The following is a 72,089-nucleotide window of genomic DNA, read 5'->3' on the forward strand; positions in this document are numbered from 1 at the left end:
AAAATGTGCATACGCAAGATGTAGTGTGAGACTAGCATCTGTGCAAGCTGTTGGACATTGTTAGTTTGGAATTTAAATCATGTCATAAAAGTTTATTTTTTACAAGTTTTCTACAACACCAAAAGTGGCCACAGTAATACGCACTTGCGCTTTAGTCATTGTACGGTTAGTGTGAGGTTAAACTAACCCAACGACAGGAGAAGGAATTTGTGGTCAATTCAACTAACTGTTGTTTGTATATCTATCTATCTATCTATCTATGAGTGTGTAACTACTCACTCCTGTGAGGTTCGTGGCCTGTGTGAGTCAGCAGCGTGTGTGTGCCTGAGGTAAACCACACTGCTGCCCACAGCCTTACTCATTCACACTGTACCCTGCTTGATCTGACCACACACACACACACGTTTCCAAACACCCCCATCCTAATACTCGCATGCACTCAGGTGTACCCATACAACAACATACAGCATAGATGTCAAATATTATGTGATTTTGGTGCATGAATAATTCTCTCATCCTTTTTTTTTACAGATGGCAAAACCAGAGGGTGCCTACCTACTGTACCTTTTGAAGAATTTTGAAGGATCTCAGAATGAAGCTGAAGCTATCAGACAGAGGTGATAGTGGGTGTATTCGGTAAAAAGCAAGAGAGTGAAAAGTGAAAGTGGTTTTATGCAACATACAGTACATGTATTTAACCTTTCAAAAGCAATAGAGCTAAAAAGTCACACTGTGTTGATACACAGTATCACGCCGCTTTGTCAGATAAATGTTAGATGTTTTATAAGAAAGGCATTTTGTCAGAAAACATGAAATGGAAACTATGGACGCAGGAAGAGAAAGGAGACAAGAGTCGTTTGGGGTGAGGTAGTAGGTTGTATAGTTTGAGGGTTTAACCCTTGCTGTCAGATAACTATACAACTTACTGTCTTTCCCGAAGTGACCGCAGTGCCTTCGCTTCAGAAGATCAGACATCGACAGTGAATGATGGCATCATCTTTGGATTTACACAGGGAGATATTTTCCTTCCTTATGTTTCCATCTGCCTTACTAAAATAAGATTACATTTTGTGTTGGGATTCATTTAATTTGCGTCAACGATTTTCACAGGTCAATACAGAGGACCTTTCTTGTGACTTTTAAAATGATTTCTTTACACCAAATGTGCTTGCAGGTCCAGGCTATGCAATTATTACTGGTAGCAATGATAACAGTAATGGCAAGAAATAGCAAAATACCTTTTTTGTATGTGGGTAGAATTTAAATATGATTTAAAAAACAAAAAAAATCCAGTCTTTTTGACAGATTTTAATTTGTTTACCTGCGTGTTTTAAACAGATGCTTTAAGGTTTTTTTTTTCACATTCATTGACAATCAAACCTACTATCTAGATATTGCTAGCACCACTCTCCACTATCTGCGCTAGTATCCCATTTGTAAAAAAAATTTGACCTTTATCATGGCATACAGTAAAAGTATTAAGCAGTGATGTTCGTACAGGGTGAGGTAGTAGGTTGTGTGGTTTCAGGGTTGTGATTTTACCCCATCAGGAGATAACTATACAACCTACTGCCTTCCCTGAAGGGCAGCAAAACACCGCCAGAGACTCGCTTTATCTACTAAAACAAATGATTTTCTTTACTTGTGCTTTTTTGAAAAATTAAATGTCTCGAACTTCCTGTTATGACATTTTTATGACAGCACAGGTCTGTGAAACTTTCCAATAAAGACGTTTGAAAGATTGGCTGTTTAATCATTTGTAATAATTAGGTTATTTAAATTAAATCAGTTTATGGATCTCATTTCTGGGTCTGTTTACCCTGCAGTGTTGCACAGGATCAATGGCATCTCCATCTTTTGCATATGTGGAAGTGACAAAAATCTGGACGTAAGATGTATCTTTGTTTCAGTCATTCTTCATTGCCCATACTAAAGGCAAGATTATTTGTATTGTAAATAAAACATGATCACGCCCCCAGACAGCCATTAACTGATGCTAAGAGCTATAAGGCTGTAGGCAGACTGACCCTTCACTGTTACACAATTTATGGGCGCTAGCTGGCAGATGTCCACAGGAGCCCTTAGACTGGCACTCACAAGAAACATTAGCATGGGATGTGTACAGAATGCACTGTTCATGTCACCTTGAAAAAGTTGCATTTCTTTGAAAAAAAAATTATTGAATGTACAGTACATTACCAAAAGGGAATGAAGAATTAACAATTGTTATAAAAATGTTCATTCAAGATTAAGTCAGCTGCTTAGTTCAAGAGTTAATGAAGCTCTGTTTAGAAAAAGCACAGACCTCCCATAGGCTACATTGAAAAGTGCTGATCTGTCTGTTTATGATTTCATTAAGAAAAAAATAATCATTTATTACAGTAAATAAATTATGAAATCTCAACAGTCTATGTCGATAAATTAAGCTCAGTGTACATTTGTAATGTTATAATGTATATAAATAATTTTTAATGAAAAAACGTTACCATTTTTGACTGTATTTAAAAAAACTTGAAAAATCTGTAAAATAAAACGGCAGAACTTCGTAAAATTACAGATTTTTACAGTTGTATACACATTGACGTGTTTTTCCATGTGATTTTACAGTAAATATGTACATTTGCAGTCTATTTCTGTAGTTTTACCATTTTTGGCTGTATTTAAAAAAACTTGAAAAATCTGTAAAATAAAACGGTAACATTACGTAAAATTACAGATTTTTACAGTTGTATACACATTGACGTGTTTTTTCATGTGATTTTACAGTAGATATGTAAATTTGCTGTATATTTCTGTAGTTTTACCATTTTTATCTGTATTTCAAAAAACGTGGAAAATCTGTAAAATAAAACGGTTAATATTTTTCTTCTCATTGTGAACTTTAGGAACCTTTATTTACCTTATTAACGCGTTAACTGGCGCTGTCCTGTGAGCAGGACTTCTAAGTTTACTTCAATATTTTTCATGTAAATGTTAATATATCACGACAAACTATATTTTGTTGGAAATTTCTAAGAATGTAGTTTTTATATTTCAAAACCTTTTATCAGTAATAATAATGCAGTAACTGTAATTTATTCATTTGTGACAAGCGTATGCTGCAAACCTCACAGCAAACCAACACAAACCTCAGTTTTTGGATAATTTTATGTATTAAAAATATTATATTGCACTTTTTATTTATTACAAATAATATAAAAAATATATGTTTTCACCTCCAGACACTTCCTTAAAAATTTTTAAAGTGCCTTCTTTAAAACAAGACCAAAATTAGGCTTCTAAACAAAAAAATGCCAGTTATATTAATTTGATCAATTATATCACCTTTTTAACCACCCCCCACTCAAAAAGGGCTGCACCAGTTAAAGGGTTAAGTAACCTTGTATAAATATTATTAGTTGTTATGCAGTATGCATACAAATGCAGTAATAATGAAAAGCAAGTATTATTTTTGTAGTCTGCCAACTTGGTATCATTATGCTGTTAAATAAAAATGTTGGTAACACCTTACAATGAGGTTGTATTAGTAAATATACATAAATGCATTAACTAACATAAATAAACAACATAGATTTATTCTTGTTTATGTAAGTCAACAAGTTATTCATGTTAGTGCATGGTGCATTAAGCTACAACGTTTTATTTAAAGTGTATATATATATATACATTAATAAATGCTTAAATGAACATGAACTAAGATTAATAAATGCTGTAGAAGTAGAAATAAATGCTGTAGAACTAAAGTTAACAAATACAAAACTTGTATTACATAATATAAAAAATCATTCCTATTGATATTTCATTAAATTAAACCAAGCTGCTCAATTTAATGCTCAAATGTTCACCTTGAAAGTGAGCAAATACTCTGGTTAATAACAGAGTGTCACCGCTAGGTGGCAGCAGAAGCAATATGTTGTGAACGTGGGCAATACCTTAAAAGCGTGCAAAATGAATCGATAGCTACGGTGATTTTAAATCTGTACTCCGCAATCAGAGATGTTATATAGGTAATAATCATTTCATAGGCATTATATTGCCTCTCCGTACAAAACAATAAACCAAGGCCGATGAGCTTTGGTCATTTCAGTCACTGTCTGATATAACACAACTCCATCGCTTCTCACACCAAGCGTGTTGCCCAGCAACTCAAGCTTAAATTGGCCGTGGGCGTGGCCTCACATCCAACGTCCCGCATTGATTGGCTGTAACAATAGGTGTGTCGGGGGGTGTGTGATTTCGTTTCCGGAACGGGGGAGCGCATCTAGCGTCAAAGCTTTTTGACAGCAGTGGTTGCGGTGAATTTTAAATAGGACATTTAAGGAGTACTTCAGCAGATCTGAGTCTTGAGAGTGTCAAAGCCCGTGTTTATATTCATGCCCGCATGGCAGCTCGGGATTGGGAGGTAGACGCGCCACTTTTGTAAACAATGCGCTTGTGCAATATGAGAATCATGTTTTGTCCGGTTATATGGACGTAAGTACTGTAAAATAGTGCGGTTTAAGCTCCAGCAAGTAAACATTCAAAATAAGATGTCTGTGCCATTTCCAATCATTTGTATTATAGTCATGTGTATATTTGAATAAACCACAGGCACAGTTGCTGCTGTATATCAATATTTGACAAACTTTACAACGTCTTTCTTACATTTACATGACATTTTGTTGCTTTTTGATTAGTCTGTTATATTAATGAAACAAAGTGAAATTAATTTAGTTGTCATATTAAGTCGTTTAATATTCTGCATAAAGCATAAATATGATTTTGATATTGTATTGCTGTTTATTTATGGTTACTGATGGATGGATGAAGTGTTTTTTTCTGCCCTATGATTTAATCATATAATTAACAAATATGTGAAGCACGTGTAAACTTTAAAAGTTAAGCCTACAATAATTATTAATAGGTTATTATTTAATATACAGCGACAGGCTGTGTAAATAAGATTAAAAAAAATTATTTTCTGTCTCGTTTTTGTACTATCTGCTTCAACTTTAATACATTGTAAATGTATTTTGTCAGGCATTCATGATTTATAGTGATTTTATAAGAAATATAATTATAATTGCAGTAAATTAGAATTGTAATTGAAAATGAGAGAGAATTAATCTCATATGTAGTCCTGCACAAAATGTCCAGAAGTAGTAACACATTTCATAGAAGCTCATTTAAAATAATTTCCTGAATATTTTGACTTCCTACACACTGTTGGCTTGTGATTTACTTCATACTAGAATTGGTAGCCTAAATAGGCTATCTGAAACTACAGGGTCTGTCCATTCTGTTCTGTTATGTAATTTGTTCAAGGGTCACGCGCAACTTAAAGCATTGTGTCATCATCATTCTTTGCCAGTGCATGGCGTCATTGTGTGGGTAGAACGAATTAGTTAAGACCTTGTACAAGTCAGCTCATACAGTATGTTAGTACATTGCATTCTCTATGATGACAACATTTTCAAAAACCCCAAACCACCAAATTCCGCGATTTATTTATATACCTTTTCTTCCATAGTTTCAGTTCCAAGCTAAAAGAAATATATTCATGTCCACCTACCTTTCATTAGTGTATAGAGTTTAGTGGAAGCACATCGACCGGTTGAAAGTTCAAAATATCAAACGCTTCCGGTGTTTATTTTTCACGTATTTATTGCCGTTTTTAGTAAAAACATGCTACAACCATGCGGCAAGAAGTGGATATTGCATGACACACATTGTAACGGCCATGCGGGTATGCCTGCCCGCGATGTGAGCATTGCTACATTATCTTTAGGAGAATCCATGGACAAGGCTGTGTATTTTTTCCCCTGTATATTATTTTAGAGGCCTTTGTATAACATTTATTTTGTCAAACACCATTAATTATAAGACACAATGTGTTTTAGATTGCGTATACTTATTTTAGTTATTATAGGCCGTTTCAGCAGTAACAACTTAAACAAACGGCTTTTGTGAACTAAACGCAACTTCCGGTAGACTTCCACATGGGATCAATAACAACATGAGTCATTTTAGGCTACGTTTACACATGGGCGGCTATTTTCATAAACAGACATTTCAACCTCTCCGGTTTCAAAAATAATATCGTATGTCAGTTTTCAGAAAAGTGTTCATTTACACGTACCCGTGCATATATGCCGTCAAGAGAAGCGCAAGCCCACGTAAGCCAATCACCGGCGGCGCGAACTGCTTCTTTGTGTTGGAGGGAGGAGTTGTTGCAGTAGGTGTTCGATGATGTCAAAGTACCGATTCGAAATTAGACCTCTACGTGTGAATTTTCAACTCGCTCTCGCGATATGTTGACATCATCCGCCTGTCGGTTCTTGCAGCGCCGCATGAAGTCGAACAAGCGTTAAATTGCTGACCTCCGAGCACTCGTCTCTGCTCCTCGACATAATGAAGCAGCTGTATTTGCAAATACTGGAAACGAGTTTGCACAAACATAAATGTGAAAATGGAAGTGTTCAGAGTAGCTGTCACATGTAAACATAGGTCGCACTTTTGACGTGGGTGCGATCTCTGGTGCATACTGTGACATTGGCCGCCTTAACATCCGTTTGTCTCATTTTACATGCAAGCGTGCAAACAAAGGTTTTCAAAATATCCAATTGGCCAGAGTTTTTAGAAAGAAACGGTTTCAGAGGCGAAATCTACGTTTACGTGTAAATGAAGGGTGCAAAAGAAGGTAAATGTCTCAGTTTTTCAAAATAACCATTTACGTGTAAATGTAGCCTTAGAGTAGTTGATTTCTGATAACAAAGGACAAGTAAGTTACCTTCTTTCATATATCATTTCTAACGCATATTAACTATTACACTGAGCTAACATTACTGTGTATAATTAATGTATACAATGTTAGCTACATGGCTGCCAAACCTCTCCGCAAAATTGAAAATAAATTGTCGTTAGCAAGCCAAAATTTTTTATTTTAAACAAGGTATTAGTTTCAGATATCACTTTAGCCACTAGCCATACTTATAAATCAATACAGACCAGTTCACGCGACAATGTGCGTGCATCCAATAAAACTGTCTATACCTAGTGTCTCCAACCTTTTTGTGAGCAAGGGCTACCACAATGGATAAAACAATCTGGAGGGCTACTTTTCGGATATAGTCTACTCTTGTTTTACTTGTTGATGTTTTGTCATTGATTAAAATGTTAATATACATAAAAGAAGCCAAGCTAATATAAAAATGTGTAATAAATAAATAGTAAAATTGAGGCAACGAGGTAGTAGAATGTGCTTTGGCGGGCAACTCACAGACTCTGTGTTGCAAGGGTGCAAACCGTGTTGGAGACCACTGGTTTATACACTGTAAAGAATGGTGGGTGCAACTTAAGAGGTGGGTTACTTTTGGTTGCCTTGAACTTTGAGTTAATTCAACTTAAAAACATTTGTGAGTTGAATTAACTCAAAGTTTTAAGGCCACCAGGTAACTTACTTTTAAGGTTGAACTGACTTTTTATACACTGTATTTGAAATGTTGAGGTCATGACTAAATTTACAGATCCATTAGGAACAAGAATCTGAGTTGCTAGATAAACACCTGGCCAATGAATGCACCTGTTTCCAAGTCACATACGTATTGCTTGGTGCATTATAGAAAACTTATAATGTAGATGTTAAGCTGAATGTTGGCTGCTTGGACATTTGAAAAGAAGCAATTCCTCCCTTATTGTTAAAATCCTATCTGTCTGCTTTATAATTTTATCCATCCTGAGATTAATATTCACGACACATACCGTTCACTTCTGCGTCCATTTGTTGGTTTAAAGCCAAAACAACAAAGAGAAGCAGGCATGCAGGGTGTGTGTGTGGATTTGGACTTTGGCCCTGGAAGGGTTGCATGTATTTATTGGCAGCTGGTGGAGGAGAAACAGTGGATCGTGATCTGGTAAGCATTGATTTCATTCTACTTCGATGTGCGCTTGGGTGAGGATTTTAACATCGTTTGCCACATTGTTGTCTGGTTCAAATAAAGGCCTTTTAAGAGATTATTCTTATCACATACTACACTATTGAACTTATAGACTTGTCTTAATTTTTTGCCAGATAGACTTTCCCCACATTCAGTCTGGGGTAGATTCAATTTTGCACTTGAAGTTGAAGAAAAAATGGGAAGACACAAGTTTTATCATGCTTGAAATCGATCTTTCTTTTCATCCTCGTCCAAACACAACTCGCATGTGGTCACCGATTAATCTTTTAACTTGAGATATGTTGGCTTCATTCCTTGCAGGCAGCGGAAAGTATTAATGTTATCTATAAACAGACCTTTATGCTTACATCTGTTTTCCTTATTCAGTGCTGTGCTGAGTCCAAGCTTATTAGGAACACAGTGTGAAAATAATGACAAGTAACCCGATCAATGTGATTGTCCTGGATCATGGTAGGAAATATTCTTCTGTAAAAGTTTATAGGCTACATTGACATGCATTGTGTTTATGTGATCATATGGTTGTGAAGTATCGCAGGGACTGATGTGTGTGTATCAGTTTCGTTGTGTTGTCAGCTGGGACCCTCCACAACCGAACTCCTCTTTAGCACGTAGGCTGTGTCCCCAGCCAGAATTACAAACAGCTTGTTCGATTTGTTTATTGAGACTCCATGAGGATTCCTCATGTGCAGTCATACGTGTTATAGTTCACTGTTGCACTTTAACTAGGCTACTAATACGTCTCAAGTCTTCATATCATGTGAGTGTGTGATTTATATTTTTAAGTATTGATTTAACTATTAACTAACTGATATTCAGTTCGACAACCCTCTTGTGCATTACAGCTTTAATACAACGGTGTCATTAACGATGAATTGATTTCAACTAACTTGCGTTTTCAACACAAAATTGCTGTTTTTTTTATTGTTTTATTTTTTATTGTAACAAAAATAGTTCAAATTTTGGCAAAAGCATGCATGACTGTTGTGTGTCATTGAAGAAAGGGGTTTTAAACTGGGGTCCAGGGACCCTGGGGTCCCCTAGAAGGTTCTAAGGGGTCAAGTTCATGTGTAGCCAATTATTTAACCCTTTCAGGTTGTTCGTGTTAAACGGCTGTAAAAATGTATTAGATTAATTTTTTTCATAAATCTGTTGTACTGATCAAAACTTCCAAATGTTTGCAAGGTTTCCATGGTTTTGGCTCTTTGATTGCCGGGTTCATGGGCGGTGTCGATGATTTGGGGGAAAAAACACAAGTTGACAGATTTTTTATATAAAAAGTGATTGTGGACTGGATTTTTTTGCCTTTTTCGAAGTCATGGGTATGCCGGGGATTGGTTAGAGCATTGTCTTTGATGCATTTTTGGTTTGTGCAGCATAGTTTTATTTTTTGTTCTTCCTTATTTACTGTTTTTGCCCCATTGACTTCCATTATAACAGCATTTTTTTGATGGCGAAGCCATGACATCATGTAGTCATGCATTCTTGATTGTTGGCTGTTTTTCCTTTGAAAAAGAGGTCAATTTTTTTTCCAATTTTTACTGTTGATCACCATGTGGCACCGTTAGCCCTTTGGTGGCCTGTGCAAAAAAACAGAGCTTTGTACATGGAGTTATATGGAGTATAACAGCATATTAGAGAGAGAGCAAGCGTGCACACACACACACACACACACACACACACACACACACAAATATGCTGTTATACTCCATATAACTCAATGTACAAACCAGAAATTAAGCTGTTTTTTGCACAGGCCTGCTGAGGGGTTGAGGGTTCCACGTGGTGATCAACAGTGAAAATGACCAATTTTGCCTCTTAGCAAAAGGAAGAACAGCCAACAATTTAAAATGTATGATTGTGGGGTGTCATGGCTCTGCAGTCAAGAAATGTTGTAATGGAATTCAATGGGGCAAAAAAGCCACGAACAACTAATTAGGGAGAAAGAAATAAAAACTGATTCTGCACAAAAAATAAAAGTTAATCAAGGCCAATGTTTTTGCCAATCTTTGGCGGTCCCAGGACTGTGAAAGGGGTTAGGGGAAAATCCAGTCCACAATCACTTTTTATATTGAAAATCTGGAATTTTGTGTGTATTTTTTTAACAAATCAGTGACACCTCTTATGAACTTGGCAATTAAAGAGTTAAAATCATGGAGATTTTGTAAGCATTTGGTAGTTTTGTTCAGTACTGAGGGTGAATGGCAGATTTATGAAAAAGAAAATTGGAAAAAATATTGATCTGATAAATTTTTACATTTCCGTTAAATTTTTTGTACACAAATAATAACCTGAAAGGGTAGTAAATATGTATATTGTTGAGTTTTCAAAAAATGTCAAAGCATTTTCTCAAAATATGTGTCAATATAAGATTTGTCACCAAAAATCATTACATTTGCTGAAACACCGAGAAAGAAACCCATAAGGGTTAAGTTTGTAAACAATTTGCCGTCTTTATAATATCACAAGTACTATTTATCTAACACAGTTTAAACATGTCTTTATAAAAAAATATGGATTTATATTTCAGGAAAGCGGTCCTAAATGTTTATCATATGTGGGGGTCCCTGCCATTAATGATAAGAAAGGGTGCAAAGTGATAAAAGCATACAGACTTCCCTGTGCTGTTATACTCAATGCTTGTTCAGACAAATTATCAGACTGCTCGGACCAAATCTTTAGTTTTAGCAGTTGAATCTGGTGTATCCGTTGAGTGTTTGGAGGCGTGTATGGGGTTTGGTTTTACTGGTCGATGACTCAGCTGCTCTGGTGTCTCTCCATCGGTTCACTTGGCTGCAGTGTGGTGTCATGTGGCTGAAGTCATGTGTGTGTGTTTGTGTGTGTGTGTGTGTTTGTGTGTGTTTATACACTGAATAAATTTAGGAACTTCATTTCCATCTTTCTCTGTCAAACTAATACTAGAGATGGAAATCAGAGGGGACTTTATGATATATTGATATCTTGGTTAAAATATTATATTGTTTTTGTAATGTAGAATCTCACTGAAGAATCTCCTTAAACTGGATTATAGATGGAGACAACCAGATGTGAAGAGCTAGGTAAGATCTTTGCCGTTCTGCTTCGGGCTAATCCGGATCAGGTACTTTTGAAAGCTGGACAGATTCCCGTTGCAGACAAAGCTGGAAACTGAGATTCTCTGCCAAGCACTGATTTGTGCTACAGTCTCAGATAAAAGGTACAAAAGTTGCTATTTTTTCAAAAAGTACACTTATGGTGCTTTTCCATTGCATAATACCCCACGGTTTGGGTCGGGTCAGCTTACTTTTGGGAACTTTTCCACTGGGTGGGGTTCCAAGCGACCGGAGCTGATACCAAAACGTGACGCGAAATCACTGTAGATCACTGATTGGTCTGGGAGAATCGTCACTACCAGCGTCATCACTATAATGTAAAAGATTAGCTTTACCTTCGTGCTAGCTTGCGCTGTCTCGAGTAAACCTGTTGTCATCTGTGCTTTGCTTTTGCTGTAAGTAACTATCTTTTAGCGATGAAAAACATCCACATGTTAAGAATCAGGAACACCATAACAGTTGTGGCGGCACATACGCGACGCGCACGTCCCCATATATGCTTAAATGCAACTTAAATGAGGCTCAGCGGAGCGCGTCGACTGACGCTACATGTGTTTGTACAGAAACTATGAGACAGAGGTAATGATAACGCGATGTGCAAACATCTATTTGTGGTGGTCAATTTTAATTTTGTGGCTGACTGAGAAATAAATGAGTGTATGGGAATGTACAACGACGCTCTCACATGTATGATGTCACAGCAGTAGGCAGCGCAAATATAACAACACGCCTATAATCCCTCCCACTCCGAAGTGTTTGAAACTCGATGGAAAAGCTAACTAAGCCAAAGTGAGGTGAGATGACCCGACCTGACCCAAACTGTGGGGTACTATGCAATGGAAATGCGCCATTATGTACTCAAAAAGGTGCATACTGGTACCTCAAAAGGTACATAATGGTACATATTAAGAGTTTTTAAAAGGTGAAAACTTTTATACCTTTATTTGTGAGAGTGTAGGGGCAGCTTGGTTGTTTACCGTCTGAGGTCGATGTCAGTGTTAGAGGTTGGATTTTATCTATCTTATATAGCTTTGGGCCTGATCTGCTTAATTTTACTGTTGGGAAGTTTGCTTGTCTCATAGTGATTTTATGAAGTCTCAAAGCACAGCAGGAAGGAGAACCGGGAGTGTTTGACTGGCTCAGTCTGTCGCTTGAGGGTAAAGTGTATCGTTACTTCCAAAACCAAGTGATCCATCGAAAAAGGGTTTGAATGTTGAGTCTGCCATTGGTTAGTATGTCACTGCTGTAAGAAATTAAGGGCTTGAGTGGAATGCCATTTGAACCGTTGTCCACAAGACCCCTCGGGAGCTGCCATAAAAATTCCCCAGAGATTGCAGAAACCATTAGAGAAGTTAATTCTATTGTAGGGGATCATTATCTTGTGCTCAGCAATGCTTTTGGTAGAAACGTCTGGTGGTTTGTGCGAATAAATTTAAAAATCAATACAAATCTGCTGACCGGTTCACTTACGCTCACCCAGGGGAATCCATTTTTTCTTGCTGCAGTGCATTCTGGGATTGCATTGAAGGGTGCAATATACAATTTGAAAAAAAAAATTCAGAAAAAGTAGTCCCTGGCTGTCACTGGGGCACCGGTACCCTCTCAAAAAGTAACTTAACGTATGTTAAGTTTTAGCTCAAAATACAATATAGGTAATTTATTATAACATGTTAAAATTGCCACTTTGTAGGTGGAAGCAAAAATGTGCCGTTTTTGGGTGTCCTTTTAAAATGCAAATGAGCTGATCTCTGCACTAAATGTCAGTGTTGTGGTCGGATAGTGCAGATTAAGGGGTGGTATTATCCCCTTCTGACATCACAAGGAGAGCCAAATTTCAATGAGCTATTTTTTCACATTTTTGCAGAGAATGGTTCACCAAAACCAAGTTACTGGGTTGATCTTTTAGACATTTTCTAGGTTGATAGAAGCACTGGGGACCCAATTATAGCACTTTAAAAAGTCAGATTTTCATGATATGTCCCCTTTAAGAGATCAGACATACGTGTTTTGGCATAAACATCATCTTGTCATATCCTAAATAAATACTTATGGTAAAAACTAGAGATATCCTTAAATCCCTTTTAGCTCATAAACCTAAACCCACTTTCCATATCACCCCTGATGATGGAGCACCTGCTCTTTGGCCGGACTCTATGATAAGTTAATGAGTTCACATGGTGGGAGATCATGTTGTCATGATGAAACCTAAATCAGGGTTTTAAAACAGTTCCCTAGCATAATGATATCTGGGCCTGGTGTTTCTGTAGCAACAGCTCTGGGCTCATTCATATGAGCCTTCGCTGCCACGTGTTAAACAAGCGCTGAATACAAAGTTCTACACAATTGCTTCTAGTCACTGTTTCACAGGGTCCAGGTTGCGGTTTAAGTATGCATACTAAGTAGATGCTTAGTCTGTGTACCCCGGCTGTCACTCAAGCAGTACCCTTTCAAAAAGTTCAGTTTTGCACCTAAAGAGTTCATAGTTCCTCAGAGATACATACAGTATTTGTGCCATATAGAGCTTATTAGTACCACAAATGTGCAAGGTTTATTAATATATTAATATAAAATATAAATCGTATTTACAAAAAAGTAAAGCCCTTTTATTACATGTGATAAGGATGGATATAAGGACGCATTTTCTGTAAAATAGCTTTGAAACAATATGCATTCATGTGTAAAGCACTATACAAACGCTCAAACATGGTAAACAAAACTCCCGCCGTCTTTCATTTATTTGGTTGGAATGCCGTTAGATCGCTGCACTAAGCAACTCTGTGTGTTTTGAAGGAGGCAGTATGACAGCAGCGAGTTACAAGTGGGTAAAAAACAGTGTTGTAATCGTTATTGCCATTACTCTATAACATACGTGCATTAAAGTAAACCAGCCCACAGTGCCATGCGGCCCACCGGGAAAACTCTTGGTGCTCCAGATGACCAGTTCGCTACTGTGTCCGCGTAACTTCTATATGTAGAAAAAATCTCACTGGTCAACATAAAAAAACGGCCTCTCTGGCATTTGAAAGACGTCTCTTTCTTTCTCTCATTTCGGTCGTGTGGCGCACGTGCCTGCTCGTGGTGTAAAGCGCATTCCCTGTATACTCCGAGAAGCACTTGACGGCCTTTTGTGCAGCGGATTTTTTTTTTGGACAAGCTAGTTAAGGCGGTAGCGTTCCCCAGCTTAGGTGGGCCGCCCAAACTGCTAAGTGCTTTGGGAAACCCTGTATTGGTACCTAATGGTGCATATTAGGACCTTTTTTAGAGTACTGCCCCAGTGCTAGCTACATATAAAAGAATGATAGTCAACTTTTTTAACTCTTTCCCCACCAGTGTTTTTTTTTTAAAGTTGCCAGCCAGCATTTTTTATGATTTTCACAAAAGTTTAATGCCTTGTGGAAAATTTTCTTCTTTAAATATAAAAACATCCAATATATCAAATGAAAGAACAGACCCTCTGCTTTTTATCTCATCTTCATTTGTTCTTTTTTTATTAGCTCTCAAATATGGGTCGGTTTCTTCAAAAATAAAAAATTTTGAGCAAAAAGCTGAGATAATTGTAAGGACTTTTGTTAGAGATCAGATTCAGAAGGATGATCCAAACATACATAGAGTATTTACTGCTTTTGTATCCATATATGCTTCAGTGTTTTAAAAGTTGAGTAAGATCATCACCTAGTGGATAATAAGGGTGTCACGATTTAAAAAAAAAAATCGAAATTGATCGAAATTAAGACACAACCTCGAACTTCAAATTAAAAAATGGAATCGTCAATGCTGCCACATCCCCATGTCACGTCCGGTCGGCTTGCCAAGCGGAAAAAAAACACGTGTTGAGTGCTGCGAGTCAACTTCCTCTAACTTAGCTAGCTACAGCCAGTCAAAAGATAGCATGGCAGATCCAGGAGACACCACGCGAGCTGCTCTTTACATGAGAAACAAAAAACAGCACACGCCTCCCGCTTTGTGACAGGGCCGGTCGTTTCTCTGAACTGAGATCCGTTTAAGTTTCACAACAACTTATTTCAGTTGCTTAAGAGCATTTAAACATCACTTATTGGGGTATAGTCTCACAATCTCGTCTGATGGTAATATAAGCGCATTTTTATGGTACAAAGTACTGACAGGAATATTCATCTGACCGGAATGTTTCCACTGGCAGCACGACTAACATGGCAGAGCATCTCCGGGTTGAAGGTCAGATATTATATTTCATAAAAGTCTAGTCTAAAAATGGCATAGCATTTTTAGTGCTTTCAAAAAAGAAGTAAAAATCGAGAATTGAATTGAATCGTGGCCTTAGAATTCTACAATGTAATCGAATTGAGGATTTGGAGAATTGTGACACCCCTAGTGGATAATAGGGGAAATATGGATTGCCGTAAAAACTCGTCATTGGCAGGGAAGCGGTTTCTCTTAATTTACGAGATACTTCGTCAATGACGGGGAAAAGTTAGGGTCTGATAACGATTATCTAGAGCAAACTTTTTCAGCGTGTGGCCCCCCTTGTGTGTGGTGCATTCCTTCGCGGCCCCCAAAAGAAAATTTGTGACAAAAAACGTTCTAAAACTCAACATTTTAATAAAAAAAACACATTAAAAAAGTAGTGCTTTTGGTTAGTAGCCTTATTTTTTTTAGGTTTAATTACATAGAATTCATGATAAATTAATGTATTTCATAAAATGTCATAAAACTTGGGCCCCCCCTGGCACCATATCGCGGCCCCCAGTTTGAAAACCACTGATCTAGAGAGCAAATGAAGAGCTTAGATGGAATAAAATCTGTTAGAAAATCAAATATCTGCAGAATCCGTTAAACGCCACAACAATTTTTAGCAAAGTCCTTAAAATGCACAAAACACGTACGTCAAGGAGTTTTTTTTTACTCGAGTAAAGGAGGGTTTATCAAATATATTAGGATATTGATAGATTTTTTGACCTTTTAACTTTATTAAGAAAGGACTGTGAACAGTGATATTTTTGCATGTAATGCAGAAACACAACTTATGTTAATGGCCCAGTTAATGTCCGATAACATAATCTTATAATTATCAACCTGGTCAGTATATATCACTATAACAACTCCTTGAGATTTCTCTCAGTGTTATCTTCCTGTGGAATTTTACAGTCAATTAAAATCAATCAGTAATTTCTTTACTCATTCTTTATCTTCGCAGACCGATGATTGATTCAAAGCTTGCCGTGGTCCAGCGCCATGGTAGATATGCCGAGTCTGTACAGTCCTTCATCGCCACTGGGCGATCCAATGCTGGACAGCCCTTTATGCGGAGAGCTCATTGGTGACATTCAGGATCTAGAGGAGATCTCTCAGTCTCTAAGTGAAGATACACTCAGCATGCTGGACTTCCAAAGCTCTGACACAGCTTTAGACAACTCCACCGGCTTAGGTACAACACATGAAAACATGCTACGCTTACACTTACAGCTTTATATAGCATTAACCCTATGTGCTGATAAATCTACAGAAAATAGACACAGTTCTTACATTATTCAATACCTTTTGTAAAATAATAAAAAACTCAAGTAGGAGTCCTAAACGTACACATGAATCTTAATCAATATGTTATTGAAACTAAATGTGTTTTATAGATGTCTTAACGCCAGCTTCCAGTCCAGCCTCAGTGATCTCAACAAACCCTACCCAAGATGAAAACTCTGGTTCTCTTACCCTCGAGTGTCGTGTCTGTGCCGACCGTGCCTCGGGGTTTCACTATGGAGTGCATGCCTGTGAAGGGTGCAAGGTAATCGCATACGCACGGTGGAAAATTCTTTGGTCATTGCCAAAATGCTCTCACCTTTCCTCTGCTTGGCATTAGTACACACACCAGTGTGAACATAAAGTTGCCAGTTACACTTTCTTAAAGCAAACTTTGGAAAAAAAATCACATGAGCGCACACGCATCAGCGAAAAGCACATGCTGTGCTGTGTTGATTTCCTTGCTAGCTTTTTCTAAAAGAGTCAACTTTTTTCTTCACATATATATCAGCTGAAGCTGAAAGGCATGCAGCACGCATCAAATTTGTCAGCGTGGGCTTAGCGCGGATGTTAGGGTACGCACAACACACCCTCATATGACATAAGCCTGGGTTATGGCCGTTTATACTTGCTATAAAGCTAACTACTGCCATGTGTTTTTTCTCTAGCCGGAACAGACTTTGACCGTTGGCACCCCTTAGGGTGCAATTAAAACTGAATAATTACACCTAAAGGTTTATTGCCAGTGTGGTTTACTACTCTTTCACGTTGCACTTTATACACTCCGGTATACATTGGGTCTTGACGTGTCAGTAGGTAGTTGTTAAAACTGACTCTGCATGAGAAGAAGCAGACACGGTTAGGATCGCTGTGGACTATTTAAGTTTATGCCTGCCTGGGTTCGCTTGGGTCACTGGTTAAAGCTTTACGTGCCTCGGGTTTTACAAGTTTTCATGTTTGCTAATCATAATTTACAATACTAACCAGACAGGGCATGAAAGTGTTAAGCAATAAACCAACTTTTACTCGATGTCTACATTCCAAATCTGTCTTTTGTTCGGTTACGACCCTCAAAGCGAGTGACAGAGTTGGTATTTTTATTTGTTTCTCTGTGGCGTTGCACTGGGTAACCCCGCCTCCATGGAAGCTCATTGGTCCGAAATCCTAGACTGTCAATCCCATACTTTACAAAATAAATAAATATGTTTACAGCATGGTACAAAAAGTGTTTTTGGTGTATATAGCAATTTTTTTAGCTGTAAGGGGGGTGAATTTTTTTGTAACTCATCTGTTTACATTATATTAAAGGAGTAGTCTACTCATTTTCAATATTAAACTATGTTACTACCTTAACTAAGAAGAGTTGATACATCCCTCTATCATCTGTGTGCGTGCACGTAAGCGCAGTAACACCCTCCCTCTCCCATTATGAGAGGGAGAAGGGGAGCGGACTTTTCCGGCAAGTCGAGGTACTCCCAAAAGTGCTATTACGCCATAAAATATAGTTCCTCTTTTAAATCCGCTTAGAAAAGCGCTACGTTTTATTTTGTACCACCAAACTTGCTCGTATAACTACTCTTCTTAAATAGGAAAACGTTGATGTGTTTGGTCACTTCTAACTTTATCTCTGATTGGTACCATTGAATGAATGGGGCTAAGCTAAATGCTATCGAAGTGTCGCAGCGCGCTCCAGCGCTTACGTGCACGCACACAGATGATAGAGGGATGTATCAACGATTCTTAGTTAAGGTAATAACATATTTTAATATTGAAAATGAGTAGACTATTCCTTTAAGCCTAATTAAGGGGCGTGACCACTTGAGTGACAGTGAATTGCCACTGATGTCACTGCCGTCGAGCTAGGCAGGTGTCTTTTATGCAACAAGGCACCACAGGTCCACCCACGTCCTGCCTTTTTTTCCCATTTTGGTTTATCCGGAGTGACGCGCTTCCAAGATACTTTGGGCTTTGAAAATGCCCTTCACTATGCATTTACACCGCCACCGCCGAGAGTGTCAAAGTGGCCAGAAGTCATTCATTTTCAATGCGTCGAAGGTGGTAGAAATTAACTCAACTTTATGGTAATGAGCTATGAAGCTGTTCCGCGGCAACCAGTCAGAAGGTAGAAACGTTCTGCGGCAACCAATCGGAAAGCGAAAAAGGATTCCAGAGAATGCATTTGAGCGTCAGAGTGTCCATTAATTTTTTTCTATAGACGGTTTCAGCAGTAACAACATAAATAAATGGCTTTTGTGGAACACGCGTAACTTCCGCTAAACTCCGCTAAAAATAAATAAACAACAAAGTTATTTTATGCTACGTACACACCAAACGCGGGGCATCGCGCTACTCGCTCTAGATTACTTGCGGGATTTAACTTCGTGTCATGCGAATTTTTGCTCAAGCTGAATATTTTCAACTTGGGCAGAGACGCGTTTGAGGCGAATAGCACGTGTTTTCGCAGTAAACGCGCCACCCATATCGCGCCCCACGCGAGGACGTGTCTGATCGCGTCTTTGCATTGACTTTGTATGTAATCTCCTCGCGCATCTGGTGTAAACCCACAGTTAGAGTAGTTTATTTCTGATAACAAGCAAAATAAACAACACGTAGATTACCTTAGTTCAAATCATAGCTGAAGCGTATCAAAAACTACACTTACTAAATTGTTTATAATTTAGTGCTGCTAGTTACACAAAGACGACACACTGATTCAAATTTTACATAGTTTTAAATGTTGATTTAAATTTGTGGTGTTGCGATTTTGGGCCTTTCTTGCCTTTCTTTAATAGACTGTATTGAAAAAAGAGGACTGGAAAGTACAAGGTGAATAGAGGGAAAGAGTGTTAAAGCACTGCTTTTATTTTCTGTTCTTTTCATTTATTTTCCATATAAATGTAAAATAATACAACAATCATTTGCAGCATTTCCAGCAGTAAATAAGTCTATCCTCCATTGGTATTTTAGAAAGGTTCATCTGTCCTTGATGGGTACTTTAGGACTTCAGTTCAGTTTTATCGTCTGGTATGTTCGGCGTGTAGAGATGCGTCATTGGTTCTGTTTTAGCACGGGGGCTGTATGACGTTACATCATGAGACCAAACGCTAGTTTCACATCAATTTCCATAGACAGTCACGTGTTGTGTCTGTCCACACTGGATAATTTGTTGGTCAGTGCTGTAAGTGTGACCCCTACCACACATACCAGGCTGTGATGACAGGGCAACAAGCCCCATCCACTGTGTCCTGAGAGAGTGCATAGGTTATACTAATGGAAATTATATGACTAGCTCTTAATATAACAGTCACACACACTAATCCTTTATGATCTCTTTTGTTGTTGTTGCAGAATGATCTGAGAATGATGAGCTTAGTAGCTAGTATATATTTGAAAAGAGATAGATAGTTTATACGGACCTGTATACATTTCTTTGTTCTGATGAACACGAAGGAAGATATTTTGGAAAATATTTGTAACCAAATGGATCAGAGGCCCCATTGACTTTAAGGTATTCTTTTATCTTACTATGGATGTCAACGGGGCCTCTGATTGGTTTGATTACAAACATTTCTCAAAATATCTTCCTTCATGTTCATCAGAACAAAGAAATGTATACAGGTTTGTAACAACATGAGAGTGAGTAAATTATGAAAGAATTTTCATTTATGGGTTGACCTATCCCTTTAAATTACTTTAAATTATGAGTAGCTTACAGTATAGATAGGCAAGCTATAGTTTCCCCATAATTTGTTTCTTCATTGTAGGCAGGAATAGTTAGTAAAATATTGTATGGCCTAAATGTATGTTTACATTTATGATTATGTAATATTTGAAGACTGTCCCTCAGTGGACATTTGACCTAACTACAGAGTAAGCTTTAAATATACAAAGCATTACATCAAGTCTGTTGTTTACACATCTGTTATAGTTCTGCACCCTATATACATACTGTATACAGTACTGTGCAAAAGTCTTAGGCCATCATGCTAGAATTAGCTTAGTTGTTTTTGCAATGTTATAGTGATCATATATAATTGTTTCTCAGTCTCTTTAACCCTAATAAGTCCCTTGGGGTCAATCTTACCCCCAATCTTACCTTTCATTTAGTTAAAAAAACATGGTTCCCTTCATCTCAGTGGAATAAGATTTTGTGACTTTTCCAGATTATCTGTCAAGATTCATATAAAATAACTGGGCGTGATTCGGTTGTTCTAAAGAGGTGTAAAAAATCACCAAAAGAGGCCCTTTGGGGCTAAAAATGACCCCAATTGAAATGAATGGGAAATGCAAAAAATCATTTTTTTCTTGTTATTCATCAAATAAAATCAATGCATCTAGAATAAATCTGAAAATTTTGACATAGAAAGGTAGGCCTGGTACTAGAGGACAAATGCAATATAGAAAAGACATGCTCAATCACACACACACACACACACACACACACACACACACACACACACACACACACACACACACACACACACACACACACACACACTGGTTTACATGTTTTGTGGGGACATTCCATAGACCTAATGCATTTTATACCGTACAAACTGTACGTATATTCTATTCCCCTTACCTACCCCATTCCCTAACCCCAACCATCACAGAAACCCTTCTACTACTTCATATTTTCAAGAAACATCATTCTGTTTGATTTATAAGCTTGTTTCCTCATGGGGACATCAAAATGTCCCCACAAGGTCACAAAAACACTGGTATTCCTATCTTTATGGGGACAATTGGTCCCCACAACGTTTTAATTACCAGGTACACACACACACACACACACACACACACACACACACACACACACACAGGGGCGGAGTGGGACCAAAAAATCTACCGGGAAATTTATACCACCGGCCCTCCGTGGTAAAAAAAAAGGTCTTGTATTTGTAGTAAAACTACGGTAATACAAATCATGATCAATCTGCAAAAAAAAAACATTTTCATAATAATAATAATAAAATCATCAATTCATGGATAATTTTCCTAAATGAGTAACTATACAAAATGATACCTGTTTGAAAGACGGATATGCGCACCTGTCAATCAGGTATTACATAACAGAGCGAGACCAGAGATGAACGTGCTCATAAATGGAGTAATATGATATACTTTCTTTACGTCTTTGAAAAACTGTAAGAATTTTTCCTTTAAATATAATTTTTTTCATATAAAGTTTTGAGAGATAATAATGTTTTATTCCACTGCTATTGCTAATTTATTTTAACGTGTTTGGCGCATTTACCTCAGAGTTTATTTCAGCTATTTTGCTGTTTTTCCGGTAATAATAATACAATTTACATGCCGATCCTGCTTCCTTGTCTTTTTATTCATTTCATTATGCTGTTATATGTAATATGAAAATCACATAGTAGGAAATATATAATGTGATACTGCAAAGTTACCCTTCTTATTTTTATTTATTATATAGCCATATGGAGACAAACATTTGCAAATGTGCTAATTTGATCCATTCATGTACTGACCACCGAGCTGGAGATTTTAAACATCCATCCTTAATCCACACTTACTATCAAATAGTCTATCTGCTTGATGGATCAATCCGACCGCATATGTACTCCAATAAACAGGCATTCGGCGGCGCGGCTTTTTACATCAAAGGCCGACAGGCTATGCCATTTGGGGAGCGCAGTTCAATGATCCCCCTATATTTTAAAAAATCCTAAACAAGGTTGGACCTGTCGAACAGGTTTAGCACTTTTATGTTGAGCAAAGAGGCTGCACAGTTTGACCAGCGTGGAAGCGGCCGCACATCAAGCCGCCAGACGGGGTTGCTATAACTCGCAATGTAGAACTATTATCAGACCGACCCTTGCAGCCTCAAAACACCCAAAATACAGCATTAATGTATAGATGGGAAGTAAACAACTCAGGAAAATATGGGCTGATGAGGGTTAATAGAATACATCCAGAAAATACAGGAAATGTGTATATAGTATTAAAAACTGTATAAAAATGTCTAGTTTTTAGGGTAAACTCCCTCCACTTGAGCAATAGCAGGAAACTGCAGGATCTCTTAAACCTAAATAAAATTAAATACTAATTTCTAATTTTAAAGAAATTTATCTTTTTACTTCATTCTGCTCAAAAACGCTCAAGATGTGTTAAGTGCCAAGAGAGATCACACTAAACAACGACGATGCCTAAAGAAGACATTTAGTCCTGAAATTAAATTTTTTTATGTTTTTACATATTTCCTGTATTTTCTGTTTGTATCTTAATAAAATAGATTGAAAAATAAATATGGATGGACATTAAAACTTCTAAAACAACAAGTTTGGTGGTGAGGCCTAAGACTTTTGCACAGTACTATCTATCTATCTATCTATCTATCTATCTATCTATCTATCTATCTATCTATCTATCTATCTATCTATCTATCTATCTATCTATCTATCTATCTATTTATATATATATATATATATATATATATATATATATATATATATATATATATATATATATATATATACACACTATATTATGTCTCACCTCACTATTAGGGTACAGACCCACCAGTTTGGTCAGTTCTGACCGTGTGTCGTAACTGAATCAACAGTCTTATCATGTAATTAGTCCAGAAGTTTATCAAGGCAACTTTACTACACTGTGTAACGTTCTGAGGTTCCGCTCTATATTGGGCTGTAGGGGGTAAAGTCCTTATTTTCATGTTTACATTATAAAGTGGCAGGCCCATACAAGTACAAGTTGACATGAACAGGTTCAATAGATTTGGTTTTATACTGATAACATCCATGACATATTTAATTTGATCAACTTGTTGTTTCACAGGGGTTCTTCAGGAGAACCATTCGTCTCAAACTGGAGTATGACAAGTGTGCACGCAAGTGCAGGATCCAGAAGAAGAACCGGAACAAGTGCCAATATTGCCGCTTTCACAAGTGCCTCGCGGTGGGCATGTCCCACAATGGTAAGTTCTTCAAAACACACGGACATGGGTATCTAGACCCTGCTGAAAATGTTGTATTATATAAATACAAAACCAAGTGCCATCTGCAAACAAATGCCTTTTAACCATATGGTCCCAAGGTCAGTTTTAGTGCCTGTATGATGAAGTTTACACAGGTGTCCTAGCATAGATAACCATAGATATGTTTTACAAACTTTGATGACCAGTACTTGTCTACGTGTTGCTTTAATTTTCAACATATATACAGTACTGTGTAAAAGTCTTAGGCCACCACTAACAGACTTGTTGTTTTAGAAGTTTTAATGTCCATCCATATTTGAAGAGTTTCGTTGCAAAACGAGATAACCACCGTTTTTTAATTGTTCAGAAATCTCGTTTTTAGGTTGTGCATTCCAATTCATTTCAATGCAACTGCAGTTGGTTTGTTTTGATTTAAACCTTCATTACTTAAAAAATACAGCTAAGTAGCACCATAAAACAAAATAATAACATGATAACATAATAATAAACATGTTTTGACAAAAATGTTAAAAAATTGATTTATCTCGTTTTGCAACGAAACTCTTCATTTATTTTTCAATCTATTTTATTAAGATACAAACAGAAAGTATAGGAAATATGTACAAAAAATTAATTTTTAGGACTTAATGTCTTCTTTAGGCATTGTCGGTGTTTAGTGTGACCTCTCTTGGCACTAAACACATCTTGAGGATTTAATTTTATTTAGGTTTAAGAGATTCTGCAGTTTCCTGCTATTGCTCAAGTGGAAGGGAAGTTTACCCTAAAAACTTGACACATCAGTTTACATTTTTATACAGTTTTTAATACTTTATACACATTTCTTGTATTTTCTGGATGTATTCTATTAAATAGACTGAGAAACAATTATATGTGATCACTATAACATTGCACAAAAACACATCTATTTGTGGCATGGTGGCTTAAGATCTTTACACAGTACTGTATATAAAGTCAAAACATTTTAATAAGCAGTTTTGTTTAAACTGCATACTTGCTTTCGTCAAAATAAATGCCACTTGGTTTGATATATTTTATAATGCAATGACATCCATACAGTGCATTGATGTCCACCCTATTTCAACATTTCTGTCCTCGCTACAGGGTATAATGCAGGCAATAATATAGGTAACCATAATAATTAATGAAAAGGACCAGGAAATCAGTCACAATAATTTAAAGTGGGGAATTAAAATGCCCCCGCCCCCAGTTATGCCATCTTGGCGCCAGGCCTGATACAGTGTGACTTTTTACGGCATCTGTATCTGTAAGCAAAACATCAACATAGACCCTTAATAAAAAAGTTTATGGCTTGATGATTCATGCTTTTATTGATCATCGAGATATGATTTGTTTTATAACAACAACATACTAAGTTTAATAGACACCATCAAGATCGCTGTTAAAGATAGTAGATCAAAATATGGGCATCAGGTTCAACACATTCACAGTTTTGCTATCATCATGCTTGAGCAATTCCACGATGGGGTTTTAAAGATCACACGCAGGTTTTGAAGAACCTTCACAGGACTTTGACCGGCCTGCCTTTTTGTTAGCGCGAGCTAGTATCATGTTGTGTCTGTGTTAGCGTAACCCAATGTCCCCCTAAACAGAGATTTACATCATATCACGCCATGCTACCACTGTCTGCCCTTTGTCCAGGGGCTGATGGTGTGGCAATCTTTCTCATGGTGTGCGAGGCACAGCCACATATTTTTTTGTTTACATATTTTTAACATCGCTACTATTTGTGTTTCTCCCAGCCATCCGTTTCGGGCGAATGCCTATGTCCGAGAAGCAGAGGCTGAGAGCCGAGCAGGTAATCGACAGGAAGGAGGAAAACGAGACTCGGCAGCCGGACGCCAAGAGTCTTGTCAGGCTGATTCATGAAGCCTACCTCAAACACTTCCACATGAACAAAGCCAAAGCCCGCATCTTCCTCACAGGAAAGACAAGCACTCCGGTGAGTGGGGTGTAACTTACTGATTAAAGTCTAGCCTCTGTATCTGTCCTCTGACCCTGTTCCCTCTGTCCTTCATTTAAGCCCTTTGTCATCCATGACCTAGACACCCTCCGGCACGCCGAGCAGACTCTGGTCACCCAACTGCTTGGTAACATGGCAGCCAGCGATGCCTCCGACATGCAGGAGAGAGAAGTCGAGGCTCGGCTCTTTCTTTTCTGTCAATACGCCTCGGTAGAGACGGTGACGGAGCTGACGGAGTTTGCCAAGGCCGTGCCTGGCTTTGCCGCCCTGGACCTCAATGACCAGGTCACCCTCCTGAAGTATGGGGTGTACGAGGCACTTTTTGCTCTACTGGCAGCTTGCATGAACAAGGATGGGTTGCTGGTCGCTCGGGGCAGTGGCTTCATCACTCGGGAGTTTCTGAAAAGCCTGCGCAGACCCTTCAGTGACATGATGGAGCCTAAATTTCAGTTCGCAATGAGGTTTAATGCTCTGGAACTCAATGACAGTGACCTGGCGCTGTTTGTGGCAGTCATTATATGCTGTGGAGGTGAGACGCAGGGGGATAGGTCACCAAAAATGCCATTATTATTTCCAGTGTTGGGGAAAGTTACTTTTAAAAGTAATGCATTACAATATTAAGTTACTCCCAAAAAAGTAACTAATTGCGTTATTTAGTTACTTTTCATGGAAAGTAATGCTTAGGTTACTTTTGCGTTACTTTTTCTTGGCTGAGGCTTGATCTCTTTCTCTTTTTTTATATGCTGTGGAGGTGAGACACAGGGGGATAGGTCACCAAAAATGTCATTATTTTTCCAGTGTTGGGGAAAGTTACTTTTAAAAATAATGCATTACAATATTAAGTTACTCCCAAATAAAGTAACTAATTGCGTTACTTGGTTACTTTTCATGGAGAGTAATGCTTACGTTACTTTTGCGTTACTTTTTCTTGGCTGAGGCTTGATCTCTTTCAGGCCTTGAAGGTGTTTTTTATGACTGAAAAGTTCTGCATTCAGAAATTGGATATTTCATCACAAAAATGTCGAGCTCTGGCCTGCCATCTTAGTTTTTGACTCAAACTGTTACCACACAGGTGTGTACACAGAGTACAAAATGTGACTATGTTTCGTTTAATTCAGTAATCGAATGAATTAAACTAAAAAAGTAACTCAAATATTAATGTGTACATTTATAAAGTAATGCATTACTTTAATCGTTACTTCAGAAAAGTTATATTATTGCGTAATGCACGTTACTTGTAATGCGTTACCCCCAACACGAATTATTTCATTTAGAAGTAGCTGCTTAAAGGATTAGTCAATTTTCTTAAAAAAAATAAGGATAATTTACTCAACACCATGTCATCCAGAATGTTGATGTCTTTCTTTGTTCAGTCGAGAAGAAATTACGTTTTTTGAGGAAAGCGTTCCAGGATTTTTCTCATTTTAATGGAATTTAATGGACCCCAACACGTGGCGGTTTTAATGCAGTTTAAAATTGCAGTTTCAACGGACTTTGGACGATCCCAAACAAGGCATACGGGTCTTATCTGGCTAAATGATTGTCATTTTTGACACGAAAAATGAAAAATATGCACTTTTAAACCACAACTTCTCGTCTATCTCCGGTCCTGTGATGCGGCAGCGCGACCTTGCATAATACGTCATCACGTCAAGAGGTCACGGATGACGAATGCGAAACTACGCTCCAGTGTTTACAAGTGTGGAGAAAGAAGACCGTTCCGACGTTGTTGTATGTGGAATGATACTAATTAATGTCTTTGTGTCAGTGTATTGTTTAAAATGGTCCGCAAATGTGCGTTTCATATATGTAACAAGTGACCTTTCCACGTCATTACGCAATTGCGTGAGGTCGCGCTGGCGCGTCACACAGCCGGAGGAAGATGAGAAGATTGCCAAAAATGACAATCGTTTCGCTAGACCCTTATGCCTCGTTTGGGATTGTTTAGAGTCCTTTGAAACTTCGATGTAACTGCAATTTTAAACTGCATTAAAACCGTTGCGTGTTAAAGTCCATTGGAATGAGAAAAATCCTGGAATGTTTTCCTCAAAAAAAGAACAAAGAAAGACATCAACATTTTGGATGACATGGAGGTGAGTAAATATCTGGATTTTTGTTTAAGAAAATGGACTAATCCTTTAATAGACAGTAACACACAACGATCAAAGAGCATTTGTATGATGCTAAAATGTGCCGCGTGTTAAAAAAAAGTATGGACGTTCTGTGTCATATATCACACTTATTTTCTAAACTTAAAAGACATGTTCGGCAGTTTTCCCCTGAGGGCTAGCGAAAATAACCAAAGTTTCCTCCCCTGTCGGCTCCAGCAGCCCTGTTACTATGACTGTGCAGCAGGGGCCTGAATCTCAAACCACAGCTTCTTGGAAAGCTGTTCTTAGTTACCATTTCCTTAGATTTTATTAGCAAAGAATCCCTAAAAACAAATTTAATTCATATATTAGACCTAATAACATAACATTGTTATGTCTTTCTATGTTCCCTTTATGGATCACTATTCACAGACCGTCCAGGGCTGAGCAGCGTATCACAAATCGAGAGCATCCAAGAGAGCGTAATTCACGCACTACAGCTCCACCTGCTGGCCAACCACCCTGACAACAATTTACTCTTTCCCAAGCTGCTCCAGAAACTGGCCGACTTGCGTCAGCTTGTGACGGAGCATGCGGAGCTGGTTCAGGAAATCAAGAAGACAGAAGATGCCTCGCTTCATCCGCTCCTGCAGGAGATCTACAGAGATATGTACTGAACTCAGGATCTCCCCCTTCGCTATGCTGATGACAACTTCAGTTCTCAGGAAGTGCTAATACTCGGAAAGATCATCAGGAGATGAGATAAAGGAAGTCTCGGAGTCGGTGGATTACAGACCTGCTTTCAGATGATGAAGGTCTGATGAGGAAGTCCTTGGGGTGCACAGCTGCTTTGCATCATGCACCGCAATTACGGGGCGAACCTCAACGGGTTCCTGCTTATTAATAATGCACTGACCTTTATAAGGACACCGCCCACAAAAGTGCACTAGAGATGGCGTCCATCCATAATGCTCGGGCTGCCTCCCCTCAACATGTAGTTATGGAGATTAACACTACAGTTTAAGTTCATGCACATCACTGCCTCTATCTAATAAATACATACAGTCAGAGTTTAGGAGTATATACTGTAGCAGATCTTATAGCAGTGACTCTTTCCTGAAAACTGTGTGGGTAATATTTTAATACCAGGTATGTAAAGAGCCATAAAAAACCATACTGCTTGTTACCTCATTTTAAATGCATGTATATGAAGCATCATTTGTACAAATATTTTGTATAAAACGCATTGTTGTACAGTGTATAGCACTCCAACTGTAATATTTTAGTACTGTACTTTTGGACTTTTTCTTATGGATTTTAATAATATGTATTTTTAGAAATTAAGACTAATATTTGGGATGTTTTGTGTTTACTGTATATTTTGATCTTAAAGGGGCCATTGCATGAAAATCTGACTTTTTCCATGTTTAAGTGCTATGATTGGGTCCCCAGTTCTTCTATCATCCTAGAAAATGTGAAAAAGATCAACCCAGTAACTAAGTTTTGGTAAACCATTCTCTACAAGCACATGAAAAAATAGGTTGTTGAAATTTGGCTCTGCTTATGATGTCATAAGGAGCTCTTATTATAATACCGCCCCTTAATCTGCACTATCCAACCACAGCACTGCCATTTAGTGCAGAGAGAAAGAAATAGAGAAAAAATAATTCACAGCACAATTGAGTTTCAATTTCAACAAACCACCATCATTGTGATCAGTGTTTGCACTTCATCCGCTCATTTGCATTTTAAAGGACACACCCATTTTTACACACACCTACAAAGTGGCAATTTTAAAATGCTATAATAAATTATCTATAAGATATTTTGAGCTAAAACTTCACATATGTGCTCTGGGGACACCAAAGATTTATTCGACATCTTAAAATGTCTTGTGACATGGCCCCTTTAAAGTACGCTTTCAGATATACATGCTAAACATCAGATCCGTTATAAAAACTGATCTAGTACTTGACTGATAAATTATTGTTTATTAAAATGTGGTAATGTGAAAGAAATATAAATTGCCTTAGTACTTGAGCACTTTTAATCATCATCAAAAAATTATATTGTGATACTTTTTTTGCTTCATTATTTCATCTTTAACTGTGGGATTGTGTAGAGTAACTGTGTACTGCGAAAGACTGACAATTAATTATGTAGTTTTAAATTAAAAACGTTCAATATAAATGTGTTGTGTGGATTGAGTGAATTCCCTATAGATTTTCTTCAACAACAGCGTCATCTTCTGTCTAATGGATGTATTGCAAAGTTCTTTCACATAAAAAGCGCTTGGGTTTTGGCTAGAAGGGATACAACTACAGTCAAAATCTCGCGAGATGTTGGAGTCGGACAAGAATGAAAACAGCGGTTCCAGATGGAGATACAGCTACGGCCTGAATCTCGTGAAATGTTAGGTTTAGGGTTAGGATTATAATAAAAACAGCCCTTGACACGGTGAGTTTTCGGCGGCTGTTGTATCCCTTCTAGCCACAACCCCGCGCATGTCCTACTTCGCGCACTGTAGTGACGTAAGGCACTATGGCGTTGTGGGCGTTCCCACAAAACATTTTTAAAAATTCAATGCACCTTAATCAGACGAACGTAAATGCTGTGCAAAACTAGATGGATATTTGCAAGACATGAACATTAAATGTAATGGACTTGAACGAAGGATCCGCGCTAGGTGTATTTAATTGTAAATTGTGTGATTTGTCAAGTCCGTACACTTTTTACGGGCAGAAACCACCAAACACAAGAGCCATCGTGTAAGTATAAATTGTTTTACATGTGCTTGAAAAACAATGTATTTATGGTAATGGTATACGATGTTTGTCTGATACAGTTTATTACCAAAATTATTTGGTTTTACGAGAAGGTTATCTCCAGACACTAGCTCATCTTATAAGAATATAAATATAAAATATGTAAATAAACATCCTGAATGTGTTTAATCTGTTGTAGCGATGCAGGTTGCCATGACAATGCCTGTATGATGCGTCTTAATCTATACACTACTGCCAGCATGCAAACACTAGGTGCGTTCCATTCGACAGGGTCCCTGCGGAGTGTTCACTGCTCCCTACTCCCTGAGCACGGTATATCAGTTGCAGTGGACTTCACGGACAATAACCGCTCATTTGGAACGGCCTGCAAACGTCATCAAAGAAGTCAACGACGGGGTCGCGCAGATTGATATAACATACATTTATATAGGACTACATTTCATATTTTAATTTTTATTTACTATCACATTTAAAATATGTACACTATACAATAAAAAAACATTGAGTACTACGTAATGAAAAACGTATGTTTATTATACACTTTAATTGACTACTGCTGCTATTACTTGACTATTAACAGAATTGAAGCCCTGCTGTAACTGTCATGCAAATATGAAAGTAAACTTTTATTTGGTTAATTATGTGTATATATGTGTGTTTTTAAACGATTGTCATATAATTGCATAGCGGTCTGACCGTTCTGATTGGTGATCACGTGATGCGCGCAATGACAGTTGGGTGATTATCGCTCTCCACTTCCTGTGAAGTGATGTATCGATGTTCCCTGATTCCCTATGCCGTGCGCAGTGCCCTTCGAACTGAACATGTTCGCTCCCTTCGGATTGGAATCTCACTTAAGATGGCGGAATACCCTGTGAAGTCCACTTCGCAGTCCACTTACGGTCGAATGGAACGCACCTAGTATTAATGATGTTATACTGTCCAGCCCAGCATATGTAATGTTAAAACATTTGCAGACATGAGTGCGAGTAACGTTATAGGTTTGGCAGATTTTAACCAGACAACAGATTTCAAACTGAATCGATCCATTAAAGACACTGTTAGGTTATCTATTAGACACGCTATCTTTTTAAAGGGATAGTTTACCGAAAAATAAAAATTGTGTCATCATTACCTCAAGTTGTTTCAAACCTGTATACATTTCTTTCTGTTCTGCTAAATATAAAGGAAGATATTTAAAAATATCTTTGTAACGAAGCAGATCTGGGGCACCGTTGACTTCCATAGTCTGAGAAATTAATACTATGGAAGTGAATGGTGCCCCAGATCTTTTTGGAGCCCTTTAATTATGATTCATGCTTTGTCCCACAGCCTCTTAGAAGAATGTTATGGCATGAGAGACCCGTTCAGTCCAGAGAGAGAAAAATTCCTGGTTTTAGGATCTAAATGCAGCTTATGCAATAAGAATGTGTGTGTTGGAGCGGTACGTACTTTAAAAGAGTGTCCTTTTCTCTCTCTCATTTGTCACTTCACTTTTACTATTTATATTTTTTTACAATTTAAAAAATATTATGTATTCATCAATGTCTATTTGTTGTACATTCCTTTATAAGTCTGTAGTATTTAACAACAACTTTTAACTAATTTTTATCATGTCATTTATTAATTTTAGGACTGCAGTTTATTCTACACCAAACGCTTTTGCTTACCATGTGTGCGAGAACACATCCATCAGTTTCCAGAACAGATTCAGACAGAGTTGGTGAAGAAAAAGAACATCCAGAAAACATCCTCTTCATAATGTACAGCTTCTAGTTGATCATATAAAGGACAATAAGAAACTAAACCATCTTTTTAGATGTTAAAAACAATACATGTTAGAATTCTGTAAATATTGTTTTATTGTTTTTCATTATATTGTATATAGTTTTTATGCTAATGATCTTTAATTAAATTTGTTTAAGGGAGACAATAAATTGAATAAACATTTAAATCTCTCTGCTTTATTGAGACAGACCTGCACATGAAGGCCAGGGGGGGGGGGGGGGCACACCGTGTCCAAATCCTGAGAAGCCTAGGTCAAGTGTTTCCTACAGGGTTCCTGGGTACCTCTAGGCCAGTGGTCTCCAACATGGTGCTGCCAAAGCACATCATATTAATAGTCTCATTTGTAATATTTATTTATTACATATCTTTATATTAGCTTGGATTTTTATGAAGCCTATGTTAACATTTGAAACAATAATAAAACATATAAAGAAGTAAAACAAAAAAGTTTTGAGTAGACTATATTAAAAAGTATCCTTCCAGATTGTTTTATCCACTGTGGAAGCCCTTGCTCACAAAAAGGTTGGAGACCCCTGCTCTAGGCACTTTTACATATATGTATAAATAGTGGAGTGCTCAAATGTTGTTGGTTTAACTTTTAGTGCATAAATACACATACTGAGTAATCAGTAAGCATATGAAAAACACCAAACAACAAACTCAAGTTGAGAGCTCAACCCCTGAGTCACCTGTGCTGGTAGCAGTGGCTCATTGTTTGATCTCTCATGCTTTGTATGTGGAAGTCCTGGTTCATCTCCTGGAGGTCTGAGGTTCTTTATGAATCTTAAGGAACCTGCACTAAATAAAATAATAATAAAAAAAAGTACAAGAAACCCCTGTAAACCAATGCTACTGGCTTGGGGTTGAACTCCTGTGCTATGTAACTGAAAATCCTGGCTCAAAACCTGAGGGTTTCAATGTTTGAGGTATGAGCCCTGTCGGTGGACCAGGTGGTCAGAAGTTCAAATATAGCTTGCATTCTAGACTAAACACATAAATACTCCAGGAGAACAGTCAAAAGTGTACAGGACCCAGTGGCTCAACGTTGTGAGCACTGACACTGGTTCAAACCTGGGTGGGTGGGTGGCCGGCCTGCACATGCAGGCTGGAGGGCATAACTGAGTACCCAGGCTGTGAAAGGAGAAGATGTCGGAGTGCATCTCTCCTGAGTTTCCAGTTAAAATCGATGAGGTGATGCACCAGCTCCAAATATTTTTCTTTCAACTTAGTTGCTACATATACAGCCTCCACAAGGCAAACACCCAGAGTACTCAAACTCCCACTGGGCTTGAACCCTGGACCACCAAGTCTAACTTCAGTGCTCAAACCCCTGAGCTAGAGGATCCTGCACACACGCAGGAGATAGTTCGCCTGGTATTTAAAAATACACAAGCGACAATAAAAACACCCTTGACCTGCTTACTCAGTGTCAGCATTCACACCTCCAAGCCACTGAGTTATATGCAGATACCGGTCAAAAGTTTTGGAACACTTGACTGAAATGTTAACAATGATCTTAAAAATCTTTTAATCTGAAGGTGCATGGTTACATTTTGAAATTACTTTTGTTGACAAAAATATAAATGTGCCAAACAGATTAATTAATTATTAGACAACTAAAATTGTATTTTAAAATATAATTTTGAAATTAGACTGAAAATTTAAGGAAAAGCAACCAATAAGAGCCCAGATTAAATGTGAACTCCTTCGATATTCTTTCAAATTAATTCTGTGAAACTTCAAGAAGCTTCTTGATAAAATGACACGAGTATGGTTTTGCAATTTCTAGGCAAAGGGTGTCCGCACTTCAGATGATAAAATATTACATAATTTTGATTTATTTTGGATAATTTTAGTCACCAACATAAATCCCACAGTTATATTTTTGTTATGCCATAGTTTGTATGAGTTTATTATTATTCTTTAATGGGAAAATATATAAATAAAGAACGAGTGAGTGTTTCAAAACCTTTTTAGTAGTGTATATGTTTACACATAATGTCTTACACATTTTTTTTTTGTAATATCACCAATTCTTTTGTATTTCGTGATTTGAATCTGTCCTTGGAACATGCATTGCCATGTGCAACTACTTGAGCTACAAATTGTTATAAACAAACGGATCCTTTGTAAAAGCAGCAAACTTTTTGAGAAGGCACAACAACCCCAAACCATCGAGCTCACCTTCAACCCCCTATACCAGAGGTGGGCATTCCTGGTCCTGGAGGGCCACTGTCCTGCAAAGTTTAGCTCCAACCTAAATCAAACACACCTGAAAATCCAAATCAAAGGCTTCAGTATGACTTGGAAATTACATTTGGGTGTGTTTGAATAGGGTTGGAGCTAAACTTTGCAGGACACCCCTGCCCTAGACTGAACCTGGGGATCAAACTAGAAACCTCACCATGCAGGTGATCATACTACAAATCCATAACCTCATTCACATAGCACTTTGGTTCCAGACAATTTGCGTAAAATTGACAAGAGAGCCTTCCGTGTGAACACAATCACGTCCCGTAAATGTTTTGGGATCGCTCCCGTAAAGGAGACCTATTAACATTGCTGTAACATTTATGGAAAGCATTCTGTAGGAAAAAAATGGCAGAAACAATCCTGTTAGGGACGTGCCGTAATGAGGAGGTTTGTGTCATCGCAACAATTAGGAAAAGAGAATACTATGGCTTATAAACGATTCAGTTACAAACATTCCTCAAAATTAGGGATGCACCGAATCCAGGATTCAGATTCGGCCAAATATGGGCTTTTTAACGGGGTTCGAGTTCGGTCAAACCTTAGATTTTTTTCCACCGAACCAAACCCTATAGGCTTGTGCTACGCTGGTCAACATCATGCGGCCGTTTTTTACACACATCGGGTGCTGACGTGGAGATAAGCGTTTTTGTTTTTTTTTAGCCTTAGGGGCGGTTCACATTTCGCGGACGCATCTGGAAAAAACGAGCGTGTCGCATTGCTTTTATTATGGATAGGCTTATGGTAATTGACAAAATAGTTTTTCGCACTTGTCATCCTGGCATAATGTTGCCTATCCTTTTTTTTACAGTTAAAATCAAATAAAATGAAAAATACACTGTTGTGGACATTGTTTAAACAAATTACTTGTAATTGTTAAATTACTTCATTACTGTGTTTTACTGTGTTAATGGAATAAGGATGCGAGTAGGATTCGGTACTCGGTTTCGGACGAATCTTAAACAGTGGATTCGGTATTCGGCCAAACCCCCCCAAAAAACAAAATATCCCTACACAAAATATCTTCCATCGTGTTCATCAGAACAAAGAAATGTATACAGGTTTGTAACAACATGAGAGTGAGTAAATAATAAGAGAATTTTTATTTTTGTGCAAACTATCCCTTTAATGTCATTATTATTTCGCTTTTTGACACTTTTATTTCAACCCTCTAGATGGCAGTGCAGCAATGTTTGTTGTTAAAATTGCTGCGTAGTTCCCTTACAGCTTCCAGTGACGAATACTTGCACAGAAAAAAACACAGTAGATTACCCAAAAAACAATTTGACCCAAACTACATCTGCAACGACTCAGTATTGCCTATTTGTATTACACATTTTATAAACAAAGTAAACGTAAATACTGTTACAAAAGTTACTGCGTTTCTCTACCTCATTTGGTAGACCTTTGCAAAGATCTTGGGTTCGATTCAAAGGTAACACACACAGATAAAATGTATACCTTCAATGCAATGCAAGTCACAAGAAAATGTGCAAAATCCACAAAAGAGAATTTAAATATGATGGTGAACATTGTGGCATTCATTTGTGACAGAACAGGCCTAATATAACTTTTGCTACAGGCTGTGAAATCTGTTTTGATAGCAAAATAGCAATGTTATAATTAGCAATTAAATGAATATTACAAAATAATGAAAACAAAAACAGAGATGTAGTGCTCAGATTGTAAACTTATTTACTGGCACACACACACACATAGACTCTTTAAAAGAAACTGTCTGGTGGGGGTGGAAGATTTCAGCTACTTATTATTGGTAATGCCAAAGTCTGCCAGAGATAAGCTGTCTGCCAACTATGATCTCACACTTGGCAGAGAGATAGCAAATTACAGCATGGTTTAATGACAGAGTGTAAAGCTAAAGAAATGTGTGAATAAACCCACGATGTTCTGTTCCAGCTGTGTTTTGCTATTGAACCCCGCGTTTCTGCATGTATAAAGCACAATACATTAACTCAAGAAGTGTTAATATCGTTTAACACTTTCCCGAGCCTGTCTTTAATTTCAGACTGCTCGCAGCGCGAAATCTCTCACTGCAGGGAGCTCGTATAGTTTTTCCACTAGAAGGCGGGTCCTGCAGTGCAACAGCCAATGAAACGACTGTTCTGTTTAAATAGCCGCTGCTGTCAATCAAATGCATTCGTGCGCGCTCAGAGCGATGGGCGGTGTCATGCGCTGCCCAGCCAATGAAATTCGTCTCGTGTTTAAATAGCCCTCGCTGTCAATCATTTTTTCCCTCACAGTTTACTTGCGATCGCCATATTGGGTGCTCGCCTACTCGAATGACTTGTCTGTTTTTCTTCGGAATTACTACGAGACGGGGTCGCGGAGCCGCGCGCTGTTTTGACGAGCGCTCGCGATTACTTCTCTTCCACGCGCTTTCGAGCGGGGCCGTTATCTTCCTCAGCGCGTTGACGCTTTTTGTTATGTGATTATTACGGTTTTGGGGGCGAGTTGTTTTAGTGCATTCGGCGCGATCGCAAGTACGATTCTCGGACTGAGTTTCATGTGAAAAAATGTCAAAAGTGCGCGTCTCTAATGGAAGTCCGCCGCTGGAGAGGGTGGACGCGAGGCAGGCGGATAACACCAGACCTCCGGTGTGCAGAAATCTATTCGGGTCCTCGGATCGCGAGTTTGAGAGGGATGCCAAGGAGCAAATGCGGGAGATGGAGAAAGCATCCAAGGAAAGGTGGAATTTTGATTTTGCCAAAAACGAACCGCTCTCGTCGGGCAAGTACGAGTGGGTAGAGGTGGACGGTAAAGACCTGCCGGGATTTTACACCAGACCGCATCACGTAAAGCGGACTATATCTACCGGGACTACCGTGGATCATAACGGGAATCACGATTATTTGTTGACAACCATCTCCGTGGAAAACAGACAGGAGGACTCTGAAACCACAGAGACTGAGTCGGATTGCCGAACAGCATTGAGCACACCGAGGAAAAGACCGTCGACGGAGGATCAGGGTAAATGTTTTTAAGCTCGTGACAACCGGGCATTACGAATTACGTCAGATGGTGTTTAAGAAAATAGCGTTTATATAATGACAATGCATCACACCGTAAGATCTCGGAGGAGACATTGCATTTTAAGTCTCTCATAGTCACAGTGCTGAAACGGGTTACTTTCGCTGTCTGGTTTGTTATTGTTGCTGCAATGGACAAACGAAGTATAGTCGCTGAACTTCAGCACGTATCTAATGTTAACGTTACATAAAACAGCAATAGCTAAAAAAATCGTGCTTTCTAACAGCATATGCTATTCTTTCAATAGATCCTCCTTGCCAAAGTAAAAGACCCAACGTCCAGCCGACAGAGGCAGACCACTGTCCAGACACGACGCCCAGCGAATCAGACCCAAAAACGTAAACAAGTCTTTAAAGCAAAGGTGAGTTTCATGCGTCTTGAATTATCTTGATAAACCTTGAACGCGCGCGTCGAAAACAAACTCCAAACGTTGCGATTGTTATTTTGTTACATTCACAAATAGTCCCATGTTTGTTTTTTGACGTCTTTGCAATCGTAGTCCCGTGCACGAGTGACGTTCAAGTGAGGTTTTGGTGTGGGATTTCAAAAACAAAAGAAGTGTTTAGACATTGTGCCTTTGCAAATTGACAGTGGAGTCAAACGTCTTTCAAATGAACAACATTGTAGTAACACGTCAGCAGGTCTCATGTAGGGCGTACTGGCGCGTGCGGGTGTGCGCGTGCAGGGGGGGTCTGGGATCCCAATGCAAGCATTTACTTGCGCAGATAATTTCTTATTATGACTAATTCAGTGCTTTGCTTGTACTTTTTATAATCATCAAAGTCTGCTGAAACATTTATTGATTTAAAATTTTCATGTTGCTTGTACCTGTTTGTATTGTTTTGGATCTTTTATCTTATCATCTCATTGTGTTTTTGCACCCACATACATCAAGTTTTGTGCATGTTTTTGCACACGCACGCATCATCATGTTATTTCCTTTGCAAATAAATTTTGTTCTTGTTCCCTACAGAGATGAAGAAGCCTATTGTCTCCATCAAATACTTCAAGAGCTTTATGAAGTAAACAGGGACAGCAGTCGAAAAATAAAAATTAAGCCCTGGAAAGGCTGTATAAGCACTGAATTTTTACACTAAAGTTTTGGCACTCAACAGAATATATTTGCCTCAAAAGCAGACAATGTAGCAGTGTGCAATTGGAGTTGCTTCGACTTTGTTGTTTGACTACCTATGTATATACATACTTTCAATTTATATGTAGCATATGTAATATTAAAAACACAATCATTTATTATGGAGTGCGTTTGACTTGAAGAATTGCTGTGCAGTTTTCAAAACGTCTCCCCACAAAGATCCCTAATGATATAAATACACACACACACACACACATACACACACAAATACAATATCCTTTTAATTAGTTTAAATCACAGTCCCATTGTCTCAGTTTTGCCGGCTCAGGATGTTAACAATTAAAAAATACATTTTATTCAGTGCTGAAAAGCAGCACAATTTAAGCCACTTTCAATTTGCACAGATTTATCACTGTCTGAAAAAAAATGTTTTAGCACCTCATGTGATGTGGCTAAATTGGAATAAAAATACGAATTTTGTTATTTGCCTTAAAACATTAGTGATGTTTTTAGGTACTTAACATGAATTTATCTGCCAAAATTACGGCACATTTATTATGGGTAATTTTTCTCTGAAGGGGTTGTGACACCAAGTGTGTATTAAGGTTTTCACGGTTTTTACAGTATTATTATATCCCTGGGTTAATCCACTATTTTTATTTTGTTTTATTTTAATTTATTTTAATTTTTTTGGCATAATCTTAAGTTGTCATGAACTACAAATCCTACTGATCACACAAACAAAAAAACTAAAAACATAAAACTGTAATGACCAATTAATTTCCTAAAGTCAATTGTATGTATTTCTATTAATTGCTGTGTAGCATTTTGTTTATAAAAATAATTATGTATTTTTTTGTACTTTTTTCTTTTTTTCTTTAACACTGGGCCATATAATTAAGAACAGCATTAGTCCATGAAGCCAGTGTCTTGTCACAATAAATTTGGCTTTCATGTTGAACATGACATGGCACTATGACAAAAATGTATAAGCCATCAGCAGAAAAAAATCAAATGAAATAAGACGTTACACTGCATTTGTGTAAAACTTTGAAGTGTACCTGCTTTGTAAAGAAGAAAAAAGGAAAAAAAACACTGAGGAAATTATACTAACTTATTTATGTCGAGCTTTTCGTTGTTTATGACTATCCAAAGTGGCATTTGTGCATTTTCTGTATGTACTTTTTATAAGTGGGTTTTTTCACATTTTGAAATTTGTGCAAGGTTGCAAACTGAGCCTTTTAAGAATTTGTGTACTGCTTGTTAAATGAGACGATTAAACCATAATGAGATGGACACCTTGATCTGAGTTGTTTTCATTATAAACGTTCAGAACAAATTCACTGAAGAAATACACTCTTGGTGGGAATTTGAATACACTGCTTACACCCTGTATCCGAATATGCACCAGACGAGTTTTAAACTATGTTAATAACCCAGATAATTTAGTTATATTTTTTAAGGAAATAAATAGTGTTGATTTAGCATGTGCCCGAATTTGGCATCAACCATTCAAAGCATTTTAAAGCATTTATTTGGCTATAGTCTAACACACACACACACACACACACACACACACACACACACACACACACACACACACACACACACACATAGAGAGAGAAAGAAAGGGAGAAATACATTGTACACAAGTACATATTTAATTTTAAGTGCCCCAGGCAGTTTAATTAAGTGATGTTTAAGCTCCCTAAGGTTCAACAAATATTATGCCACAAAAATATACATCATTTTTGCCTATGTGTATTAGGGAAGTAATTCCTAGTATTTAGCATAAGTTGCATAAAGTGCTATTTAACATCTGGACTGCCACTAAATATCCAATAAAATATAAATTTATAAAATATATACATAGCAGTCACCAAAAATATGAATAGGCCTACTATAATACTAATTTTGGATATTGCTAATAAATACACTAGCCTACTATAACAGAACTCTGCTAAGCTTTAATCTGCTCGCGGCGTCTGAGATAATGTTCCCAAAATGCGCTCCCAGTCTGTTTATTAAATGTGCATTTTAAGTTAAACATATTTATCGCTTTTATCAACGCAACAGCAGTTGTTTGGAAACACACACACCATCAAACACGTAACAGCTATAAGATAACGCGCATGATCGCATTAAAGTTATTTGTAATATAGTTTAGGACAAACACGGGGTATTTTACCGTATCTTTCGATATCAGTTTTGAATGTTTGCGCACCGGATTTGTTGAATGCGCAACAAGTGGCGCGTACGCTCGCTGCATTTCCCAACACACAACCCGCGCACCTCTCCCTGCTTCAATTCAGAAAAAACAAGGACACGTCCCATAAAGAGGGAAAAAAGCCGAGATACTGACATTTGGTTTGTCCAATCAGATAACTTTGAAGAAAAACACACCACTTACTGTAGCCACTGAGATTGGCTTTCAGCGCACTTGAGGCTGGAGTAAGTGTATGTTTTGTACAGAGTGTTCTGTGCGCAGAGCACAACCGAGAATAAGAGCCATTGGTCAGATTGATATTTGTGCTGATGTTTGCGAAAGGGAAGGGAGAGGTGAGTTTGCCCCGAGGATCTTTCTAAACCCCTGTTCTTCTTCGACTTAAAAAAAAAAAAAATCACGGCTGCCTATGACGAAACACTTCACATCTTACATCGATTTACAGGAAAAACTCGAGCTCTGTTTGCATGATAATATAATACAGTTGCATTTGACCTGTTCTGTTGCAGGAATATTGCGTGATTATGACGTCTAATATTTATGATGTCATGACTGAAAAATCTAATATAAATTCCAAATTCTAATTTAATATTTATGACATCATTGAAAATTAACTATGATTTTAATACAAATTTAATTTAATTTACTAAACTTATTACTATCATTAAACCAAATTTAGTAACATTATTTTGATTAAATAAATACATACATATATTTACATAATGTTTAAAATGTGAATAAAAGAACAAGCAGAATGCTTTTTTAAACAATGCAAGATATAGTGTAAGAGTATACCATTTCACACCACAGGGTATGCCAACTTTATGTCATCTATCCATAAATGCTTTTTCTCCAAAACAACTTACCTCTGAAAATGAGACAGTCTTTTGGCCAAATCAGTGAAAAACTCACTGTTTGTCAGTGTCAGATAACCGATCTCTGGATATATGCTTAAAACCTGTTTCTAATAAATGCTGGAGTTGTTTGTACACCTCTACTCAATGAGTGATTTACAATTTAGTAGGTTGGCAGCTTGCCACACCACGGCATGAGGCTTGGTAAACACTATAACAGGCCGACAATATCAGAAATTATTTTACAGCAAGAGGTGATTCACATACAGATGTAAAACATCAGCATCAATGCCCTTAGTTGACCCATTCATTGCCCAAAGATAGTGGTTTGGTTTTCATGTTAAATTATAGTTACTTAAAACCAAAGAATTATGTTTATGGTCTTATTTAATTTTTGATTTTTTTCTAAGGGTATGAGTTAAAAGCTAGTCTAACCAACTAGTTCATCGTATTTAAATCACACCCAACAGAGAAAACCCTGAGGCTTTAATCAAGTTAACTTAATTGATAGCTGAAACGACTCGAACTTAGTCGAGACAAGACAAATGAATGAGCATGCCCTTGCCTGCTTCAGGCTTATCTGATTAGGTGGTAAGCCATTATCTCTTGTTGAATGCATCATGGTCCGTAGTTACACAGTTTCAGGAAGCTACTACTGTTTTAAGATACTTTTTGTTTTGTTTATGTATACATGATCAAACCTTCATGGCGGATGTTGTTTACTACCAAGTTTGAGCTTGTGCTGCAGACGGCATCGTACACAACTAAGACAAATTATAAAAAAATATTTTAAATAAGCTAATGGATGTTTTATATTACATAGTAATTATGCTTGAAATTAGTTTATAGACAAATATTACTTTAAAGGTCCACTGTGTAGATTTTTCGTGGCATTTAGTGGTGAGATTGTGAAGTGCAACCTCAGTTCACAGCTCAACCCTCTCTTTCGAAACGCATAGAGAAGCTACGGTAGTCGCCACAGGACAAACATGTCATCGTCCGAGACATTGTAGTGACAAACACAACCCATCCTCATCCCCAAGGCGTCAATATTTGACGCACTTGACCATGCGTCAATATGTTATGCGGAGGGTATACCTTTCGCGTCATTTTTTGACGAACTGGGGACTTCAATACTATTACGTCCGTTGCATTCTCTTTCCTATTTTCTTACCATTTTCGCGTCGGTTTAGGGTTAGATTTACATAATGACATCCCTACCCAAACCTAACTCTAACCCCAACGCCAGGTGACAACTGTCGTACCTAACTCTAACCCCAACGCCAGGTGACAACTGTTTAATTTTGCGTACACTGTTTAATTTTGCGTAATCTAACCCTAAACCGACGCGAAAATGGTAAGAAAATAGGAAAGAGAATGCAACGGACGTAATAGTATTGAAGTCCCCAGTTCGTCAAAAAATGACGCGAAAGGTATACCCTCCGCGTAACATATTGACGCATGGTCAAGTGCGTCAAATATTGACGACATGGGATGAGGATGTGTAGACAAACATGCTCTATAGAGCAGTTTGTTTGTTTAGGGCTACTTTAGAAACACCGCGGCACAAAATGGCGACTTTCATAAAAGGGGACCCGTGTTGTATGTAGATAAAAAACGTCTCATTCTAAGGTAATAAAAACAATACAGTTAATTTTGTGAGGTCTTTATATACCACTGATAATATAGTTATGTATATTATATTGCATTTCTGTCAAGAGATCTTTCTAAAAGTTACACAATGCACCTTTAACTAAGCCCACATATGTTTTACATAACTAACATGTATATTTATTTTATTAAAGCAACACTAAAGAGTTTTTGCTCTTTGCTCCCCCTACAGGTTAGAAGCGTAATTGTCCATTACCACTGTCGTAAATACTGCAGCATAGCTGGCTCTGATTGGATTGTAGGTCTGCCATAAAGCAAGTTTTTGTAGTTTTCAACTACAGGACCGCGACCCGACGGTCGGAAACTTCTTTAGTGCGGTTTCTTTTAGAGGGCTGCAAAGCTAATGTGAAAGTGCTGTTCACCCTGTTTCGAGTGGATGAACGACTGAAACTTTTTTGGAAACGTTATTTTAAGGTAAAAAAAAACTCTTTGGTGTTGCTTTAAATGTTTTGATTACTATCATTTTTAATTTTTTTCTTAAAAAACCCCCCAGATAATTTACTCACCACCATGTCATCCAAAATGTTGGTGTCTTTCTTTGTTCGGTCGGGAGGAAGTTATGTTTTTTGAGGGAAACGTTCCAGGATTTTGCTCATTTTGATGGACTTTGATGGACCCCAACACGTAGCAGTTTTGATGCAGTTTAGAATTGCAGTTTTAACGGAGTTTAAAGGACTCTAAACGAAAATAAAAAATATGCACTTTTAAACCACAACTTCTCATCTATCTCCGGTCCTGTGATGCGCCAGCGCGACCTCACGTAATTGCGTAATGACGTTGAAAGGTCACGTGTTAATTATATGAAACGCAAATTTGCGGACCCTTTAAAACAATAAACTGACAATAAAGACATTAATTAGTGTCATTCCACATACAACAACATCCAAACGGTCCTCTTTCTCCACACTTGTAAACACTGGGGCGTAGTTTCGCATACTTCATCCTTGACCTCTTGATGTGATGACGTATTGCGTGAGGTCCATTAAAGTCCATTAAAATAAGAAAAATCCTGGAATGTTTTCCTCAAAAAACATAAATTTCTTCTCAACTGAACAAAGAAAGACATCAACATGGTGAGTAAACTATCTGGATTTTTTTAAAAGAAAATTGACTAATCCTTTAATGTAAATCAAATAACTTTTTTGCTTTAGATCGTCACATGGATTCAAATTTTTTTTTATCTCACCTACAAGTAACCTAATTTATTCTTTTGCATTTATTTGTGAGTTTCTGTCAAAGTCAATTGTAAAGTATATCATCAAAGCAGTGTAAAGAGGTGAAGCTAAATTCCTCAACCAGTGATGAATTTCGAAATGTTTAATCTAAGAACCTCAACAAACATCTGTGCTATAAAAATAAATCAATAAAAATTATGATCAGAATAAAAAAAGATCCAAACCCTTTTGAACTACAGCTTTCTCTATACAGCTGGCAAAGAAGGTGAGCCAGTCAACTCCTGACCTTGAGTATCTCCCTGCACCTCATAAAGCGGAGGATGATATCACAGCGCAGTATAAATGAATGCCAGAGATGACCTCACTTAGGATACAGGAGATTGTTTAGTGTTTCTTACTACCCTATTTACATTGCTGACTTTGCTCATTCACAAGTAATTACAGCGCCCCACTCAAAATGCCCAAATCTCTGAGATCAGCTCTAAGATATGTGCTAAAATGTACAACACACGACAACGAAAGCAGCCCAACTAAACTTCCCTCCGAGCCTGTCAGACTAACACCACATTTGCAGGATGAAATTAGCCGAAGGATCATTTAAATAACCTTGCAGATAATGAGAAGAGAAGAATCGTAAATCTGAAAATGCTTACAGCTGGTCCTATTAATAGATGGTTTGCACAGCACTACGCATAACCTCATATTTGGCCTTCCTGTTGGGAATGGCGAACCTCAATCTTATTTTGCAAAACAACTTAACATCTGCATTGCATTGTTATTCATTTGACCAGGTTTTATGAGCCTCTACGTGTTTTTTGTGGCCTCTATTTGCCCAGCAGTCATGTGTTTCAGCTGTCCTCCGTTCAACTACAAACCTATTTCAGCCAAGCAGAGCAACAACCTCTGACGGTTAGTCGGTCTTAGTTGGCCCAAAATGTGTCCAAAAGAAGGATGTAAACAGTAAGCTTTGCCAGCTTTTTTTGTTTTCTGGCTCCCAGAGCTCAGAGTCGTGCTGTGAACTGCACATGCATGTGTGTTTTTGCTTTGCTCTCTGTGTTGTACTAGTGGGGTCAACCAGAAATCTTTCTCTCTTGCTTGCACTTTCACTCTCTTTATCTGATTCAATCACATGGCTTTAATTTCTTTTAACGCACCCAATCTTTTTAGACCACAGCATGTGTGTGTGTGTATGTGTGTGTGTGTGTGTGTGTGTGTGTGTGTGTGTGTGTGTGTGTGTGAGAGCGAGAGTAGCAAATTTACTTAAGTAACAACAGTACAAGCTAATTTATTATCTGTTATAAATTATCAAACCAGCATTAGACCCGATAAATTAGATTCCTATCAAAACGTAACACTGTATAAGCAACTACATTTATTATTGAGTCTGGCAGACCATAAAATGCACAAACAAATCCTACAGACTACACCAAGGCATTTATGGCGGCGGCCGGGGTATGTTTTCAATTGTTTCCAATGGAAGCGCCACGCTTTTGAAAAACGCCAGCAGTTGGCGTATTTTTTCCACGATCAAAAGTAAAAAAATGTCACTTCTCACTCTGCCGTCCAATCACAGTGAAGGAGGGTGAGACAGATATCACAACAACCAACTGGCGCATCGTTCAATGACTGATAAACAAAGCAGAAGTATCATAGCAACGTAAGTGCCCAGTGTAAAAAAGCTGGCAAGCGCCCGCAGTCGGCATCTGCCTGGCGTTTTAGCCACGTTTAAATCGCTTTGGTGTACATGCCCCCTAACATTAAAAAAGCCCTATTAATGGAGCACTATAGAGGCTTGAGGGGTGGTCTCGTTTGACTTGGGCCAATAAGCAACTACGTAAGAAAACAACCAGTGATGTTTTAGGAATCACCCAAAACAGTTTAGCAACACGTTAGCGGTCATTCAAAGCACTTAGCAACTGTATAACAAAGCACAGCAAAAGCAGTAACTTCAGTAACCTCATAGTAAGTGCCCAAGCACCCCTTTAAGCCCTGTTTACAATTGGTTTAAGTAAATACAGGTGTAAACGGGATGTTAAATGTTTTGAGCTTGTCCGCTTTCGACCATATTGAGAAGCAAGGAGTTGAAAAACGCATTTAACTGGATTCCTTTGGTGGTGTAAAACCATAGACTGTAAAAAAGATGGACAATGCGACGTCGCATTGTAATTAATTGAAGACAATATGCGCTGCCATGTTACGTAAAAACGTCAGTTTGGAGCCAGGGCATGCGCAGAAGGAATCGTCCGTGGAGCCAGAGGTGGAGCCGTGGTATCAAACTTACACCCAAATGCTTGCACGCCCAATTCAACCACGCCAATCATAACGTCACGCCCTGTTTGTATCGCATCAAATTAATAGCTAAAATGAAACGTATCAAAAAAATGAGCAATTGAACATATATCAACGTGATAACAACTACCTTAAAGGACCAAAACCATCTTTCGGAAAACTTTAGGGGAAGTGTAATTTTTTTTATTTAGAGCAGAGTCCTGTTCGTTTGAATGGAGAGGGCGGGGTTTATGACTTGTTCTGCACCCAGCCAGCCACCAGGGGGCGATCAAAGAGCCAGTGGCTTCACTTTTTTTAAGATGTATGAGGCACACCTGGTTCCAACAGCTACAAAATACCCCTTACTCTTCACGAATTGATTAGGGGACACCGGTCCCGACTTCTAGCGTGAACCCACAGAGTTTGGTGGGGTGTTATATTTATCAATGAGGCTGTTTACACCTGGTATTAAGATGTGATTTCGTCAATAGGATTGCAAGTGGACGAGAGAGAAACTTTCTGTTTACACCTGGTATTTAAATCTGTCTCTTTTGTCCACTTTTGACCACTTCTCTCCTGATAACTGTGAGGGCATGAAGACTGTGGGCGAGTCCCTCTGCTTTCGTTTAAACACGAGCGGGAGAAATGACAAGTTTAAATTGATGAAAACTAATATTAGGTCAGAGTCCGCTGCAGTAAACATGCTGCACAGTATTTTGTAGGGATGCACCGATATGGAAATTTTGGCCGATACCGATAACCGATAACCTTTATATTTGGGGGCCGATAACCGATATATATATATAGGGCGATAAATATTCATATTATTTTCACAATGAAAAACTCCCAGACCGCGGACATCTTGTCTTTGCGCTAGACTAGCATACTCTTCTTAAGCTCGCAACACGTGTCATCTTTGTGCTATGTCACAGAAAGCACCAATCAAAACTCCACATGGCCAGCAATGAGCAAGTGAAATGGTTCAACAAACCAAAATAATCCATCGTTTATCGGCTTTCATTTATCGGCCTAATTTTCCTATCAGACCAATAACCGATAATATTAAAAATAAGCAGTTATCGGCCGATAACGATATGTCAGCCGATATATCGTGCATCCCTAGTATTTTGTACATGTATATCTAAGAGCTTTTCTGATATTTCAATGCAATTGAAAATAAGATTGCGTAACTTTCACATGTTCGCAAAATGAAACTATGCGAAGGTCAGCAGCTTCGGTTTTATTAATGAAAGCCTAAAGCCTTAAAGCGCGGTACACTGTGAGTTCCCGCTAAAAGTCAGAAACGTTGTAAAACATTGTGCTCGGTAAATCACATTTGATAAATAAGTGGAGAGTAAGTGGTGTTTTGTGACTGTTCAAACACATTCGACCACATGCGCTTTTACACCACAAAAGCAATCCGGTCAAATGCGTTTTCAACTACCTCTGAATGTGGTCGAAAGTGAACGAGCTCAAAGCGTTTTGAACACCGTTTACACCTGTCTTTAGCGTTGTCCACTTGTGATCCGATCGACGAAAACACATCTTAATACCAGGTGCAAACAGCCCCAATGATATACCTCTTTCATTTTTGTTTCACTTCAACTTGCCCGAGGTTATTACATCAATTACTCTAAAATATCTAAGAAAGCCCTTACATACACATGTACAAAACATTGCGCAGCATGTTTACTAACAACACAAGCAGTAGTACTCACACATAATATTAGTGCACGTCCACTTAAGTCCCTCATTTAAAGACACGCCCATAGACCATTCCCTCATAGTAATCAGGATGGAAGCAATCGAAAGTGTTTTTTTTTTTCATTAAAACACCCGGTGTGAATGACAATGTCTCTCTTGTCCACTTGTGATCCAATCGACCACAACGCATTTTAATACCAGGTGTAAATGTGCTCTTAGTGAATCTGGCACGTAGCACTCGCATGCAAAAATCTATTTTGACTATAGCCCTCAAGTGTCAACAGGAATATATTTTCCAATTTCACTCCTGTGTGCCACGGTGAAGATTTAGGTCAGGGTTATCATCACAGTCCAGCTAATTAAAGACTGAAACTTATGCAAGCACATCCCAACGTAGTGCAAGTCTTGAGCAGAATGTACGTCAGCCATGAAACTCTAGCATGATGACCCATATAATAACAAAGTAACTGGTCTGTCTATCAACTACTATATAATATCACACTTTTTAATTTCACATTCTCATCAAACCCTCACAATCGCACATCAGTTACGATTCCAGCGGACCAAGATGTGTCCGGGTGAAATTTTACAATTCTGGCCCAGAGGTCAAAGGCCTTTGAAGGGTCAAGCTCTCTCTTTCTTGTTGGAGTTAACACACACACACATTGATGTGACAAACTGCTCTGCTACAGAGAAACAAGTGCCTAAAGGTCAGGGTGTATCTGACCTATATGTGAATAACCTGAAGGTAAATATTTTCTTGTCCTTTTAGCAGCAGAAGGTCTCTTAAGAGGTCAAGAGCAGCAGTGTTTGGTGGTCTGAACTTTTACAGCATGTAAAAGTACAGTATAATACAGTATGTTAGGTAATATTTAGTTCTATATGTCTTATAAAACAAGAGAACAGTGAATTACTATGAAAAATCCACACATTCAATCAGTTTATGTAAGGGCATCATAGAAGTGCAGCCACATTTAAAAGGGTTGCAACTTATACATTTAATAAGATAAAAATGTAGTTTCAATACTTCTATGAGTCACAATAGACTCTCTCACAAATAAAAGGTACAAAAGTACAGGTACAGATCCTAATATGTACCATTTTGGTTCAGAAACTGTATGTACCTACTAGTATGTACCTCTAAGGTACCACTGTGCACCTTTGAGTACACATTGGTATCTTAGAGGTACCTTGCTTTATTTATTTATTTATTTTTGTTCTAATGTCTTCCTGGAAAGCACTTTGGTCTTAAAGGAATAGTCTACTCATTTTCAATATTAAACTATGTTATTATCTTAACTAAGAATTGTTGATACATCCCTCTATCATCTGTGTGCGTGCACGTAAGCGCTGGAGCGCGCTGCGACGCTTCGATAGCATTTAGCTTAGCCCCATTCATTCAATGATACCAATCAGAGATAAAGTTAGAAGTGACCAAAGACATCAACGTTTTTCCTATTTAAGATGAGTAGTTATACGAGCAAGTTTGGTGGTACAAAATAAAACGTAGCGCTTTTTTAAGCGGATTTAAAAGAGGAACTATATTTTATGGCGTAATAGCACTTTTGGGAGTACTTCGACTCGGCGCAGTAACACCCTCCCTCTCCCATTATGAGACACTGTGGAGAAGCTCATTGCTGAGGTCTAGTTACATAAAATTGCCTCAGGTATGCAACACTGTTAAGTGGTGTGGATGTTAATATAGTTATAGTTGACATTAAAGTTGTAATGTGAATGGCCCTTTATACTTAGAAACTGCATAGTTTTTTTTGGAGGTAATAGTACATTATTTTAAATCAAAAGAGTTATCCCAAAATTATTGGCAAGGGAAGCGTTTTATATTTGGGAGCAGACATTGAAGTGTATCTGGGAGGTTTTAGTACATACCGCTTCATCTTCAAATAATAATTATGTGACTGACTTGAATCAGGTAACCTGTAAATGCGAATAAACCGTTTCCATTGCAGTTTTGCAAAATACACGAATTGGTTAAAAAACCACCTCATGTGAGCGTTTTTGCAAAATTGATGTTTTTTCTTTGCATGTATTTTTAATTCGCAATGTCAATTTTCACAATTTAAAGGGTAATGTAAAGGCTACTGTGTAACCCGACTTATTGAACAGATTAGACATTTAAACGATGTGTATGTAATTTTAATACTGAACTGCTAGGTGCATGAGTATTTCTATTATCTAATCTAAAGTTGTAAACTGTAAAACAATATTTTTTTTAACCCACTTCAGGTAGATCTAACCGCACTAAAGTCACAAAGAAATGTGAAGGCCTCTCTTATCAATCTAGTGCTTTGGTGTAAAATCTTGTGCAGCCATTCTATGTTTTGCATCGACCCTCAAATAAGAAAAGTGCTCAATGTTCAGATGATTTTCTGAGAAAAAAAGACTTTCCTGCATTTACTATTCATCCAAACCTATTACGGTGCATGAGATACAAATGAAATATTAAAGAGGCTTTTACACTCTCTTGTATTTAACATCAAGCAATGCAAGTATAAAAACTCGACATTTTCACATTCTACTTGGACCTTCTGCACACATATGCTAATTAAGTTTACACTTTACTGCAACCTCCTACGCGGGGTGTCAACTGAAATGCCTGTAAAATGCCACAAGTAGGAGTTAAGAAACAAACATAGAATTATGACACTTAAAATTGTGTGCAACTAGTATTGAAAAGCCTCTCGTTCTCAAGGTGGATGCTGGTACCTTCAAATCCCGCTTTAAGATAACAAGCCCCTTAAACTTCAACTAAACAATGTTGTGTTGGATCAGGAAAAGTATTCTTGGCCTCAGTTTAGCATAAAAAGTCCAACGTCGTCTCAGGTTATCTGATTACTTTGCCTGCTGCACAAACACACAGGAGACATCTCCCACCATAACAGAAAAGAGCTTCGCCTATGGCGCCCGCAGACAAACACCTACATCTAACAGAAACCACCAGTGTCTGTCTCACTTCTAAACCACAGTTCCAGTGTCACACCCAACGCAGTCTAACAGCTCATGGCAGACAACCTCTGCTGAATAATAAACAGTCTGGGTCATAATCATTATCCTCATATACACAGAGTAGTCAATATTTAGATGAAAAATAGTTCAATGATATCATACAGATAAAAGCTAGTTTTACATTAAAAATATACTATAAGGGCTCAACAATGATTTCGCTTTAAAGCATTTATAAGGTTTTCATAGCTGGATTTTAAACAACTATTATTTAAACGCATGTTGGAAAGCGATGGTGTGCGAGTTTATTACGGAAGCATCATACACGTACATTAAACTCTCTATGAAACAAGTGGAGTCCTGATTAAAATACCTGCTGTCTTTTTACTTTAATGTGGAGAAGGATGTTTTGAGGGCACTAATAACAGTGTAGACACAGCTTGTGTATAGCACACAGATGATATTCCTTGGAGCAGAACGACTGACTAGACCTGCTCGACCATATTTCTAGGTAAACTAATTTGTTCGGCGTGGTTTTGAGAAAGAGAATGTGTGTTTTCAGGCATAGTGGAAACCCATTGAGGTCAGACTACAAATAAAACATCCGGCACAAGCTATAATATGATGGTATAGATGTTTACATGACAATAGACCTGCAGGCATGAGTGTGGCATGTGTACAAGATGACTTTGGAAAATCTGTATTGCTAGAAACAAAATGTGTACTATATATATATATAAAAATTATATAAAATATAAATTTATAAGCAGCTCGGATGCAAAAGTTGCTAAACGCCAACTCTGTCATAAATGAGATAATGACATTAACCAAATGCTCACGGTTTGTATTATAAGCATTTTAAATAACGTCACTTCAAATTTGCCTAATCCCGGCCTCAGGTCATTCAGAAATATCTCTTTGCTGACCAAACGCCATGTAGAAGTCCTCAAAGTGCACGGACCATTGAATTGGATGACATACGATATAATGAATCATATTCAAACTTGGGTCCTTGGGAGCACGTGGACCTGAATACAACCTGAATGTGGCAATCACATTCATCACAGCGCCCCCTAATATGTGGTTCCGTTACTTCATTTTTATATTTTGACTTTCCTCATTTGCATGTGATTTTGCCTCTGTTTACTATGTCTTGTCCAAAAAAAGTAGATTTTTTATTTTGGGTTTTGAAAAAAAAGTTGCATGGACAGTCAATTTTTTTTTAACTCTTTCCCCGCCAGCCACAACAGCATTTTTTATTATTTTCACAAAAGTTTAATGCATTCCAAAAAAATTTTTCTCTTTAACTCTTTCCCCGCCATTGACGAGTTAACTCAGGCGCAATGATATTAACACGTCAATTAAGAGAAAACGCTTTGCTGCCAATGACGAGAATTTTTTCGGCTTTCCGCAATACCGCTTTTATCCACCAAGTGGCGCAACTTATACAACCCGGAAGTAATGCCTCACGTGAAAGAGAAAGAACTCTGTGTATGTTTTAAAGATCGCTCTGCATCTGATCTCTATCAAAAGTCCTTCACAAAAATGGAATTATCTCAGCTTGGGTGTTTTTGAAGAAACCTACCCATATCTGAGAGGTGATAAAAAGAGAACTAATGAAGGTAGGATGAAACTTTTTTGTTTGAAAGCAGAGGGTTTGTTCTTTCATTTGATATATTGTATGTTTATATATTTAAAGAAGAACATTAAAGGCATTAAAACTTTTGTGAAAATCATGAAAATGTTGGCACTGGCTGGCAATTAAAAAAAAATGCTGGCAGGGAAAGAGTTAAATATATAAACATACAATATATCAAATGAAAGAACATACCCTCTGCCTTTAAACAAAAAAAACCCTTTCATCCTATCTTCATTTGTTCGCTTTTTTATCAAATATGGGTCGTTTTTTTTTCAAAAATACCACATTTTGAACCAAAAAGCTAAGATAATTGCATTTAAGTTTACACTTTACTGCAGGGCTATTCAAATCTTACCCTGGAGGGCCGAGCACTGCAGAGTTTAGCTCCAACCCTAATCAAACACACCTGAGCAAGCTAATCAAGGTTTTCATGATCAATAGACAATCACAGGTGGTTAAGTTTGATTAGGGGTGGAGCTAAACTCTGTAGTGCTCGGCCCTTCAGGGTAAGATTTGAATAGCCCTGCAACCTACTATGTAGTGTTTACACATTTTTGTAAAGGACTTTTGTTAGAAATCAGACTCAGGGCGATGATTAAAACATACACAGAGTTTTTACTGTTTTTGAATCCAAAGCTGCTTCAGTGTTTTATAAGTTGGGTAAGAGCACCACCTAGTGGATAATAGCGGAAATACAGATTAGCGTAAAAACTCATTTGCAGGGAAGCGTTTTCTCTTAATTTGACGAGATAACTCGTCAATGCCGGGGAAAGAGTTAAATACTACTGAAATGACTAAAATGACATTTGTGAAAGAAGACATTTCAGTTACTGACTAATAACATTTTCAGTGCCATTAAAGTAAAATTACTCAACCTAAACATAAGAACCTAATAAAAAAACAAAATTAATTTACAAGAAAACATGTCATAAGCACTTGGAGGGTTTTGCATCTAAACTCTTCATATATAGGGGGTAACGCATTACAAGTAACGGCATTACGTAATAATATTACTTTTCTGAAGTAACGCATTACTTTTTAAATGTACACATTAATATTTCAGTTACTTTTTCAAAAAAAAACATTTTTTTTTTGTTTAATTAATTTGATTAAAAAAAATTATGTACTGAATTAAGCTAAACGTAGTCACATTATGCACTCTATGCGTACACGCCTGTGTGGGAACCGTTTGAGTCAGAAACTGAGATGGCATCTGGCTCGACAACTGAGATGGCTCAACATTTTTGTGATGAAATATGCAATTTCTGAATGCAGAACTTTTCAGTCATAAAAAACACATGCAAGGCCTGAACGAGATCAAGCCTCAGCAAAGAAAAAGTAACGCAAAAGTAACTTAAAAAGTAACGTAAGCATTACTTTATATGAAAAGTAACTAAGTAACGCAATTAGTTACTTTTTTGTGAGTAACTTAATATTGGAATGCATTAAGGGGGTCGCACAGCTCAGCCCCGCGCACCGCTACGCCGTTCTTAAAAAATCGAACACATTGTTTTCTATGAGTATGCGCGCACCACCAGGTGGCGCCTGTCCGCACCGCCCAGCTTTGACTCAGGAAGTTGCTCAAATCCCTGTCACGCCACACAGCACCACTCACATAATTTAACATTAAATACCATCATATTTGTCCCAAATCATTAACGATTAACATTGGCTGCTAACGTATATTTTGCATTTTGAAGTAGACGCTATCTGACAAAGCTCGCGCTATTTAATGTGCACTTCCGGTTTACAATACCTCAGAGTTGTCCTAGATGCAACTCGACGCGTCGCGACACTGAGCTCCGCGGCCGGTGTGCGACCCCCTTTACTTTTAAAAGTAACTTTCCCCAACACCATATATATATATATATAATATAAAGTGAAAAGTCTTTATGTCCTGAAAGGTAATTTTCCTTATTTCTGTTGCTCATACCTCAACACACTATTTAGAATTTCAGCCTGTATCCCATCTCACACTGCGTTCTACAGACGTGAAACCTCAAACAATGTGTCTTGTTGAGGAAACAAGCTCTATTATTTTTATTACTTTCCTGAGCCCTACAATATTTGTGAATTTTACAATTTTAGGGTCCAAAAGTTTAAAGAGTCTACAGTGGACTTGTATGTCTTAGGCCAGTGAGTAACCACCTAGTAACCACAAAGAATACCCCAGTACTACCCAAAAATCCTAACAGTCAACACCCCAGTAAAATTTACCTCATGCTCAAATTGACTGAGAAGTCACTTCTTGAGATGCCGACAAGCACTTTTGCAGCACTGCCGTATAGGATTTATCAACGCATTGTGCCAGGAGAGGTCTCCGATGCTTACTGCTGCCCTCTTTTGGAGGTGAAGAGGATTTTATTTCTCCTGACTATCAGATTGTATTATTATGCACAACCATGGCATGTGTCAAGATGACGAAGGCATTCCTCCCTGAAATCTACCTTATCTGCGGGCTGGGGTGATAACAAGTTGTAATTACGGTTGAGCCCAGGGTGGCGCGGCTAATGTCATTCAAGGCTTCAACGCGGGATTCACAGAGCAAACAGAGGTGGTGGTTTTTCTCCGAGGCCTGGCTGAGTAAATAGATGAATGTCCCTGAATAGAGACCAGATATATGAAACCACAGTCTCCCTTTTCATTGCGTGGAAGAACACGGGGTTATAGCTGCCAAAAGAACAAAAATACTACCAGCTTGTGGAATGTCTTGGCATTAGCAAATAGAGAAGCAAACTCATTATGAAAGAAAGAGAAAGAGAGAGAGGAAGAATAAAAATCCCCTCAGGCTAAATGCCAACGGCCTTAAATCAAACTGCAGCACAGGAGGAACCTTGACCATATCTCATGAAAGCCATGAATCTCAAGTTCACCTATTAGCTGAGTCAACTTTTCGTTTTTGGCGCACTTCATTCCTTTCAATATGAATCGTTCCTTCTCAATTTTGGCCTACTAGGAATTGTTTCTTCAAATTCTTGTTTCACTTTGACCAAACCAAATGTTAAGTGCAAGCCTAAAGAAAAGCACACATGACCTTGAATTAACTTTCTAACCACTTTCGATCGCTGCTGTTAAGGAAATGGATGAGATTTCATTGTCATTCAGAACCACCAGCTGATACTGGATCTGCCGAACGCCGATCATTATAAGCACTACATAAAAATGCCTTGGTCTTGGACAAACAACGCAACCAACAGGAAAGCAATCAATCCGCTCTCCAGGATCTCTGCATATAGGACAAGCCCAAGCTTTGTTGCCTTTGTTTACGGACATGTTTGCACTTGTTCATAGAGACTGCGGAGGAAAAAGCTGGTTGATGGACGACCAATTACCTTCAGCCCCTCATCCTGTCACAGACTGAAGTGAACCGTGTGACCTTTGAAGAGACTTGTTGCCCGGGGATGCTATTGTTTTCTTTGGATTTTTCATGCCAGGGAAAATTGTAAAAATACTTTGTTTTTTTACTTTTACAGCTCCCCTTTCAACCTGAGTTTCAAAAGAAAAGTTCCCTCATATTTCAAAGACTGAATTATGTGGTTAATGCATATCTGTCTTCACTGAAGTTTGATTTAAATCCTTATATTTTATTTACATGACAAAGCAAAATTTCCTGTCACAGAAAAGGACAATTTTCAAAAATGGTTATTAGCTGCCACTGGGGCCGTACCCTTTCAAAAAGTACACCATTGTACCTAAAGAGTTCATATTAGTAGGTACCAACAAGTGCATAAAGGTAGTATTTGAAAGGCACATTTTGATACCAAATTTATATCTGTACCTAAATGGTAAATGTCAGGACCTTTTTAAGATTCTGGTGGTATAATAAACATAAACAAAAATACCACAGTGTTGCGGTATTGCCATTGTAACACAAAAATCTATTATTTTTAAATGTCCATGTTTAAAACCATCATCTTTTTAACTGGACAAAATACATTTTATTTTTAAGCAACATACAACGTTTATGCCAGGTAAAATAAGCCTTCAAATGATAATATTCTTTCAAAAATATGTCATTGAAATGTAAACATGAATTCAATTACCTGATTTAATTCATTTTGTGTAAACACAGTTCATACCTTGAAAACGGTATCACAGAAAAATTTTGTGGTTTTGACTCTTTAAAACCTCGGTATACCTTGAAACCGGTAACCATGCTACCCCATGCCACCCCAGTGACAGCTTGGGACCATGTTTAGACCATTTCTTCTGACAGCGTACAACAAAGCGAAATGCACAAATGAAACGGTCGTGTTTGTGAATGCTTAATTAAATAAAACCAGCAGAATGAAACTACACTGCAATAAATGCAGCATTTTTGTTAAATCAACATATATTTCTATGTTACTTAAACTTAACAAATTAAATTAAACAATTTCAACTTGTTTTTATAAGTTATGTCAACTTATTACAAGTCAAAATGTAAACTATTAAGTTGAATTGACTTGCAAAACCAAGTATTTCATGCTGCAGTGTAAACGACTACTTCAGTACATCACTACAGCGAAATCCGAGATCTTTGTTTTCAGCCACCAATCACCAAAAATGGGCTATGATTATTAGTAGGGATGGGTTATAATGGTTCCTATTCATCCAATAGTATTCTAGCCACCTAATGTGATGGTCATCCAGTTTACTTATACACTCTTAGAACGAATGTGTTAAAAACAACACATTAGTGTTGATTCTGGGACAACACATTTAGTGTGACGTCCCAAAATGTGCCTTTCAACACATCTCTGTGTTTTTATTGAAACAACACGTTTTGTGTTATTTTTAACACAACGTGTGCTATAGTTTAACACAAAATCAACACAAAATGACACATAATGTGTTATAATTACACATAATGTTTAAAAGCTAATCCGCATCATTTTTGGGATTTACTTTTTTTGTAGATAATGTAAAGAACATTCTGTGAAAAATAACCTTGATATCTTTAATACTGACTGATATGAGTAAGGTCATGTCAAAGATTGAAATGAAAGTGAAATCAAACTTTGATGCTCCTAGTATCATAAATAGATTAGAAGACTTTAGCCTGGATTTAACAGACAGGGTCATGTATTTTAATTTTTTAACCCTACACTGTCAGAAAAAATTGTCAAAATATGTACCCTAGCTGTCCCGGGGTTGTAGCATTTCAAAAAGTACACAACTGTACCTAGAAAGTTCATATTTCATAGGTGCATATTGGTACCAAAAAGAGCTCACTTAATAGTATCTCAAAGGTACATACTGGTACACATGGTACATATTATAACCCTTTTAAAGGGGAAATGGGGGGGATGTCAAATTAATCTTTGGTGTCCTCAGAGTACAAGTTTTATCTCAAAATATCATATAGATAATTTATTATAACATGTTAAAATTGCCACTTTGTAGCAAAAATTTGCAGTTTTTGGGGTGTGTCCTTTTAAATGCAAATGAGCTGATTTCTGCACTAAATGGCGGTACTGGTTGAATAGTGCAGATTAAGGGGCAGTATTATCCCCTTCTGACATCACAAGGGGAACTAAATTTCAATGACCTATTTTTTCACATGCTTACAGAGAATGGTTTACCAAAACTAAGTTACTGGGTTGATCTTTTTCACATGATGACGTAACAGCTGGTATCTCTTGTTAAGGCTGTTTATCATCACGATTTTAACTGCATCAGTGGAGTGGAAAAGTGATTTGCTTGAATGTGTATTTCTGCACTACATTTACTGGCTTTGATATAACAACAACTTTTACTTTTTACTAAAGGGGTTCAGTCAGGGATCGAAAATGCAGAATGAGTCCAAGAACCATTTATTTTTGTTAAATAATATATGTTTAAAAATAAAAAAACAATGATTAAATTGTTACTGAAGGCTAGTGATCCCGTACTATAATTAAAGAGTGTTGGCCCAACACAGTAGCTGGGTGAGGTAAAGGTTGACAGCCTCTTGCACGGTGCTATAAATTACACAACAGCGCCTGACTGAGTACCATTTCACTCTTGACTTCTCATTTCAGTTCAAATTGCATTTACAGACATGGAAAAAAACATGGCAAGCAGGAGGAGCTAAAAATGTCCCATTTACCATCCGAAAATAAATCCAGCAGAGTTGAAACCCAAAAATACACCAGCCAAAGAGGACTTCATAGGGAGGGTAGCTCTATTCACAACAAAACAGAAGAAGGTCTGTCTTCCTGCTTTGATTTTATGCTCACGTTTTTTTCTGTATCAGCATGGATGTGGTCATTTAGTGACAAACAACACATCCAGAACCGAGCCAACTTAACCCCTTCTCTGTTCGATATCTTTATAGTGTGGATTCAAACTGATGAATTTTGGGTTCCCTGTACAGCTGACAGGGTCTGCCCTTGGCTTTATCCCTGGTTTTTATAGACCTAAATTAGACACAGGCAGCAGACTCTGGGCTGAGGGTCCGGCCAAAGCCCAGGGGCGATATGGAGGACAAGAATATTCCGGCAAAGCGTTAGATGAAAGGGCAGCATTCCTGTTTATGGAGGGTCTTTTTCAGAGGGCTCAAGAGCAGCTTATAAACTCCCACTAATTCAATTAAGGGCCGTTTCAGCAGGCTGACTGGAGCCTCACGTGGGGGGAGAGAGAGAGAGAGAGAGAGAGAGAGAGAGAGAGAGAGAGAGAGAGAGAGAGAGATATGGAAAAACAATAAGTAAAAGGTGTGTTTTGCCCTTCGTTTTGCACTCTTTCAGCATTACTGGAAATAGTTCAGTGATATCTAATGTCTTGAAATTTTAACTTTTCAAAGACTAAAATGCTTTCAGGAATTTCCTTTAAATATAAAGGGATGAGGTCTACAGCTTGGGGATAAATAAATTAAATCTAGATATTGATAATGAATGTAACCGAATGCTCTTGAAACGTACTCTCTAAAAATGGCTGGGTTATTTTTAACCCATAATGGGTAAATATACATGAATATCAGATGACGTTAACCGCGTACGTCACTAAATTGTTAAACTCGTCTGCCGCCATGTTGATTACCTGATTCGGCAAGATTGATACGCCAGTCTGTGTTTCTGTACTTTGTTTTACATAAAATATTCAATCATCAATCTAAAACTTTGCATTATTTGAAAACTAAAACACTCGAGATTCATGTTCTGAGCTTGTTTATGCCATCAATACACTGGAGTGAAAAGGATTAAATGAAATGCAGACAGACCGCATATTAATATAAATGTTGGTACTGACATATCTTGCCATATGGTTCTGATCATTTCTGACATATCCAAAAAACATTAGCATACATTGCAACGTAAGGGTCTACTCTTCAAAATGCATCCCACATTTTAATCCAAAACAATGAAAAATTAGGAAATTAGGACCCTCTTTTGTTTACATGCGCGCTTCATGTTTCACAATCACTGAAAATGAATCTCTTTCTGCTTAGTTAAACTGTTCCAATAAATATTTCGCATTATTTTTCTGTTTTATCCAATCAGATAAGGTTTGAGAAATTAAAATGTCCTGGAAGCGCACATTGGGTAAGCGAGGTGTCATTTTGCGCACCTTCGCTTTTGACTAGATTAAGCCAAAATGAAGCCAACCTTTGCCTATCCAGCAATGTTTTGATTGATGGGGTAGTAACCAATCATGAAACGATTACAAGGATTCAACTTACGTCAATAAAATGTCAATAAAATGACACGTGTGCACAGTCTGCACACCCAAATGTTTTGTTTTGGTAGCATAGCGGGCTGGCTAGCCTCTCACAGAGCCGCTGAGAAACCTCACCAGAGGTTATATATAATCTCCATTGTGGATCGTCGGCTGCAGATTACTTTTTTGTGTTGAGAGTGTTTTGGAAAAGATGATAAGGAACACGATCGAGGTGCAAAAATACCAGACTGTATAAAAATGAAATCGCGTCGCAGAGTTGCGCCAGTCTGTGGAGCTGCGCTCGTTTAAAGTAAGTTTGTATTGTAATGTTCATCATATATTTAGCTGTTTTTGATTATAAAAATAACAGTGGAGATGACTAAGACACGAGACACATGGGCTCATTTTTCTATGACATGTTGTGTAAATGCTAATGCATAGAATATATGAATCTAATGCATAGAATATACAAACTGAAAACAAGAAAATAAGATGTGTGGGGGAAAATATGCTGTAAATTGTTGCAAGCTAGCTATAGACAGTACTCGGTAGGTAACTGGAATGACGTATAAGGTCACATGACTGATAATCATGTATTGGACAGAATGCATGCTGGGTTAAAAATGTCCCAATGTTGGCTTGTTGTCATGCAACTATGGGTTAATAATAACCCAGCAGTTGGGTTAAAACAACCCAGCATTGGGTCAATTTTAACCCAGCATGCATTCTGTCCAATATTTACCCATTATAGGTTAAAAATAACACAGACATTTTAGAGTGTACTATACATTAACCCCAATCTGCTTAATCCCACCCTTAGGCCATTTAGAAATAACAGTTTTTAGGCAGCCAGAATCTATTAAGATGCTTATTAACAAGAAATCATGCCAGACGCACTTATTAGCGGGTTTTGCATCTGAGCTCTCAACTTGAGGTGCTAAGGGTTACTTTTGGTATGAATTTGTTGCTGTTATATGTAAATCTGGCTTTCTGGCTTTGCTCTGCAATAAATTTGTCTTGTTGAACTTTTTCCACTAGCAATAGATCTATAAAAATGTCTCTAAATGCATCTACAGTCGCTGCTTTTGTGTTTTTCAGCCAACCCACTGTCAAAAAGTGTTACCCATGTTAAATTAAAGTAACATTTAAAAAAGTTGACGAGTTAATGGTAAAAACATAGCAATTAACTAGCCCCTTTTTAGGGAACTGACAAGACGGGCACATTTAACTTTTTACAAAGGGAAAAAATCAAAGCTGCCATTGTTTCTCAAAGTTGTACGTGTAGGTGTGTGCAGACAGCGAAATCTGTACTTTCACCGAGTTTGGTGCAGCGTATCGCTGTCACTGAGCCAGTAAAGTGATTTAGGTACACAGCCTCAGGTAGTGCTTTTTGATTCCAGCTTCCCTTTCTTCCCTTTCCCTTTCAACTAAGCCTCCCCCCACGCAAGAGGAAATCTTTGACTTATTCAAATCTGTTTGCTGTGGGACAGCCCCCTGCACCCTTTAAACCAACAAACTGACATTTAAATAACTATACATCCTAAACAAGCAAAAGTATACATACTTAAGATTGTAATGCACAGACAGAACAGACCTGACACAAGAAGCATAAGCGTTCCCGTCTTAAAACAGGAACAGAATTATAGAGTATAAATGATCTATTCATGAAGAAAGGTCAGTGGGTCACATGTGTGTGTGTGTTCCTGTTTTGTATTTACATAGTTGGTAATTGCCAAATAATAATGATGAACTATATGTACTTTTTCATGTAATTACTATGCAGCAGTCCTTGTACACACATACTCTCGCTATTATTATAGTGATTAGTATTTAACATGTTAAAAGAGTACTACCTAATGAGTGACAACAAATAGTCATTGCCATGATTGATGAGAAATCACCTAAATCTGTCAATCATTTTTTTGCACTGATTATGGAAGGTAACTTGTGGAACTCTGCAGAATCGGATTAAATCCTGACATATAAAAAATATGACACTTTTAATCATTTCTAAAATATATCGTCACATTAATCAAATATTAAATTATTTATCAAGTATGACTGTGCATAATATGCAAAACTTTTAAAGGAAAACACCACAGTTTTTCAATATTTTACTATGTTCTTACCTCAACTTAGACAAATTAACACATACATATCTTTATCCAATGTGTGCACTTAATCTTTGTACAGTGCGTTGTGAATGTGTTAGCATTTAGCCTAGCCCCCTTCATTCCTTAGGATCCAAACAGAGATGGATTTAGAAGCCACCAAACACTTTCATGTTCCATGCAGGAGGCGCAATGATATTACGCAGCGCCTGAAAATAGTCCCCTGCAAATCACTCGCGGAAAACAGAAAATGGGTAAAGAGCCGGGACATGGGTGAAGCTGAGGTGGCTGGTTGCTGACACCACGCCCGCCTAGCATGATTCAAGTGGCCACGCCCTAAATTACGCAGAAGTTTAAGGCTAAATATCATTTAAACGGATGAGTTACAAAAAAACACCCCTCTCACAGTTGGCATGAAGGGCAAAATTAACTACACAGACCAAAAACAATTTTTGTACCAGGCTTTAAACATACTTTCTACTGTAAAGTTGGGCATTATTAACATGGAGGTCTATGGGAATTGACTCCCTTTTGGAGCCAGCCTCAAGCGGCCAGGCGATGAATTGCAGTTTAAGTCACTTCCGTATTGGCTTCATCAGAGAGATCAGAAGGTTGCCTCTCGGTCTTAATACATGATGTAACTACAGAAAAGTCAAATTTTAAATAGCGAATAAATAAAATATCACTGCGTAATATCATTGCGCCTGCTGCAGCCATGTTACGCCACAAAGTTATTGATTATTACGCCAAAAGGAGAGTATAGTTCCTAGCCATATCTGTCTAGAAAATCGCAGTCTTAGTACGCGATATATCTACAGGAGAGTCAAGTTTTAAATAGGAAAAATATCACTCTTTGGTTATTTTTTAGCACGATGCTAATGGTCTAATCAGATTCAATGGATTGTGCTAAGCTATCCTAAAAGTGCTAGCACCAGACCCAGATCAGCCGAATGGGTTCCAAAACGGTAAAAATCAAATGTTTAACTCCACGGGAGCTGGAAAATGAGCATTTTTTCAAAAAAAGTGGAGTGTCCCTTTAAAGTTAACTATCTTAACATGTATCAACACCATTGTTTTGTCTTAAGATGTACAATATGTAAAAACTACTTAAATGTCCTAATATAACTAAAGCCTGGATTAATCTAAACCCTGTTCGGGAAACTGACCCCTAGGGATGTTCCATATATATTCAGATATATTTAGGTATAATATGAGCACTAGGTTGCTTTTGATTACAGTAAAAGTATTATTACACTGTAAAAAAGATTTGCTGGTTCAACTTAATACAGTAAGTTACCTGGTTGCCTTAATATTTTGGGTTTCTCAGACAGGGCTTATCCTAGTCCCAGACTAAACTGCATGTTTGACCTGAATTTTAAAACACCTTGCACTGACATATTTTAAGATTTATCAGCACCCTTGTTTTGTCTCAAGATGCACACCCGTATAGTTTTTTGTAAGGTTTGTTACTTAAATGTCCTAAAATAACTGAGGCCTAGTCCTGAATTAATCTAAACCCTCTCTGGGAAACCTCTCCATAAAGTTCTTTCAACTAAAAAATATTAGTTGACTCAAAAAATTGTGTAAAAAACTATTTTTAAGTTAAAGGCAAACAGATAATTTACATTTTTAATAGTGCATAGATTAATCTAGATAATAAAAGTAATTTTTGCATAATATACGAGTTTGTGCTGTGTGTAAATATTATGTATATTTAAACACACAAATATAGACCGTTTCAGAAGTAACAACATAAACAAGCGGCTGTCACGTAACTTCCGGTAAACTCCGCTAATAATAAATTACCACAAAGTACTTTCAATGTAGTTTATTTATATAACAAGCAAAAAAACAACAACACGTAGATTACCCAGGAAACCAAAACATTTGTTATTTTCGACGAGGCATTTGTTCAAGAGATCAGTTTAGCAACTAGTCAGACCATCAAAAAAACGAAACCGGAAGTAAAGTTCGGATCCAGACGTGTAGCACGTGCGTCCGATAAAACCGTCTATACATATATATACATTATGTATAAAAATAAATATATATACACACATCTAAATGTTTCTTAAATACATACATGAATGTCTGTGTGTGTGTGTGTGTGTGTGTGTGTGTGTGTGTGTGTGTGTGTGTGTGCGTGCGTGTGTGCGTGCGTGCGTGTGTGTGTGTGTATTTATATATACATAATAATTATACACAGCACAAACTCATTTATTATGCAAAAAAATTACTTTTATTTTGTATCAGATTTTTAAGCTGAACCAACTTTTTATACCATGTATAAAGGTATTGTATTTCTTTTCTTTCAGCTCAGTTATTATAGAGAATGACAAAAAATACACAATCCCTTACAAAAACAAGCATTCGCTGAAATCCACTGTACTGTACGTGAAACACATCTCGTATCATATCACTGCTTATGCTGACATGTGGTAAGTAAAACAGAAACTGGGCAAAGAACCAGGATGTTTTCTCCAGTGGGTACATTCCACAGAGGGTAGCTATAAAATCCTTATCATACGCCTATCACATTAATGGCATATAGATGTGTAAAACACTGGCTGAGTGCCCGATCACGGACACAGAGCGCGCAGGCAGTAAACCCTGAAAAAGCCTGTACGCTCGCACGCATATGTGAACGCACATGAACGTGTACGGTCCACAAAAGCAACAACTTTATTTTTTATCATATTTACAGATGTTGTTACAATCCATTACAGGCTGCAAGTCGTCTGGTTTCTAACTGACATTAAATATTTGCTGGCTATTATCGTGACACTCTTGCCTCTAAGGCCAAGGTTGCAGACATTCAGGAGACTCTAAATGATTTTATGATTATGTTGGTGTCTACACCTGCATTAAACCAGGCAAAAAACAGACGGTAAAGCATACTATAAGAATGCTGAATCGACGAGTCTGACTTTCCCCTGAGATACAGGGAAGTGAAGATTGAGGCTGGCTCTGCACGCTAGCAGGCCATAGGAGTCCAGAGGCCCAGATAAGATTACTCCTCTTATAAGCCTTGAGGGGCTAAAGGTGACAAGTCTCTACTATGAGCCGAATTTTGTAAGGTAAACAACACATCATGTTCTGGTTTTCAACACTAAAACCCATATAGTTAATTGTACACTGTAAAAATGCAATAAAATCGTTATCGCCAAAATCAGTATTGTATCAGGTCAGAATTAAAAAGTCAATTCTTCATTTTACACAAAATCCGATATCCGCCGTGTTATTCTGTCAACAAATGCCAGTCCTCCTTCTCTGTATAAAACAATAAATCTGCTTGACCAATCACAGCGCACCATTCCACGCATTGTAAACAATAATTGTAAAACACACAATATCCTAGTTTTCCTCATCTACTTTGTACTTCATGATTAACAAACAAACAAAAACAAAATAATAATTTGATGGCATTGATAAACCTGTGGTGGCGGGGAAGAAACTTAAGCCATCAAAATCTAATAATTTACGTGAGAGGCACTCTAAAGAAGGAAAAATGCCGGCTGTTGCTTGTTCTCCCAACCGCATCAAGCTTCTGTCATGCTAACACATTGACCCCAGAGGATCTTATGAAAAACTTTCCATTATTTAATTCGAAGCCAACGAAAATCAAGCAGGACCAAAACATTTCACAGCCGATCGCTGTCAAAAATTTCAGCGACGACGTCCAAAGGATGACAGCAGCAATGACAGTGTTATTAATATGACAAAGTTGATTTTGTTTATTCAGTGTATACCACTAGTCAACTAAATGAATTTAACATGGCAAAGATGAATGCACATTTATATATTTATTCAACAGATGTATATCATTTTGGAAAAAAAAACTTTTTTTGCATTTTGCTGAAAAAATAATCATGGATTTTTTGCATTTTGCAGAAAAATAATCAGTTTTTATATTAAATCAAATTATGATTTTTTTCAAATATTTGAATTTTTAATGTTATTATAACCTAGATGTTATGTGAAAGTTTGAAACAAAAAATAGCGGTTTTCATTAGTGCTGCACAATTAATCGCATCGCAATCGCAATGTCAGCCTGTGCGATTATATGACAGCAAAATGTTGCAATTATATTAAATTAATAAATGTGTGGACTTGTTAACACAAACCTTCTGATAAAAGTTTGATGATTTTCCTTGCTGTTTAAAAAAAGAAAGAAAAACGAATTATTTTGTATTTAGGATTACTGACACTGAGCAGTTGCTACATCACGTGGCAATACGAAAACATTTCTAGTTTTACAAATGCACATTTTAGCATTATCACTAAACTGTGTGTGGATTTTCCTTAAAACCCATCAAGTTGACTCATGATACGATTTATTATAATCGCAACCGCACATCGCAATATTAGCATCAATAACCGCAATGGGAAAAATGACCCAAATCGTGCAGCCCTAGTTTTCATTTTTTGGACAGAGATTATTATGGTCTGCGTTACTGTAAAGGCAAAAGAAAAGGTACAAATGACTGTTTTACTAATTTTAATATTAAAAGACAGAACAGACACACATAGGAATCAAATCACAAATGTGAAAAAATGTGAAGGAGAAAAAGGTACACCGAGGGAAAAATGTACAAAAGGTGTCACTGGTACCTTTTAAAAAGTTTCTAATATGTACCATTTTGTTACAAAAGTGTACTTTATGAAAAGGTACCAGTGACAAATTTTTCTGAGAGTGTAGAAACCATCTGATTGGATAAAAATTATATCATGCCTTTAGTGCTGGATCAGTTATCAATATTTTCAGCTCATTTTCATGTCGTCCATTTTGAATGAAAATATCTGATTTTTAGGAATACACTGGCCGCTCAAAAGCATGAATTGCCAACATAGCTGATGTCTCCTTGTGGTCTCCTTTCTTATTGTGACCAAACAAAATTTTAAGTCGATTCGAACAGCGAAGACAGTTCTGGTGTAACTCAATACAGAGACAGTCAAAAGTGATTTGCTAATGTTGAGTCATTCATGTTCCATTCCTCAAAGCGAAGGGCAAAGTGGGTGGTAAACATCAAAAAAGTCAAAAGGTTGTGCCAGAATGATCTGAGAACCAGAACAGTACAAGCTCTGATAGACCTTGTCTCCCATTTTTGCTTTATTTTGAGGATAATGTGCCTCATGGAAGACCTCCATGGGTGTCTGTCTTCTCAAGGGTGGCATTAGACAAGGGCGGAGAATCGAGCGGTCGGAAAAAAAGATGAGAAGAGGGGAATGGTTCAATTGGCTACTATGTTTGTTGCTGGTCATCGAGTTGCCATGGCAACCACTACAGATTTGAAATATACCCAAAATCGGACCTGCTTATCCTGTTACCTAAAGGAAACATGCTTTTTGGAATAAATGTCAGATAAAATATTGAGATATAGACAGTGTACATTAAAATTAGATAACGGACATGATACTGTAATAATACAGAATGTAAATGTGTGGGGTATTAGCTGAACCAGAGAGGGAGTGTTCATGCACCTAAATTCTGTCATTATTTACTCATCCATGTAGAGTTAAAAATGAAATATAAATATTTCTGTGTCACAACCCCCATCTACTTCCCAGAAAGGACCTTATTGCATTCCTAAGCCAACAGTGGTGCTGATAGTGAGACTGTTGGCTAAGATGTTTGTATGTTGAGGGTCTGCCAATTGTTCAGTAAAGCGAGGGCTAAATGTGATCTTCTGATGTGATCAATTTCATTTTCTTATGTTGGGCTTAGTCACACAACCAAGGAAATGATAAAGGGGAATGAAATGTTCTTGCTTCTTTTTCTTTGGGTCTTTTCTTTGAGACTTGGGTGTGGGGTGCAGGCCACTAGGCCAAGCTTAAAGTCCAAATGACAAAGTTTATTTTCTATCTCGGAAATATTTTATATATACAATACATTGGCTACAGTTTATTAATCCATATATTGTTTAACATTACATGCATTTACACTTATATTTTTAAGGGAATATCCAGATAATTTACTTACCACTATGTTATCCAAAATCTGATGTCTTTCTTTTGGTCATTCGAGAAGAATTTTTTTTTTCAGGAAAACATTCCAGGATATTTCTAATTTTAATAGACTTTATTGGACCCCAATAGTTTCAATGGAGTTTCAAATTGCAGTTTCAACGCAGCTTTAAAGGGCTCTAAACGATCCCAAACCAGGCATAAGGGTCTTATCTAGCGAAAAACAATTGTCACTTTTGGCAAGAAAAATAAAAATAGGCACTTTTAAACCACAACTTCTCGTCTTGCACCAGTTGTGTGACGTGCCAGTGCGACCTCACGTAATTGCGTACGCACGTCGAAAGGTCACGCGTTGCGTATATAAAACTCACATTTGCGGACCATTTTAAACAATAAACTAACACAAAGACATTTATTAGTATCATTCCACATACAACAATGTCAGAACAATTTCTTCACATTTGTAAACACTGGGGCGGTAGTTTCCCATATGTCATCCTTGACCTTTCGACGTGCTTACGCATTACATAAGGTCGCTCTGGCACATCACACAGCCGGTGCAAGATGAGAAGTTGTGGTTTAAAAGTGCATAGTTTTTCTTTTTGTTGCTGAAAATGATAATCGTTTCGCTAGAAAAGACCCTTATGCCTCGTTTGGGATCGTTTAGAGACCTTTGAAACTGCATCAAAATTCCAATTTAAACCGCGTTGAAACTGTAAACTTGTTGGGGTCCAATAAAGTCCATTAAAATGAGAAAAATCCTGGAATGTTTTCCTCAAAAAACTATGAATTTCTTCTTGACTGAACAAAGAAAGACAAAAGAAAATGTAATATTCCTTTAAGTGTAAACTTAAGTCAGTGCTGTTAATTAAATCCTTTCATTTGCAAACTGTGTACAAACAAATTTTGAATATATGTTAATATTTGAATGCTACCTACTGCAATACAGTAAGAAGCAAAGGGTGGTAACCTGCAAGAAATACATTACGTCTTATACGAAGCTATTGCTATAAAGGTCTGTGACTAAACATTTCTGTAGTCATTTCGTCATTCCCAGTGCACAAAAACCACCCTTTCACCCATATGTCATTCAAAACCCATATGACTTTCATGCATCTGGAATACAAAAGGTACATTTTTTGGAATATCCAATCCACTCATCCATATAATAAGAGTAAAGGATAAAAAACACCAAGTGGTCAGTCATTAATTACACTGTCAGAAAAAAGTTACAAACGTTCACCTTTTCCGTCGCTGGGTGGTAACCTAAGGTTTCATTTTGTACCTTTATAGACGATTTCAGCAGTAACAACATAAACACGGAGCTTTTGTGGTCATCACGTAACTTCCGGTAAACTCTGCGAAGAATAAGTAACAACAAAGTCCTTTAAAAGTAGTTTATTTATATAACTAGCAAAATAAACAACACGTAGATTACATAGGAACCCAAACCATTTTTTATTTTCGACGAGGTATTTGTTTAAGAGTTCAATTTCAGCAGCTAGTCAGACCATTAAACAAACAGAATCCGGAAGTAAAGTTCGGACCAGACGCTTATCACGTCACCAGATGTGCGCCCGATGAAACGGTCTATAGGTAAACATAGTACAGTGTTGTATCTTTTTGTTGTATCTTTTGTACATTACTTTACCTTAAGGACCTATTGTGTACCTTTAAAGGTACAGTAAAATGTTTGTACCCCTAGTGTTGTTGAAACATTTGAATGTGTTGCTTGATACTTCTCATTTGTAAGGTGTTTTCCCCAAACTCATCTAATTTTCAAAATTAACTAATTTATTCAATGATCCGCAGGAGTTAACCAACTTTAAAAATACACTCTAAAAATTCCTTGTGGCACTCCTTGTGGAATTTTTAGGTGTAATCAACTTGAAATTACAATTAATTTCTACTTTCTTGACTAGTGAATAGTTGCTATGAATTTTTTTTATCTTAAACTTATTATAATTCAACAATAATACAAGCTAATTCAATTTTATGTTTATAATTTATAGCAACTGCTCACTAGTCAAGAAAGTTGAAATGAATTGTAAAGTTAATTAAACTTAAACATTTAGGTGTAACAAGGGATTTTTTACAGTGTAAAGTAAAATATGAACTGATTAACAGATACTTTTATGTGCTGTATATGTAAAAAAAATATTTGAAGAGTTTCGTTGCAAAACGAGATAACCACCGTTTTTTTAATTGTTCAGAAATCTCGTTTTTAGGTTGTGCATTCCAATTAATTTCAATACAACTGCAGTTGGTTTGTTTTGATTTAAACCTTCATAACTTAAAAAATACCGCTAAGTAGCACCATAAAACTAAATAATAACATGATAACATAATAATAAACATGTTTTGACAAAAATGTTAAAAAATTGATTTATCTCGTTCTGCAACGAAACTCTTCATATTGACTTTTGGAGCTTGACAGCCCCACTTCCTTGAACTTATATAAAAAAGTGTGGGCAGATTATTCTTAAAAAATCTACCTACCTACGAGAAAGCAATGGCAAAATTTTAATTTTAATTTCCTTTTCAACTGTATATACACACACATACATACGCATACGTGCAAAAAAGCGGACTGCTTCTTATAAGCAACACGGCACCATGTAGCAATTACACCACTGGAAGTCACTGAAGCCCTTAAATCGCCGCCTGTTTTTAGATGTTATCGAATGACAGATTTATTCTTTATTAATGATAATGATACCCTAGCCACTCTATTTTCAGCCAGTCTTGGTTATTTCCAGACATATTTAGCACTGGCAAATCCGGGTGTTTTATTTCCACAGAATAGTTGAGGCTTAAAAGCCGAGCTGAAACCACAGACCACACTGTGGCACTATGCAATGCCTGATTACAGAGGAAAAAAGTGGAGGCTGAGTGCGTGGAAGGCAATCCCTTCATTTGGTGCTAAAGATGAAGCGGGTAGCTCTTCAGCATTACTAACCCCAAATGAGCTTAACACACATTTAGGATTGGTCACACCACTAGGTTACTGGGGGATAAGTATGTGCAAATGAACAGTATGTGATAAGAAAATAAAACCTCCACTTAATTCTGTCAAGTATTTATACATGCTAAAAAAATGCTGGGTTATTTTCAACCCAACGTTGGGTCAAAAAGGGAAGAACACGGCTCCTTGGGTTGTAATTTAACCTACTGTATGCTGGGTTGTTTCAACCCATTATTGGATCAAATATAAACATTTTCTGGGTTCATTTAATCCACCAGCTGGGCTTGTCTCTTTCTGACCCAATGCTGGGTTGAAAATAACCCAGCATCTTTTAAAGCATAGAGATGATCTAGCCTTAGCACTTTAAACATGTAATCCAAATTTTGTTTATACAGC

General features: G+C 37.5%; 3 protein-coding genes across 4 annotated transcripts; all 3 read left to right on the forward strand.

The window, feature by feature from the left end:
- The first annotated feature begins 531 nt into the window (after nt 1-531).
- On the forward strand, nt 532-29,765 carry pparaa (peroxisome proliferator-activated receptor alpha a). Its single transcript, XM_055190377.2, has 7 exons — nt 532-617; nt 16,200-16,430; nt 16,633-16,784; nt 23,345-23,483; nt 25,265-25,464; nt 25,546-26,014; nt 28,008-29,765. Exons 2-7 carry the CDS (start codon nt 16,238-16,240, stop codon nt 28,250-28,252), a joined length of 1,398 nt encoding a protein of 465 aa, XP_055046352.2. The 5' UTR covers nt 532-617; nt 16,200-16,237; the 3' UTR covers nt 28,253-29,765.
- A 365-nt stretch (nt 29,766-30,130) lies between these two features.
- Nucleotides 30,131-32,315, forward strand: cdpf1 (cysteine rich DPF motif domain containing 1). Its single transcript, XM_055190379.2, has 3 exons — nt 30,131-30,343; nt 31,694-31,805; nt 31,995-32,315. The coding sequence occupies exons 1-3, from the start codon at nt 30,234-30,236 to the stop codon at nt 32,121-32,123; spliced, it is 351 nt and encodes a 116-aa protein (XP_055046354.2). The 5' UTR covers nt 30,131-30,233; the 3' UTR covers nt 32,124-32,315.
- Nucleotides 32,316-36,647: 4,332 nt separating this feature from the next.
- cdkn1ba (cyclin dependent kinase inhibitor 1Ba) lies at nt 36,648-39,836 on the forward strand. 2 transcript variants are annotated; one of them, XM_055190380.2, is made up of 3 exons: nt 36,652-37,387; nt 37,695-37,808; nt 38,421-39,836. In XM_055190380.2, the coding sequence occupies exons 1-2, from the start codon at nt 36,934-36,936 to the stop codon at nt 37,787-37,789; spliced, it is 549 nt and encodes a 182-aa protein (XP_055046355.1). In that variant the 5' UTR covers nt 36,652-36,933; the 3' UTR covers nt 37,790-37,808; nt 38,421-39,836. The 2 variants fall into 2 exon arrangements, with proteins under 2 accessions (XP_055046356.1, XP_055046355.1); XM_055190381.2 differs by lacking the exon at nt 37,695-37,808 and having other exon boundaries at nt 36,648-37,387.
- The last annotated feature ends 32,253 nt before the right edge of the window (nt 39,837-72,089 follow it).

The sequence above is a fragment of the Misgurnus anguillicaudatus genome, chromosome 1, assembly GCF_027580225.2.
Source record: "Misgurnus anguillicaudatus chromosome 1, ASM2758022v2, whole genome shotgun sequence".
NCBI lineage: Eukaryota > Metazoa > Chordata > Actinopteri > Cypriniformes > Cobitidae > Misgurnus > Misgurnus anguillicaudatus.

What these genes read in the sequence shown, in the direction of transcription:
- pparaa (XM_055190377.2), top strand. Translation starts at nt 16,238, where the DNA reads ATGGTAGATATGCCGAGTCTGTACAGTCCTTCATCGCCACTGGGCGAT. An exon ending in AGACAACTCCACCGGCTTAG is followed by an intron (nt 16,431 to 16,632) that starts GTACAACACATG and finishes TGTGTTTTATAG; the next exon opens with ATGTCTTAACGCCAGCTTCC. An exon ending in GGTGGGCATGTCCCACAATG is followed by an intron (nt 23,484 to 25,264) that starts GTAAGTTCTTCA and finishes TGTTTCTCCCAG; the next exon opens with CCATCCGTTTCGGGCGAATG.
- cdpf1 (XM_055190379.2), top strand. Translation starts at nt 30,234, where the DNA reads ATGGACTTGAACGAAGGATCCGCGCTAGGTGTATTTAATTGTAAATTG. An exon ending in CCAAACACAAGAGCCATCGT is followed by an intron (nt 30,344 to 31,693) that starts GTAAGTATAAAT and finishes TTTGTCCCACAG; the next exon opens with CCTCTTAGAAGAATGTTATG. An exon ending in AGAATGTGTGTGTTGGAGCG is followed by an intron (nt 31,806 to 31,994) that starts GTACGTACTTTA and finishes TATTAATTTTAG; the next exon opens with GACTGCAGTTTATTCTACAC.
- cdkn1ba (XM_055190380.2), top strand. Translation starts at nt 36,934, where the DNA reads ATGTCAAAAGTGCGCGTCTCTAATGGAAGTCCGCCGCTGGAGAGGGTG. An exon ending in ACCGTCGACGGAGGATCAGG is followed by an intron (nt 37,388 to 37,694) that starts GTAAATGTTTTT and finishes TTCTTTCAATAG; the next exon opens with ATCCTCCTTGCCAAAGTAAA.